The sequence below is a fragment of the Amblyomma maculatum genome, chromosome 8, assembly GCF_055883805.1.
Source record: "Amblyomma maculatum isolate TAMU_Amacu chromosome 8, ASM5588380v1, whole genome shotgun sequence".
In the NCBI taxonomy this organism is placed as follows: Eukaryota; Metazoa; Arthropoda; class Arachnida; order Ixodida; family Ixodidae; genus Amblyomma; species Amblyomma maculatum.
Genome location: NC_139351.1, coordinates 31,763,349 through 31,835,437, shown reverse-complemented (window position 1 = coordinate 31,835,437; position 72,089 = coordinate 31,763,349). Strand labels below are relative to the sequence as shown.

Sequence of the window (72,089 nt, the reverse complement as noted above, 5' to 3'; positions counted from 1 at the left end):
TTAGAGTACAACTTGGTGACAATCACCTCAGTTTTACAGTCATATCAAGGAGCACCGTTAAGGGCATGTCACACGAGAACGACACAACGCCGACACAGATCCGACAACGACACCGATGGTCGGCCAACTCATTGGCCGACGATGTCTGCTGCCGACCGAGCTGTCACACTAAGCCGACAACGACACCAACACGACCGACAACCGGATGTCCTCCCAGCGTGGCACATTTTGAGGCCGCGGACACCAACCAAAACCGTCTGCTGACTGTTCGTGGCCGAGTCACAGCGAGATCGGCTGGCGAAACAAAACATTCTCGAAATGCCAAGCCGACTCTCTACAGCATGTCGACGGCGAACACCTTTCAACACTAATAAATGTAAAAAAAGTATAATTAATCCTAATTCCCGACCTACACGCGAGCGGGAGTCGCCAAATTATGCGGGGCCGCCGAATGCGTGCGGAATGTGGACAACAGCATTTTCCTTTCGGGGCGAGTAAATTCGACGCGCGTAGATTTGCAGCGCACGTCGAAGCCGCAAGCAACCTTTCGGCTGTTCCGAACTGCACAGAAAAGAGCACTATAAACAAAGTAGGTGACAAAGGAATGGCGAAGAAGCGATTATTTTCCTGGAGCCGACGGTTTCCGTCGGCGCAGTGTGACATAGACGCAGACGTCAGGAATGAGACATGAGGTCGACCAAATCGGCGTCGTGTCGTGCTATGTGACAGGCTTTCTAGGCCTAACTTTTGTGGCGCAGGGCTTAGTGAAGTTGGCTATCAAACACGAGGTCGTAAATTCAATCCCGCCCAGCAGGGAGTGTGGAGAGTTGGGCTTGCTGGTTTACGATTATGGTGAAAACAGCGCTAACACAGGACGAAGCAACTGAACAGTGCCTGTGTGGTGCTCTTGCACCGTTCTGTGTTAGCGCTGTTTCCATCGTGATCAGGAGGTAGCGTTTTTTTTCTGCCTTTTTAAATATATATATATATATATATATATATATATATATATATATATATATATATATATATATATATATATAGATATGCTGTCTCTTATTCGTCGTGAAAAGCTTTTATTTTTCAAACACAGCCATTGTGTCCGAGCAACCACAGCCGTGAAATGCTCGTACGTACTCAGTCTCGGCCGATATATCACAACCTGTGCGGCGCTTGTTTTGTTATGGCGAAATTTTTAAAATAAAAAGGAAAAAGAAATGTGCCCTAACTTAACAATTATGAGAATAAATCAAGTAAAATAACTCCGAGTGTAGCTATAAAAGGAGGTTTTAGCACGGGAGAAAAAATAAAAGGAATTGGTATAATGACACGAGCACAGAGTGAAAACGAGATGGCTTAGTCGCTGGAGGCTTCGCACGCTGCCTCGCTGGTGTGACATAAGAGTTGGGCGACAGTTGGCCAACAGCTGTCTTGCGAGCGACGCGGCAACGACACCGAATGTCGGCCGACTGTTTTCGCCGGCCCAGCATGACATAGACGCTGACATCAGGAAGACACGCAGTTGACAAACCAAATCGGCGTCGCGTTGTGCTAGTGCGACAGGTCCTTCACATGTATGGAAAGCAGAATAAAAACTTCTTTTAACGCCGTATAGCAGTCGATACTAATAATGCGCCATAGAAAACGGGCTCAATCTTCAGACGTGGGCGTCTGAAATAACGTTTCGCAGGAGCTGCCAACTGAGGTCTCTTGTTTCATATTGAAAATCGATATCAATAACCAGCCTGCCAGTTCCCTTGCATTCCGCAACGCCACGCAGATATATTATACGGCTTGGTTAAAACAGAACTTTACATTGACACGGTTCAGTCTGTCTTCACTCTGCGCTGATCATGAGCGTGTTCTTCCCCAACGCGAAAACAAACTTGAAATTCGCCGTTGAGGGGGGCCCTGCCCAGTTTGCTGCCGCTTTGTGCACTGTGACGTCTGTGTCCCACGGTGACACCACACTTCACTCCATGAAATCTGGTCGAGGTGCGGGGTCCGCTACCCATGTTCCGAACACCCCCAATCAGCCGAGACTCAAGCCCTCAGTGATCTCCTACCATCGAGATTACACCTACCCATCAGTGTAGCTGACGGCTTCGAGGTCTTGAGCCCAACATCGCGCGTCTGAAATTTTTCCGTACTGTGAGGCCGCCACCATATTCTCCGGAACCACCTTCGGCGACAACACAACCACCCATAGTGATGCAGGTCGATACCACTGCGCTATCCTTCGTATTGCAGCAGCCGCGGGAGATACCCACCTTCCAAGCCTTTCCAGGGGACGACCCGGAAGACTGGCTAGATACATTTGAGCGGGTAGCCCGGTACAATCGCTAGGCCGACGACCAGAAAGTGCAGCATACACTCTTTTTTCACTAGACAGTGCATCTCGCACATGGGTTTGAAATCATGGCAAATATCACAACAGGGAGTTCCTTCAAGGACCACTTCCCGCAATCTCTCACCATCGTTCTCCACAAAGAACGCGCCAAGCTGCTCCCACAGGCAAGAATTCAGCTCACTAACGAGAGCGTTCTCGTTTACTTCGAGGACATGACGAGGCTATCCCTTTGGGCTGATCCAAACATGTTCGGAGAGAAAAAACTTCGCTATCTCATGAGGGGAATTAAGCAACCGATCTTCGTTGGCTTAGTGCGACCTCTTCCCAAGACCATCGCGGAATTTGTGTCTGATTCAACTACCATTGTGAACGCGCTAGAGATTAGATCCAAGCACTACGAGCGGCCGTCCGTTCCCGAGACCATGCGGGCCGTCGTACGCGAGGACCTGCAAAAAATATTTTTGATGGCTGCACCACCCCAAGTATCTTGCCTTCCGCAGATGGTTCGGGAACTCTTCAACCAGGCACTCACTCCACCCCAGCCACTCCCCAAAACACCACCACAGGCCATGACCTACGCCGCAGTAGCTCGTTGTGCCTGTCCACCTCCTATTGAGCACCAAGAAGCCTTTCACACATTTCGTCCAGAACCTCCCGCTTGACCTCCTCAGGTGCGTCCACGCAAAAGCGACGTCTGGGGCACTCGCGATCATCTCCCGCTGTGCTGCTACTGTGGCGAGGCTAGTCACCTTTACCGCAGTTGCTATTACCGACGAATGGGTCTGTCGGGATTTAGTGCCTACGCGCGAAAACCATAGCATGGTAAACGGCCCCCTGCCATTGACGCACACTTGGCTGAAACATCCGGAATGTCCTATGACCATTCCCGGTCGCTTTCACCGCGCCGTTACTCCTCTCGCAGACACGTCCAAATGTCGGCCTGACGTGGCCCCGCTCCCCTAGCCACCACCAGGAAAACTAGAAACGGCAACCTTTGGGGGGAAGATTGATCGATAAACTTTATTGGAGAAAATTGGGGTTAGGGGTAGTGGGTTAAGCAAGAGCGGTAGTCGGCATTTCTCTGTCCAGGAGTCCGTTGGCCTCGGCAGCGGCTCTAGCCCGCTGCACCACCATGACCTGATGCTGTGCGTCCGAGTCGGCTAGTAGGTCCTCCCGCTGCTCAGCACTAGGGCTATCTATTTTAGGCATTATGGGGCTTGCCCTACATCCCCATGTTGTGTGGTATAGTGTAGCAGTGTCTCCGCACCAGACGCATTCGTGTTTGTGTTGTGGTGGCCATATCGTGTGGTACAGGGCTCTGTTTGGATATGTTTTTGTTGTAGGCGCCTAAGTGTAGTGGCTTGTTCTCTGCTTAGTGTGTCATGTGGAAGTGCGTACTTTCTACGCCTCTCCCTACACGCTCGTATTGTTTCCTCGTATGTTTCTGGCGTTGTCAAAGGCTACACCGATTTCTCCGCCACCCGGCTAGCGATATACTAAATTCTCAACCACTGCAACCATATGGTCACGCCGTTTCACGCCTGCGCGACGCACCCCACCTTGCTCCGCTGCCTCGGAGCTCCAGTTCTCCGACCACACGAAACCAGCTAGTGCCACACAACAGCCTTAATCTGAATTCGCGACGTTCCGGCCACACCACAGCTGTAATCGCAGACCTGAACATTTCAGTAGACGGAACCGACGTTGCAGCCCTCGTGGATACCGGTGCCGATTATTCTCTAATACCGGTCACTCTGGAAAAGGTGACTATATCCTGGACAGGCCCGCAAATTCGTACTGCCGGAGTCCACGCGACCGGTATTTGCACTTCTAGGGTAACAGTGCAAGAAGAAAGGTGCTTAGCAACCTTCGTCGTACTTGCCCAGTGTTCCCGTGACGTCATTCCTGGCATGGATTTGTTAGCAGGAAATGGAGCAATTATCGACCTACACACTAAGCCAGTGACCTTACCGACTAAGATTGCGATACACAGTGCTTCTGAACGACCGACAGCACGGTGTAATCGTTATGTGTGCGCGGTGGTGTTCTCATGAAGAATAACTTTTGCGCCAGCCGAACGCCGAACTTGACTGGTTTACCTATGTGTCTACGTGATAAAATTTTACAAGCTTGCCATGATGAACCAACTTCTGGACATTAGGGGGTCACCTGCACACTTGCAAGGCTCCAGTAAAAGTACTACAGGCTTGGTCCTTAATCGGATGTTTCACACTATGTTAAAAACGTGTCGCAGCTGTCAGCGTCGTAAGGTGCCGCCGACCAAACCCACTGGATTCTTGCAGCCAATAGACCCGCCATCGAGGCCCTTCCAGCATATTGGCATGGGCAGGCTGGGACCATTTCCCCTTTCATACTCCGGTAACCGGTGGGTCATCGTTGCTACTGATTACCTAACAAGATACGCGGAAATCTCCGCTTTACCCAACGGCACTGGCCTAGAGGTTCCAAAGTTTTTCATCCATTGCATTGTCCTGCATCATAGCGCACAGGGGATTCTTATCGCTGACAGAGGTGCCCAATTCACAGCCAAATTTTTGAGGACGTTTTTGATGTACAGTCATACCGAACACAGGAAGACGACATCATACCATCCTCAAACGAACGGCTTGGCCGAACGCTTGAAGAAAACACACGCTGACATGCTCTCAATGTACATCGACGTATCCCTTACGGAAATGCCATATCTGGACTTATAAAAAACATCCAGATCAGGTATATCAGGAATTGGGCAGATATGGTATATTAGGACATATCTAGGCCAGATAAGGCATATCTGCCCAATTCCTGATTTCGAGTACCAGATAAGGCATATCTGGTCGTATATGCCTGATCTGCCCAATTCCTGATTTAGAGTACCAGATAAGGCATATCTGGTTGTATATGCCTTATCTACCCAATTCCTGATTTAAAGATCTAGCCCGCATGGCAGGTAGGTTTTCAACTATAGATCTATATATCTGCATATCAATAACATTTTATTACAACACACACAAAACAATTTCAGTATTCCAGCTAAATGCACGCTCAATCAAGTTTGCCAAGGGAAACCTGAATTTCCCCTTTTATTTCAAACCTTACAGGAAAATAGCTTTGAATTATAACAGGTTTTCTTTTTTCCCTGCCTATATGGAATCACTCAAAGACGGTCCTGAATTACGTGTGTATACCGAGGGTCAAAGACATGCTCATCCGTTCGTAAATATTGAGATTCTACTCATTTACGCGAGATACTATAACAAACTAATGAGATATCTGAACAGAATAATGTCTACATGAGAAGCTAAAGTGAAATACATTAACCTATTAAATTAGATATTACATTTTTATTCTACTCTTTTACACACAGAGCTTTAACCAGTAAATGCTTTTAGTTTGAGCTGGTTTACTTGCGAAGCTAAATAAATAAACGGCTATTAATCGAACTAGACTATTGAAATGGAATTTAAAGGTTTGTCGACACCCGGAAAAGGTACCGCTAAACCGTAGGGCGATAAAACACACACTGCTGGGACTGCTGATAATACCTAAACCTTAGCAAAGTAAATATAGGCTGTCAGGAAGTACTGGTGTTACCTTGAGCAGAGACTGCAGTGCAAAATGAGCGAACGCGCCTAACTCGTGGTTGCTTTTCAAATTAGGAGAGAAAAAAAGCATGTCCGATGGCATTTGTCATGACAGCGACAGCTCTGCCCCTAAACCAAATCAAGCATGAAACTACTTAGGTAGTGCAAATAATAATAATAATAAACAACGAAGGACCTTATCCACCCACTGAAATTTGTCAAAATTGCTGGAGCGAAAGACAAATTAGCAACGAAATGTACGGAAAAATAGCACATATTGGCAGTTACCATCCAATTTACTGATTGGAAAATAATTTTCCCTCAAAATAATAAAGTGAACAATATCTCGAGGCTGTCAAGTGCTAGTTCCCGACAAGAACTCTCACTCTCACGGTTTTGGTGATCGGGCGTGAAGATGAGGCGGCACGATGAGGGTGCTATCCGACGCAATGATGAAGATTTGGCAGGGCCACCCAGGGCAGAATCCCCGAAAAGCTCAATCGACCATCAGGTTCGCTGCCAAGGCTGGATAGGCAGCTTCCACCCGCAGTGGGACACAGTAATTTCCTCTGTGCCGACGGTAAGACTGAAGCTCTTGTAGGTTTGCTGTCGCATTTTTGTTACATGCACACAGCTAATAGCGTACGGGCGCTGGCACACACACAACACACCAGCATACACAACATGCAGCACGCCCGCCAGCCGCACCGAACTCCGATGTCTGCCACCGAAAAGGAACGATATACCAAGTGCTTAGCGCAAAGGGGGAGGGGAAAGAAGCAAGCACACACAAAACGGAGAGCTCGCGGCCTACGCGGCATAGAGCGTGGCAGCGAGGAGGAGAGATGAAATGCGAGCCAGCGACGCAGGGGCCGCAGCTGTCTGAGAGGGAAGAGGGGAACGCGGGAGAGGAGTCACTGTCTAGCCATTGCGGCCCTCGACGAAGCAACTGCCAGCTGTCTCTGAGTGTGAGTCACCGTCTGACAGCGCGGAGGGGGCCGTATACTGAACTGCCATCATTTTCTTGATATTTTGAATAATTTGTGTTCTTATTTTGCTGTAACTTGCTTATGTGTTTCAACCATACTACTGTTCAAATTTGTTTTAATACTGATTGCTGTTCTTTTCCTTTTTTTTCTTTCTTTTATTGTACCCCACTCCCGTCTGTAATGCCCTCGGGCCCTGAGGGTACTGAAATAAATAAATCGCTCAACTTAACCGACCATGCTTTTGTGCACCGGACTGCGGCCGCATTTTAAATGAAAATGCGAGTTAGTAGGCGGAAAGAGGAGCATGTAGCTATAACCCAGCGCCCTCCTTGATTAAGGAATACATGGTGTAATAATTATAGTGCAGCGAAATCTGCAGAATATTTGAAATATTAGGAGTCGTACCTATTTTCTAAATTGGATACAATTAACACTAAGCGTGCCGACCATGCTGTGTAGAAACATTGACGCTCGACCACATGATGCCAATATTGGATATTTGCAGAAGGTAGACGAAGGCCATATATTGCTAATATACAATAACTATGGCGCCTACATAATTAAGGCTCCAATGAGGCTATATAAAGTCCTGTTGATGCCAGGCATATATGGCCCTGGTCTGTCTATATAAGGTCATGACGATGCCATATATGCCCTTTATCAGGCCACATTAGGTCGCGAAGATACCATATATGCCCCTGATCAAGCCATATAAGGTCCCGTTACCCGTCCAGATATGGATTATATGTTGCATGATATGGCCAAATCTGAGCCATATAAGGGCAACATTTCGCACATATATGACCTTATCTGACCCACATAAGGTCTTATTTGCTTCCTTATATATTTGTATCTGGCAGCATATGTTCCATATCTGGAGCAGATATGGGATTTCCGTAAGGGATAGCACAAAACGGGAGATGAAGTGCTACCGTACGTTACTTTCGCATACAATACGGCGGTCCAGGAAACAATGAACATGTCACATTTTTGTCTGGTCCATGGCCTTATGGTGACCACGATGCTTGATGCCATGTTACCGCATCTAGACGACAACCAACAAGCTAATGTTCACACCATTCTGCATTTCGGCGAAGAGGCCCGTCAGCTGGCCCGGCAGCGAATTCAGAACCAGCAACGCTGCGATGCCAAACGATACAACCTCCGACGCAATGATGCTCGATACACAGCTGGAGACCGTGTCTGGGTCTGGTTTCCTATACGTCGACATGGCCTCAGCGAGAAACTCTTCTGTCGAAGCCTTGGCCCGTACAAAGGGATGAGAACAGTTGGAGACCTAGCTTATGAGGTCGTTCCTGATAGATTTAAAAACGTTCCGACGCACCGCGCACCCTGAGGTGGTCCACGTGATCCGCCTGAAACCGTATTATGACCGAAAGTGTTGACTCTTTCGGTGCGCAGAGCAACTGCCCTCCGCGGAATGTTTTTTTTTATCTCCAGCACACACAGCATCGGGACTATGCTTCTTGTACCCGAGGGGGGAGGGGACAATGACACGGTGCACTCTGCCTTCGCTCTGCGCTGATCTCGGCCTTGTGCTTCCTCGAGGCGAAAAGAACCGAAGTTCGATGTTGAGGCAGGAGCTGTCCAGTTTACTGCCGCTCTGGGCACTGTGGCTTCTGTGACTTCCATGTTCCGCGGTGCCTTCTAACCAGACTTCACTCCTTAATAATAGGACTAGGTGTAGCCTACGCAAGCGCGCTGGTTATACCTGGACGCTGTCATTGTTGAACGCTAACTGGACGTAGGGTTGCCTGCCACTTCGTGTGTAAGCAGCTGCCAACCTAAGTCTCTCCTTTCATATCAGAGAGTGATACCCCAGTCAACTAGCCAAGCTCTTGAAGGCGAAGCTTCAGAGTGCCCCATAACGTTTGGCACTGCATAATCCTTTACACCATCTTTTACCGGTATCCTTCATTCCACGGAGACCAAGCAACACAACAGAAAACTGCTATCCTCCCTCCATCGATGCCTACAAATGAACGCCTTCGACTAGGGGTGCGGACTCCCTTTGAAAGCTGGTAGATGAACACCTTATAGGTAACATAGACTTTCATCGATCGAAACAGGTAAAATGCTCCTGCGCCATCTCTGGATAAATCTGTTCGACCAAAGGACAAGAGAACACCTTCCACTACGGTCAATATTCGCTCCGTCCCACCACTTCAACAACATAGACCCGAACACTATCAAGAATTGCGAAAAGCTAGAGCCAGGGCTCTTTGCAAGAACTGTCGTCTTCATACTCCAGCAGTTTATATAGAGGCGGCCGAATGATCTATCCGACCGGCCCTTTAATTAACCTTAGAGACGGATTCAAAAATCTGATTCTCAATGCGTCAATTTCACTTTTGACAGATTCTATAAGACCGAAGAGACAATTGTCCTAGGAATCGCACACTCCTCCGCTATTGTAGTGTTTTATCACAGAACAGCAGTGAGTTATTATGCCAAACTAGCACTTTTCAACCTGACAGAAGAGGCCTGCCTTCATTTCGAAGTGGTAGGGATCGACTTCTTAACTACCTCGACTACAACCCGTTTTAAAGAAATTGCAGTCACATGTACCCCGCAGAGTTTCTCAAAAGCGCCCAGGGTTTATGGCGTAGACATAAAACGATCCCAGTGACTATCTCTTCCTTTTTCATTATAACTTAGTGCGAAAATTCTCCTCACTGCCACATATGTCCTAGCACGAGAGCTGACATTATTCACCTTCAATTGCTTCAGTAAGCCCAAGCAGCCAAGGTAAGAATCACATCAATACAGGAGGATTGGGAGGCTGCTGTGCGCGGCTAGCAGCCGCAGCCAAATCTTCTAACAGTGGACCGGGCCAGGCAGATCACGAAACTACAAACATGCCCAGCCAGCTAGAGCGGTCTGAGATCCCATCGTCGGCCTGCTCCTTTCTAACGAGATACCATTAAAGGCCTATAGTTCAGCGAAAATGCGACGTCAGTAACCCTCAGTGGCGTCGGCACTGTGAAGGAAAAATTAAGAGCATGGCGCAGGCGGCTGTTAGCTGGCAGCCGACATGGCCGAGCCCTGACTGGACGCAGGGTTGATTGGCAACACGTTTGGAAGTAGCTGCCAATTCAGGCCTCTCCTATCATAGGAGTGGGTGAATCCGATTAAGCCTGCCAAGATCATTGCATTCACGTTACGCCTAGTCAACGGAGGCACGTTCATATGACTGGGCCATACCCCGGCTTTATATGTGGGCTGGTACCCTGCGCTATCGTGTCATAGCCTTAAAGACGGAGCTTAAGTGTCCCACATAAATGTTACCCTCTGCTTTGAGTTGACTGCTTTAGAACTAAATAAATCGCGCTTACCTACCGACATAGGGGTGGATATCGAAAGAAAGAACGGCACGGCAAGATGCAAAAGAAGCCGTACATCTCACGCACTGTAAATGTTGGCGTAGGCTGGTTAACATACAGTGATATAAAATTCCAAGCAACTTTCAGGTAAAACAATATGGGGGACACCTAAGCTCTCCATTTAAGAAGTGACTTTTCTGTTGTCGTCTTCATAGTTCTCATACACATATGTGCTCCATGTTTTATTTGTGCATATATTATCTCACGTATCCTGATTAGCATACATTCCTAAGCTAGCACATTATCTAGGTAGGGTCGTAATCGAGATCTCAACGTAATAGCTCGCTTAAGCAATCCGTACCAAAGCGCCTGCCTGGCTTGACTGAGACATCGAAGAGCATCTCTCTTTTCTATGTCTCTCTTGTGCGCCTTTGCCGAAGAATTTGCTATAAATTCTTGTATGCTATTCGAACGTAATAAGCCATCGAGTACAAAAGGCGGCCGAGTCAACAAGGCGCAGAGACTGTCTGTATTCTCCAGTAAAAAAAAAGAAAGATGGTTGCTGTGGAGAAAGATCCTTCCGAAAGGAGAGAGGAGTGAGAAGGGAGATAAAAAAATAGCTTTGGTTTAGCTTGTGGTTAAACCTGCAGTTACGCGAAAGCTATCTGCATGGCTGCGCTTACGTTCGGCTTGAAAGTAGGGACATGGATTGTTCACATTGTAGTTTACTCTATGGTTTCAACATTATTTCTGTCATGGGGGCACTTTTGACCACTAAAGTGCGATGAGGCGAAAGCCTCTATCGCACGGTGATTAGAAGTCCTCCCCTATGGTACGTCTTTCTCTCTGTTTTTACTACTACCTTCGCGGTGACGCGATATTGTAAGCTACTAGCAAATATATAAAGCCCCGCTTTAACCTAGCCGTATGAAGGTGCCTGCGTGGCCTAGGGACAAAGTGAATGCAGGTATATTGGCAGGCTGTTTGTGATATCACCCTCCCATAGGACAAGAGAGGCGCGAGTTGGCAGCTCCTGCCAAACGTATTGTCAGGAATCCCTACGTCCAGTTAGTGCTCGGCCATGTCAGCTGCCAGCTATCGCCTCACAAAACATCTTTCTCCGCTCCTCGGACAAGCACGAACAGGCATGCCAAAATGGCGAGACTGTGGCCAGTGTAGCTCTCGCTACAAAAGTGAAGTTCTAAACCACGGCGAACCCTTGTGCACTGACTGTTTGAATAAAATATTCCTCCTCCTCCTCCTCTTTCACTATGCCCGCTTCAATTTCTCCACCTTTAAATTTTTTCAGCGACCATATCCCAATTTACTGATCATTTTCGACCATGCCACATCTCCCCTAGCGAACGTATGCAGCGCATTGATTGGACAGTTTTTAAAGCATGAATGGAGGATTTCTTAACTAAAGTATTCTCCACAGGTTTTGAAGAAAAAATTAAGGAAGGCATGGAAAGCGCAATTTGTTCATTTAACCCAGTTGCAAACTGAACCGATTTCGTCATCGAGTTACAAAGACAGCGATTACTTAGGTTGAGAGCACAGCGTAGATACAGACGCACAAAGTCGCACCTAGACATCAGAGACACAGAAGATTCATCTCAGAATTCAAGCCCTGCAGACACAATGCTAACAGTCTTCTAGTGGAAAACTAGAACCGCGCAAGCCATTTTAACGTGTTTAGAGTGTCATTCTTTGCCTTCGCACGTCCCGTCAACACCGTCTTCAGTCAAATCTCGCGCTCTGCCAAAGACGCAGTGAGATAGAAGTAGCCGACAATTCCAGTGCCAGAATAACAATCGCGTAGAATCTATTCTCAACACTGCATTTATGCGACGTTCCACCTTCGTGGGATTCACTGATGGATCTTCCCTTCTGCATGGAGGAACTTGATGCTGCGCTGGCATGTTGTCGAAAGTCATCATCGCCAGGGCCCGATGGTGGAACATACTCCGCAGTCTCTAACCTTGGCCAGGAGGCTCGATGATATCTTTTGAATAATTGCAATAAGTCAAGGTGTGATGGCACAGATCCTAAAGAATGGAAGACCAGTCGTCTGGTTGCCCTTCTTAAACCGGGAAAATCGCCATTCGACCTTGCGTCATATCATCCTATTGCACTGACCAGCTGCGTCGGCAAAGCCACGGAAAGAATGTTACTAACACGCGTCGAATGATACCTGGAGTGATACCAACTTTATTCAGATTTTATGCCCGGGTTTCGCAGTGGCCGCTCCCCTGTCGATAATGTGACTGACCTCGTAATGTCTGCGCAGCACGAAAAGTCTTTGAACAGACAGTAGCATTTTTTGGACATCAAGGGCGCTCCTGACAACGCAATCAGGCTGTTTTGGACGCCCTGGTATCTGCTGAGATCGGAACCCGCATGTTCAGCTGGATACGCAGCTACCTGTCGGAGAGGACTTTTTACGTCCAGACTAAAGGCCTCTACATCGAAGTTCTCTACATCGAAAGTCTCTACATCGAATTTCTTGCGGAGTTCCACAGGGTGCAGCGCTGAGCTCAACTCACTTTAACCTTACTCCCTTCAACCTCGTAGATTACCACAATTTGCACAAATATTCGTCTACGCAATGCTATATGTATTTCGTCATAGAGTGTGACCTCGCACCCAAGTTCACGCGAGGCTGAAAAAGGCTTCAGCAATATTGACGTCATACCTTCGTCTGCAAGGCCTAGATATTTCGACCGAGAAGTGCTTCCTTGTGGTATTCGCGCGTAAAACAGTCACGTTACCCCATATGCTTCGATAGCAAATCTGTTCAGCACAGGAGAAGCCACCAATTTCTTGGAGTTGTCATTCATACAAATGTTTGGTGGAGTCCTCATATCTCAAACAGATGAGAAGTAAACTTGCAGCGATTGTCCAAATTCTCTCATTCCTCGTGGGAAAGTCCTTGGGCACACCAGTACACTCGATGCTCCAACTGTGCCGGTCACTGTTTCTGGGTTACATGCGATATAGCTTCCCCAATTTAATAACATTAGAAAAACGAACCTCGGGGCCCTTCAATGTCGGCAATCTCAGGCTGTTCTTATATTCCTTGGACTCCCTAAATGTGCCTCAACAGCAGCGACGGTTCTTGTCACTCGGGATCCTCCTGTTACATCACATATTGCTTTTGAGCCAACGAGAACGCATATTGGGCACCTAACAAGGGTCCAATAAAACGGAATGTTGAGCTAGTTTGTTTTTTTAGTCGATATTTATTGCCTCAGGGCATCAGTAGGTTATGAGATGAAGGATGAATAAATGATTAAATGAATGGAAAAAGGTTGGCTGATTTTATGAAGTCCAGAAGTGAGCGATGATGAGGTCCCTGCGTCCAAGTGACGTATGAGGCAGGATTGGTTGCTGAAAGGCCAGCTATGCTCAGGTGCCGGATTCGTGTTGGCTTGAGTGCTGGGCAGTCCCACAGCAAGTGGTGGATGTCGGCCTCGACATCTTCGTTGTTACAGATCGGGCATCCTGGGCGAGGATATAAGTGTTGGAAGTATGACCACGTCCTAGTTACAGCTGGTGTAAGGGCAACACCGACCCGGATCCTCCTGAGCGCAACCTCCTCTGCACGTACGCGTGAGACCGCGGGGAAGGGATAACGCACACGGAGGGATAAGTGCACGTGTGCGGCGCCGGAGGTGCTCCTTTCTTGACAAAAGGAGGGTAGCGTCGTCGACTTCGAGAAGCCGTGGTATTTATGCGTCTTGGTTCACGAGGCGGGTTGCAAATCAGCTTGACTTTGAGAAGGCAGCAGATCCCGTGTGGCCCACTGAATGCGTATTGATTGTGGGATGCGCGCCAATGTTGAGCTAGTTGGTACATGTTTAAGCGATGAAAGCGCGGAGACGAAGGACAAGGAAGAAGACAACACCTGCGCTGACTATCAACTGCAGTTTATCAGAAAGAAACACGCAAAGTATACTCTTTTCACAACCAAGAGCGCTGGTGCAACTCCAACCGCCAAACAGATAACTCTGTCTTTTGAATCAATATATAATAATTCACAGTCATAAACAGATACAGAAGGGGTGCTTACACACGAGACATGAGATTTATGAATATGAAACGCTTCACTGATTTCTCTTGTTAGTTTATCTTTGTGTTAGTACAGAATTTTGGTTTCACTAAAAAGGGGAACACATTACTTTTCAGAACAATTCAGTTGGTTGTTAAGCGGACAGTTTCTGTAATGCAGAGGAAGATTTGAGGATGGAGCGCCCTTCAATGAAGTGTTGTGGTCACGTAAGCGGGTATTTAGGCACCTTCCCGTTTGACCCTTCCCGCGTGTGAAAGGCACTTCATACCCAACTCCCTCTGCGCAACAGGCAAACCTCAAGTCATGCTTTATCTGGCACCCTGTTTTACTTTTTCTTCGTTTCTTTTCGTTTCTTTTCACACAAAGATAAACTAATAAGAGAAATCAGTGAAGCGTTTTATACTCATAAAAATCATTACTCATGAATAAACACCCCTTAAGTATCTGCTCATGACTGTGAATTAATATATCATGATTAAAAAAACTGAGTTATCTGTTTGGCGGTTGGAGTTGCACTGCGCTCCTGGTTGCGAAAAGATTATATTTTGCGTGTTTCTTTTTAATAAACTGCAGTTGATGGTCAGGGCAGGTGTTGTCTTCTTCCTTGTCCTTCATCTCCGCGCTGTTATTCCTTCAACAAGGGTCCGTAGTCATTATCTGTCAAACCTTCCGGTAATTAGGCCGCGCATTGCATTCGCCATTGTTTCACCTATATTCCTTCGCAGTTCAGCCCTGTTGTAACACCATGCTCTCCCATATGGTGTCTACACGAGCAAGGATACAAATTTATACTCCTTGAATTACGAAAAAAGAATGTCATCGCCTGCTCGCTAACAATTGACACTGGATTACCTGCACTTCAAACATCAAAATCGCATACACGTCTACTCAGATGGCTATGTCAATTTAACTAGTTCCATGAAATTTGTGGTAATACCGGCCACGCCAATCCTGATAAAGGTTAGAACGTTATATCTGACTTCTAGAGCTGGCGCTGAACTAGCTGGCCTACGCGCGGCAGTTGAATTCATTTGCAAAGAACATCCACATTAATGGACAAATAGTAAGTAGGAGTCCAAAGTCGGACTCCTTCCACACTACTAATGAATCATGGGTAGAGAAAGTTCCGGAATTGGCGATATAAATGAACAGGTCCATCCGCACAAAGGTTTTTGATTGGAAGTTATTAAAGGAACATTAAATAAATACACCCAAATATGCTATCAAAATCTAATAAATGGCATTTCGTGACATTGTTGCCGCATATCCGGCAGCAAAAAATTGAATTACTGCCAAGATATTGTGATAAGAAGTCGAGGTTTTTTTTTATTCCCGCCGGTCGAATTCAAACTCTTTTCTCCTACTACGTAATAGGATAGAATGAAGCACACTATGGCGCCAGAGGAGACTCCGTGATTGCTGTCTTGCGGAGAGCGGAATTGAGGAAGCTGAGCCGGTGCGGCCCGCGGCGTCGACCGGTTAGCATCCCTCAGGGGCCAACTTGTCAACAGCGTACTCGCAATGACGGCCTCAGCCGAAATAAATAAAACGATGAAGAGAGTAATTTACCGAGCGATGGGCCCATAAAGGAAGAAAAAAAACATAGAGCGCTTGTAATGCACAATACTTCACATGTTTCTCAAGCTTTTGCGCTCCTTCTTGCACTGTATATAAACAAACCGAGCCCTCGGTCATCGCAACGCTTCCTGACACGTTTACATACAAATACGATTTAGTTACCAGCAAAATAGTGTCCTCGCTGCTGCGCTTCTCACTTTTAAAGCTTCGTCGCACTTTTTTCCTTGAAAGTTGTGTGCTACAGCTCCGTATTCAGCGAAAATTACGTCCACGGTAACAGAGCATGACCGAAGAGTCGGCGCTCCTAAATTTGCCTGCGCTGTAAAATTCCACATGTTAAAATGACTCCAGTGCACAATATAGTGCGCATAGTCATCCAGAACATTAGTTGTAAGTCGTGAGAGCAGGCAGCATGCTACGATGGTCAAGAAGTTGTAATTTTTATACCGCAGCAATGATCTGTACACCTCGAAACATGAAGTTTCATTATAAATGCTGCCGTGACAGATAATGCAGAAATATTTCCCAGTTGCCTATTTCTCGGCTTGGCCGAGTGGTTAGCGCGGATCGTTATGGAGCAAGCAGTAGTGCGTTCGAAATCCCGCTGGTGGTGTCGCTTTTTTTTCTACAAATTGAGTTCTAGCTTTTTTTAATGTATTTGTGGTGCTTCATTATTTTTTAGTTTTTACTTTTTATCCGAGGCCCTTTTTTTCGCCGGGTGACCAGTGCAATAGGCAAGTATGCAGTAGGGGAACAATGACATTTGGAATAAGATCGACCCTCTCCTTGGTATGAGCGGCAACTATGCCCCTTTTGTTTACGATGACTGCAAATAGCACGTTCAAGCTCTTGTTGCCACAGTACGTGGTTCACATGTGTGTTGATTTAGCGAACAATTGAATGATAATGCGTTTTTCCTTCGGCACTTGGCATATGTATGCTTTTCGTGGCGTACGTAGTTGCAGTCGAGCGGTCAGGTCGCAGTCGAAGCGGCAACGGCGGCGATATGTTGGCGCAGAAGTGTGAACGAAGGAGCGTGTCGGCGGAAGCGAATTTCGCTCGCTCGCACCTCCGAATGCTCAAATGTGAACGAGCCAGGTGCATCTGCTGCTCCGAGCTCGTCTTTCAGGCGCCGCAGGTCCAAAAGGAAGCTATCCGAGCACGCACGAAGTGCCTGAGCAGAAACATAACCAAAACTGAAGTGGGCGCCTGTGGCGCCTCCAAATATATTTTTGTATTTGCCTTGCAGCGCTTATGTTGGCTTTTCGCCGTCGTTTACATATGATAAAATCAAGGTATCACATTGGAGACAAAATTTACTACTGCATTCAAACGGGCAACGTAATTCGCATTTGTCAGCCTCCGGGATCCCTAGCGCGTCACGTGATTTCTAGTTTCGCGTCTCGGCCGTTTAGGCTGTGGCGGCAATACCTGTATTTCTGTTCTTCCTCTTTGCTACCTTATAAAAGCTCTGTTTTCAATAAGAGTGGACTTTTTGTAATCAGAAATTGGCATACTATCAATGCAAGCCCACTTCATTTTTCCCTATCCTGTAAATGAAAGGGGGGGGGGGATGCTACTCAGCGACCCACAGACGAAGAAGCGGGCCAGGGGAGACCCCACGCATCTCTCCTGGGACGTAGCGGAAGGGATAGGTTGTAGGGAAAGGGGAAGTAGGAATAAGGATAGGGTTGTGGGAATTTGGAGGGGAATGTGGGCAGCGTTGGATTTTGACTGACTGACAGTTTGAGTCGAGCTCCCTTCCGGGCCTCAGTAAAGGGTGAGTACTCGCTCTTAGCCGAATGTGCGGCCCTCGGCCCCAAGATCATTCCACCACCACAAGACGTTTGCCGGGTCTCCGGCGTCTGAGACAAGTTCCCCTAATGAAGCCGCTTTTGAGGTTCCCCGTCCCCGAAACCCGGTCCCCCCCCCCCCCCCCCCCCCCCCCCCCCCCAACACTACTTGAGGTACTAGAGAGGTAGATTTCGCTTAGCGTTCATCCCTACTTCAAGGTACTCGGCAAGTGGCCAGATTTTCGTCTCTGACGCACACTGATGAATACTCTTCCTCGGCGACAGTGTTCTCCCATTCTGAAGCAGCCCTTAAAGGTCTGAAAGCGGCACTACGCCGGTGGTCACATGAACAGAGATCCGCCAGGTGTACCACGACGAAATATTGAAAGGTGACAATATTATTTCTCAGTCGCTTTCAAGACACTGTGGCATCAATGAAAATCACCAGGTTGACGAGGTTGCCCGTTCTGCCTGCAGCGACGTCGTTCCAATGAAAATTTCCATATCGAGGGTTGACGCAGGATGTAAGCATGAGCGCTTCACTCTTTGGTCCTGGTGATCACAGTTTCAGCGTGAAAAACGGGGGAGTTTTGCAACCGCTGCCTCAGGGAACTGAATCCTGAACTACGCCTCCGCCTTCCCTATAAGATAGCGCGTCGACAAGCAACGTTTCTGTGTCATTTATGGCTCGATATTGCGTTCGCCAACAAGTGCGCTTTTACGATTGGAATGACCGACAGGCTTGCATGTGAAAATTGTGGCTATGATGAGACAATGGAACATCTCCTATGTGAATGTTCTACATTTGTGAGTGAAATGCATGAGCTGCGTTGTGCGCTGAACCGCCTCGATCCTCACCCTTTGACGCGGATAAAATCCTTGGTCCGTGGCCATGGAAGTCGGCTGCCTTCAAGGCATAGAGGACAATGTTTAGTTAGTCCCTTTTCTCTTCCCCTCTTTAATCCCCTTATCCGTTTCCCCCAGTGTAGGGTACTCAATCGCGGAGCTTTCTAGTTAACATCGCCGCCTTTCCTCCTCATCCTTATTTTTCACTTTTTACCTCATCCTGCCACGGCACTGTCGAGCTGTTCCCCACGCAGTGAGAATGCATGCTTCTTGCCGCTAATGGCACACTGGCAACCTAAGGGTTCTTCTCATTAGCAATGTCGCTGTGAAAAAAAGTTGCTGCGGAATGTTAAACAGGTTTACAGAGAAGCAAACAATGTTGGTGCTAATGACTCCGACACTTACTCCGGGGAATCTGAGATGCCACATGGAATGAAAGAGGGACTTACGGAAGCATCGAAAAGGTGCAACAATCAATCAACTGCAGGACTATTGACAGACGTTGCACGCTCTGCACTGGATTTCAGCAACCGGTCTGATTTTCTAAGAACCGGAGTACTACCTCAAGCGTGCCTTTGAATAAAAGAACAGCAGAACTATATGCAAATGAGAATGCTAGATTCAAAGAGAATTATAAATATTACAAACATTAGGCGCACACTCACCTCAACGTGTTACTTTTGCAAACACTAAAAGTCGTAGAGAAAGCCTTAGGATCGGTTAAAATGAAAGGGCCCCCAAAAACGGTGCTCGAGAATAGACTATATATGTACGCCAGTAACTAGACCAACAACAGTGGAATTTAAGCGTTTATTGTCCTTTTGCTTTCAGGAAGATCCAGCTGTAAAGAAACCCTTTGATGCTGTTCAAAGCCATCTCACGTATATTCGAGGGAGAGGAGGAATAAACTTATATTTTCCAACAGAAAGGCACTAATCGGCTCTAGGCCTGATGAGTGTTCAGAATGGAGCTCCGCCTGTGAATGGAGCTCCACCTGAGAATTGTGATTTGGTGGCCGTCTGTGTTTCTTACGGCGACAGCAGAATAAAGGCACTCTGTTTTTTTCTTAAAACTACTTTTTATGAGGAAAACCATCATGAGCACAGGCCCGACGCATCGCATCGCTGTGGAAATGAGTTTAATGGTCAAGGCCGTGGCCTTTTGAATGTAAGAGAACACTCCTCATCCTGTCAGCGTGAGGGCAGCTGAATAAACTTCATACCATTTGTCTTCTTAGGGCGCAAAAGTGCATAGGATGTCGGCGCGAAAGCATATTCACGCTTGGAATATGTACTCTGCTTGTATCCTGGACCTGCCGAAATTTAGCGTTAGAGTTGAGTGAACCATACGTATGGTGTTGGTGAGTACTGCGTGCCTTGTGAGCGCAGGAAGTGTTTAGCAGATGATGGACGGAAATGAGTCAATACAGTGGGAATGCGGTTCTTGTGGAAACAAGCTGAGCAAAGACCTTCGACTTCCTATACCGAACCCTGATAACCAGTCCGCTACAACATATAAGCAACAGGCTAGAACTAAAACGCGTGCAGCGTTTAACTTCACAAACCTGAATATCTACTCCCTTTTGCATTGTATATTGACTTTCGCCGAGTGTATATACTTTGATCTGCTCGCTAAAACACATATAAATACATCAGATAGTTTGAGCCTCGCTTTCGCCATTACCCTAGTCCTTTGTTTTTTCAGTTAGTGTAAATGAGGAAGGCTACCAAGTATAGCAACAGCCAAGTTCCTCTATACAGGACAAAAAACAGAAAATGTAGCAATACGATTTACCAAGAGCTGGAGAAATCGACCCCGGAGCGGTTGAAAATGGCTACCCATTCACGTCGATCAGGTGAGCCCTGCCGCCCGGTGACGATATTAATCGACCTGTTTTTACGCCTTGGCCCAGGTCTACGAACGGGTGGCACACAAAAGAACAGGGGGAGAGGGGAGGAATAGGAGCAGTCAGTAGCGCTGAGCCGGTCGAAGGTGAAGTTTCCCGCCCAAGAGCTTTGTCCAGGCGGGGTTAAAAGGTCGTTGCTTAAATGCTTCATTTTCCTCGTACCCTACTGCACTCTGCTTCTCTGCGATGGTCGGCAGTGCGCCTTTAAGACAAGCTCACCGTAGCCGGAATGATTACTAGTGTATTTTTTTTTTGTTATCAGGAAGCTCTAAAATCACGATTGCGGTGTTTTAGTCAGCAACGCCTAGATTGTGGTTTCCGCTTATGGTGGCTGTTATATGAGAGTCTTCTCGGTGGTGATCCAGTCAGCATCTTTGTCAGTTTTGCATGCCTCAACTAAAAGCCCTCATTTTATGTCCTGGCCTACTATAGCGGTAATTAGGATGCACAAGAAATTTGTTTGCGTCATTTAGGAGCCAATTAGTGATGTGATCCAACGGCTCTAGCCTACCTCCGCCGTAGAATGGACAGCTTAGGGAAAGGGGAAAGAGGCGGGGTATGGCGGGTGGTGATGTTGCTAGCACTGAGGGTGTTGATGTATATTTTTAATCTCATAACCATAAGAAAGCTTTGTCAGAAGCATTGAGTGCATCGTCCATCGAGAGGAGAGGTTATACAACATGAACTGGTGGGCGAGTTGGTCTGACATAATATCTAGTGAAGAAGCGCAACGGCACAAGCCAAGGGAAGAAGGAACAAACACCGCGCTGAACTGATAACAAGTGTTATTCCGGGTGCCATCAAGGAGAACTGAACAAGAGTAAAGGGGTACCCCCTTTATTCTTTGATGCCGCAGTTCTCAGGTCGAGCCAGTGCTTCGACAAGCAGACTTGTCTTCGTCTGGGCAAAGCGATCAACACTGGCAGGGGTTTAAATACGCTTTTGGTTCCGAAGAAGAAAAGCGGGGGAGGGGAAAGTGGGTGAGACGAAAGCAGGTGAAGGGTGTGGAAGGGAGGATGGGTGAGAAGAAAGTAGGTCCATGAAGTGAAAAAAGAAGTTTTTTCAGTATGTATTTCTCAGCCCAACAAATAACAGCTTCAATGAATGTGAACTTCACCAAGATATAACTGAACTCGCAAGAAGAATGCGTATTAGGGTATTTTCGTTGAAAATCCAAATAATGTACCGGAAGCCTGTAACCTACTCATAGCCCCCCCACATGGTTTCCTGATGCAGAGTGCAGCTCTGAACTGTACCTATATATTAAATCCGTCTCAAAAGAAATTTTTGAAGAAACAGAGCTAGCTCGAAAGCCCAGAAACCTCTTTATAACTGAAAGTGCAACTCTTGACAACCTAGCTTCTAGAACTGACTCAGTTATCAAGCCTGCAGACAAAGGTGGTAGCATAGTGATTCTCCCAATTGAAAATTACAAAAAAGAGGCATATAATCAGCTTAACAACTCTTGCCGCTATGAAAAGTTAAATACCGATCCGACAGAATAGTTCAGTGAAGTCATCCTGAACAAAATAGGGTATCTATTCGCCAGAGAATAAATTACCGATATTGACTATAAATTTATTAAGCCGTCAAACAAACAAGCAGGTCGATTTTATCTACTGCCCAAGATCCACAAGGTTTCCGCAGAAGCATTGTTTGCCACAGACATACCAGGAAGGCCAATTGTTTCCAACATTATTACGCACACAGAGAACCTCTCGATATTCCCAAATAACCCCCTAGCAGACGTCCCGACCCAGCTTCCCTTGTTTATGCAGGACACACCTCATTCTCTTAAGCGTATTTTAATACCACCAATACTGCAGATGATTGTATACTTGTCACATTTGACGTCGCGGCACTCTACATCAATATGCCTATCGATGAAGGTATCTGCGCCCTCTCTAAAGTATTAATCAACAACCGCCATCCGCATGCCTCTGATGTTTATCTCTTGCTCCTTAAACTAGTCCTAACTTCATTTTATTTCGAGTTCGATTCATCCTATTATTTGCAGATATATGAAACCAGCATGGGTACTCCATTCGCGCCGGCTTACGCGAATATATTCATGGGAGTTCTAGAATCCAATATACTAAATTCATTTCAGGAAAAGCCAAATAATTACCTCCGCTATATTACACGATATTTTCATCATATGGCAGCATGGATCAGATCACTCCATTCGTTCGTGTCACATCTTAATAATCATCACGCTATCATTACATTCACTTGTCAGTCGTCGCAATTAAAAGTAGACTTTCTCGACGTCACGGTGCCACTGGAAAATGGAAAACTTCAACCTTCCTTGTACTGAAATCCAACGGATAAGCAACAATACCTAGATTTTTACTAGTCATCATTTGAGACATTGTAAGCAAGGAATATTTGTAGGACAGGCAACATGGCTTAGAAGAATATGTAGCGATGATATTGACTACCTAAACGAATTACATTCATTGAAAGCAACACTAATCCAGTGAAACTATCCAGGTAACTTCCTTAATATGGCGCTCAAAAAAGCAAGCACTTTAAACCGCAATGATGTGCTCACAAAAAAAGTCCAAAAGCCAGCACTGAACGCCAGCCTTCTTTTGTAACTAAATACTCCAATGCCCTTCAAAACATAAACAATATTTTGCGGAAATACCATTCCGTGCTAACGTTTAATGAACGCCTGAAGAAAATACTTCCGCAGGCACCAAGGGTAACATACAAACGTAACGCAAACCTCAGAGATATTCTAGTACATTCTAAACTCGACAACAAGCATCTAACGCAACTACACCCTTGCTCTCGACTTAGATATAAGACGTATGGTCATATACAAAAAGACACCATGGTTAAATGTAAAGCAAGCGATTTCACTTTTCACACAAAATCACATCTTCAAACGTTGTCTACCTATAGAATGCTCCTTCTGTCATAAACAGTACATCGGAGAGACAGGGTAACCAATGAGCATAAGGCTTCGTGGACATCGGGCCGACACAGGCAAAAACCTCCCGAAAGCAGTTTCCCAGCACTTCAATCAGAACGTTCAATGAAATTAAATTATATATTCTTCAGCCAGGCTTTAAATCTGCAAGGGACAAAAATATAGACAGGCATATCTAATTCATAAATTTAGAACATTGGAACCAGCAGGAATAAATATCTCTAAAGGAACATTCGAATACCTTAAGTATATTCCATATGCATCATAACTATTAGGGAAAACAATCCTATATAGCGTTAATTGTACAGTTTATTCCCAACACATGTACACTCTATTCCCCTCCGCAACAGCATAAGCTGCGCATGTTTCTCGGAACACATTTTCTCCTTATCCCTTGTTACTTGACTTTATCCTCTCTCTCCCCCCCCCCCCTCACCTCTGCAGAAAGTTTTAAGAATTGTCCCCTTAGATATATTCCTTATCATGGCCCCTTTGCAAAGCCTGCCCTTTGTAATGAGCATCTGCACCAAACCTGCTTAAGTGGTGACTAATCATCTACGCGGTTTTGTAGTTTTTCCGGGAACTGCCGCTTTTACTTTTTTTACAGGCCACAGGATCCCTGGTTTCGGGCTGAGAAATACATACTGAAAAAACTTTTTTTCACTTTATGACCTACTTTCTTCTCACCCATTCTCCCCTCCACACTCCTTCACCTACTTTCTTCTCACCCACGTTTTCCTCCCCAGCTTTTCTTCTTCGGAAGCAAAAGTGCATTTAAACCCCTGCCAGTGATGATCGCTTTTTCCAGATGAAGAAAAGTCCACTCGTCGAAACGTTGGCTCAACATGAGAACTGAGAATCTTCCTCTCGTACTACCTGGTCCGGATGCTATCAGCATATATATGCTTTAGCACCTTAGAAAAAACAAAAGAAACAGAGAGAAGTTTAAAGTTTCAAACCCTGTCACTATTCGCATCCAACTGTACCCCTTTTACATAGATTATATGATATCAGATAGTTGTGCTCTTTCAAAATATGGCTACGGAAGGGGTGCTGATACAATTCACACCCAGCTTTACGATTTCAGATGCTTCGATAATCTCTCGTGTAAGTTTATCCTTGTGTTTGGTAACTACTTGGCTGTTTTTGAATACTGGAAATCATGAGCCATCATGACAGTGAATACTTATATGGCGGGCCGCGTTCTTAACGTTGTTTCCATGCTCCCTAAGTCTTTCATTTATACAATGGCAAGGAACAGGAGAAGCACTGATTTGTCCGACACACACACACACACACACACACACACACACACACACACACACACACACACACACACACACACACACACACACACACACACACACACACACACACACACACACACACACACACACACACACACACACACACACACACACACACACACACACACACACACACACACACACACACACACACACACACACACACACACACACACACACACACACACACACACACACACACACACACACACACACACACGCACGCACACACACACGCACGCACGCACACACACACACACACACACACACACACACACATACACACACACATACACGCGCACATAAAAAATGTCCAAATAAAAATGCAAGCTAAATCTAGTCCGAGGAGGCCCCTCAGTGTTCAAGATGTTTTCAAGTTATACTGTTCCACGGTAACGGGTGATCACCCCAGTGCACGGTGGCCACACGACAGTACTCAAAATCCATCTTTACACTCACACAAGCGAGCTAAGTTGATGAGCAGGCAGCGCGTTTGGTTGTTACCTGGTCGAAGTTGTGCGGGTTGAGCTTGAAGACATTTGGCTGGACGCTGACCCCCATGTCCACAATTTACAATTCAGTCATCGTGAACACCATGTCCGGCTCTGATTTTTGGCCTTGTCCCCATCTTCCTTTTTACACTTGTCGCTTGACGAGGGTTCCTCACCCTCAGTCTCAACCTTCATAGACTGATCTCTCCTGTCACCTTTGCCGCTGCTGCCCTCCGCAGCCTTAGTCTCCCTCTTGGTTTCCTTGTCGACTCCTTTCGATTTCCTGGGCTCTTGTAGTTCAGGCGCAATCTTAGTCTTCTTTGCGTTGAGAGGTGGTTCTGTCTGTCCGGCGCTTCAATCGAGTGCCTGGTCTCTGTCGCCGCATGAAACCTCCCCTGCAACCACGAGGACGAAAGCCTAAAGCGCTATCCCGGTCTTCAGCTGGAGCACCTCGATATTTTGAACAGTTAACTCTGCAAACACCGCCTTGTCCAGTCGAGTATTTATCTCATATAGCAGCTATAGGCACTTCACGTCCGCAGAGGAGGAACCATCCTCCTGTGCGAGGTGGTCGCCCATGCCAAACTGCAGGTGTTGCTTTTTGAGCCATTCCAACAGCTTCCTCTCAAACCACACCAGAAACTCCAAATGGGCCAGACCACCATCCACCTTGACTGCAGGTAGCAAACACTCCAGCAGCTCCCCCTCCTTTCGCTCACTCTCGGTCAACAACCTCTTTTCCAAGCTCTGAATTTCCTCGAATGCCTGCCTTAGAGTATCTCTAGCTCCGTACTCAGCGCCTTGGCTCGGGCTTCGGCTTTGTATTCGTATGCGCACATGACATCTTCCCCCTCCATGGTCTTGGCGCGCAATTCGTCATTCTGGGCCCGTTGGTCGTATAACTCGCGCGACGTAGCTGCTCGGCAGCTGTCTCATATACCTCGGTAAGCCGCTGCTCGACCTCCTCAGCCTCAGCCTTCTTTCATAATAGCTCGCTCACCTCACGGTAGTTGGTCTCGACAGCCTCTGCCAGCCGGGCACGCAACTCCTCGGTCAGGCGGGCCTCCGCTCCGCAGCGCTGCTCCAGAGCGTCCAGACGACGCCAGTTCTCAACTCGCTCCGCCTCCAGCTCAATATGTTGTACCTTGCTCAGGTCTTTGACATTGTCCTCGAAGGCATTGCAATGGGCAACCAGTTTCTGGGCCTCATGGTCCAGCCACTGCCGCAGTTTCGCACACACAGCCTCCAGGGTTTCGACCTGCCCTTGGGCCTGAGCCAGACGAACTCCGCCTCCTGCCGTTCGCGCTTCAGTTCCTCTCGATGGGACTGCTGCAGCTCCTCCTCTCGCGAATGCAATCATACACCGCGTCCCATGCTCGTTGTAGCTGCACTTCCAGCTGGTGCACCCCGGCGCTGCAGCTGTGCCGACCGCTGCTCCAGAAGTCTCTTCTGGGCTTTGAAGCTCTCCTCCTGTTGCTGCACCTTGCTCACCTGCTCATCCATCTCCGGCTTCAACTCCTTCACTTTAGCGGTGTGCGATAGGGTGCGCTGGCGCGATCGAGCTTCCGCTCGGCCAGTTGCCGATGTAGATGGGCCTCTTTGTCGGGGCCCCGCTTGCGCCACATGCCAGCCGTCTCTACAGCGAAGTTCAAAGCAGTGGGGATCGAATCAGGGCACCCGAGATGGATCTGGCGCTGGCCCTCGAGATCCAGGATTGCGTCCACAAAGGCTTCAGTGTCGACCAGGGCCACGCCGGTTTATTTATTTACAGACATACTGCGAACCGTGGTTAGGTCCAAGCAGGTAGGGCACTATACAGAACAAAGAAACAAGCAGATAAATTATACAAAACAAAGCAATATACAGCATAAACGCACTTAGTTTGCAATGTAATAAAACCAAGACACTTATAGAACTTTGAGGTGTAAGGCAAAAATAAAAAAAGAGAATAAAAAATAAAAAATATTGTCGCGTAAACGGCGACCTTTACAGTTGCGTCCGAGGTCCAAAGCGTGGCAAAGGTTCTACGAACAGCGTCAGAGTTCAGGCTCGAGGTTAGCACACTTCTTCCTCTCACACTTCTGCGCTTCTTTGTCGTCAACGCATGCTACATTAGCCCCCCCGTGCGAAAAGCATCGTCCCGATGCTATATTGCAAGAGGGACAGAGTAAAAGGGGCCGCTATCTGGCATGAAAAGGCTTCAAGCGGCCCACGTGGACCACTTCAGAACGCTTGGGACGCCGGGGCTCTGGTTCCTCGTGCGGAACGACTTCATAGTCCAGTTCACTGACGCGTCGAAGAACGCGGTAGGGGCCGAAATAACGGCGCAAGAGTTTTTCGCTGAGTCCGCGTCGTCGAATGGGGTACCAAACCCAGACAAGGTCACCTGGCAGATAGTCTGCAGTCCGCCGCCGCAGGTTGTAGCGTTGTGCATCTCGGCCTTGCTGCTGCTGTATTCGCACCCGTGCAAGTTGACGGGCCTCTTCGGCACGCTGTAGAAAAGAGGCGACATCATCATTTGGACCTTCGTCTATGTGGGGCAGCATGGCGTCGAGCGTGGTCGTCACTTGTCGGCCGTAAACTAGGCTGAATGGAGTCATGTTGGTAGTTTCCTGAACGGCGGTATTGTATGCAAATGTTACATACGGCAATACTTCGTCCCATGTCTTGTGATGGACGTCCACATACATTGACAACATATCGGCAATGGTCTTGTTCAAACGTTCTGTCAGTCCGTTTGTTTGCGGGTGGTATGCAGTCGTGCGACGATGATTGGTGCAACTAAGAACAAGGATATGCTGGATGAGCTCTGCAGAAAATGCAGCTCCTCTGTCAGTAATGAGTACTTCTGGTGCGCCATGTCTCAGGACAATTTGAAGAACGAAAAATTTCGCAATTTCAAAAGCGGTAGCACAAGGAAGAGCAGCGGTTTCTGCGTAGCGAGTCAGGTAGTCAGTAGCTACTATAATACACCTGTTCCCACAGGTGGAAGTAGGGAACGGTCCGAGCAAGTCCATCCCTATTAGCTGGAATGGTCTGGACGGTGGCGTAATGGGCTTTAAAAGACCGGCTGGCCTCAGAGGCGGAACCTTTCGACGTTGGCAGTCACGGCAAGTTCGAACATAATGCGTTACATCGCTTGGCAAACGAGGCCAGTAATACCGTTCTTTAATTCTGGATATCGTCCGAGTGACTCCCAGGTGGCCGGATGTGGGTTCGTCGTGGCAGGCTTGAAAAATCTCATCCCTTAAGCTTGCTGGTACAACGAGGAGGTATTGGCGACTGTTGGCTGTAAAATTCTTCTTGACGAGAACGCCATCACGGAGACACAGAGAAGACAAAGTACGACGGAAAGGGCTAGGGACCATGCTGCCGGCACCTTGAAGAAAGTCGATTACCTGGCGAAGTTCGGGATCATTCCGTTGGGCATCGGCAAAATTGTCTGAGCTAATTGCAGTCAGAAATGCGTCGTCGTCACCTGAGGCGTCCGAAGCTAGTTGTACAGGAGCACGAGACAGGCAGTCAGCGTCTAAATGCTTACGACCTGACTTGTAGGTTACAGTGATGTCGTATTCTTGAAGTTGTAGGCTCCACCTGGCGAGACGTGCAGAAGGATCTTTAAGGCTTGTCAGCCAACAAAGCGCGTGATGGTCGGTCACCACTTTGAAGGGTCTGCCGTACAGGTATGGTCGAAACTTTGAAATAGACCACACGATGGCCAGGCATTCCTTTTCAGTGGCAGAGTAGTTTGTCTCAGCCCTAGACAAAGCCCGACTAGCGTAGGCGATCACACGTTGTTCACTGTTCCGTATCTGTACTAGGACAGCGCCCAAACCGACATTGCTTGCATCCGTGTGGAGTTCGGTGTCTGCGGTTTCATCGAAATGTGCTAGAACTGGAGGTGACTGCAGGCGACGTTGAAGCTCCTGAAATGCGTCCATTTGCTGGTCGCCCCATGTGAACGGCATATCAGCCTTAGTAAGAAGTGTAAGGGGGGCGGCTATTTTAGAAAAGTTTTTCACGAAACGTCGATAATATGCACATAGTCCAAGAAAGCGTCGCACCTCTTTCTGGTCCCGCGGCGTCGGAAAATTGGCGATGGCAACTGTTTTTTCAGGATCCGGCAGAACTCCCGCTTGGTTCACGACATGGCCCAAAAACTTCAGCTCTTCATAAGCAAAATGGCATTTTTCGGCTTTCAGAGTGAGGCCCGACGTTTGGATGGCGTCTAGTACTGCGTCTAGGCGACGGAGGTGCTCCTCGAAATTCGGGGCAAACATGAGCCAATACGATGAACGTCGCCAGAAAAGTTTGCCCTTGTACAATGATCCTCGAGGTGCACACTCCCGTGGGCATAATTAAATGTCCGCCAGCTGTGCGTATTTGCGGGCCACCCCATGATGTTGTGACCTTTCTGAGAGCTTTGGCGAAGTGTGCACTTAGAATTGAATAATCAGCGCCAGTGTCGACTAGCGCAGTGACGTCTACGCCATCAACGGAGATCTGCAGGTCGGCAGTTTGTTGTGTCGGGCGGCGACAGCTTCGTGGGGTTCGGTCTCGACTTCGATGCTCTGAAGGAGCGGTGGGGCGACTGTCGGCGTCGTGGTTACGTTGAGGATCAGCGGAATTTCGTAGCGGCGTCGATTCTGCTGGTGGCCGTATGTAACGAACTGTAGTTTGCAGTGAAGAACTGTCGTGGGTCTGTGGAGGATCTTGAAATTTTCGCACTGTAGCAGCCGCACCTCCAGAGGCTGCTGCATCTAGTTTCCCCTATGGGGACTTTGGAGTTGCTCCTGGCGTCCAGGAGAGCTGTAACGGCGAGGCGACGGCGATCGGAGGCGGCTTGGGCCTGTGTTGGAACGCGAAATGTATTCTGCGATTTCGCGTGGCTGCTGACCAGGCAACGGACGACGGGCATCAAAAGAAAACCCACGGAGGCCGAGTTTCCTGTAGGGGCAGCGGCGACACAGGTGTCCAGCTTCGCCGCAATGGTAGCACAACGGTTGGTGATCGGGCGTTCGCCAGATATCGGTCCTTCGGCGGCGTACTCTCGGCCGTGAAGACACATGGGCGACCGGTGCGCGAGGCTCGTAGGATGCTGTCGAAGGCGGCAGGTAGCGGCTGGTGACCGCGGCGTAGCTCAGGGTCTGGGGCAGCGGTGTAGCTACGACGGGTTCAGGCGCGGCGACGGGTGCGGGCCCGGTGACGGGTGCGTGCACGGTGACGGGTGCGGGAACACCCAGCGCCTGTTGTACTTCCTCACGGATGATATCGGAAACCGTGGCAACCTGTGGCTGTGGAGGAATCCGCAGGTATTTGGCCACCTCTTCCCGGACTATCGCCCGGATCGTATCACGCAGCGATTCTGACGAAAACTGTCCGGCTTCACCTGCACTCGCGGCGTTCATAGACACTGTAGTGCGCTGGTATTGCCGGGCGCGCATGTCAAGTGCCTTCTCGATGGTAGACGCCTCACTTATGAATTCGGCGACAGTTGTTGGTGGACTTCGCACCAGGCCTGCAAATAACTGCTCTTTAACACTTTGCATCAAAAAGCGCACTTTTTTCTCTTCCGACATGGTTGGGTCCGCGCGTCGAAAGAGTCGCTTCATCTCTTCGGCGTAGGCCGTAACAGTTTCATTCGGATGTTGTATACGGCTATTTAAAAGCAATTGCGCTTTTTCCTTGCGAAGCGTGTTGGTAAACATACGCAAGAATTCTGCCTTGAATGTATCCCACGTTCGGAGTCCGGCTTCTTGATTTTCGAACCATGTCCGCGCAGAATCCTCCAGTGCGAAGTAGACATGGCGAAGCTTCGAGTCAGCGTTCCAGGCGTTGAAGGCAGCCACCCGGTCGAACTGCTCCAGCCAGTCTTCAGCATCCTCATGTGGCAGGCCGTGGAAATGTGGTGGATCCCGCTGGTGGTTGAGCAGGACAGGAGTTGTCAATACCGGGGGATTCATCGCGCTGAGAGAAACGCTCCTTGTTGGTCTGTGGTCAGGGAGAGGACCACACTCGGGAGGCAGACCTTGCAGTCGGCGGCTGCTCTGGTGTACTGGGGTCTCCACCTTAGGGGTGCGTCCTGGGCTTGTAGGGGGCGTCCGGCTCATGAAAATCGTACCCCGCACCTCCACCAGATGTCGCGTAAACGGCGACCTTTACAGTTGCGTCCGAGGTCCAAAGCGTGGCAAAGGTTCTACGAACAGCGTCAGAGTTCAGGCTCGAGGTTAGCACACTTCTTCCTCTCACACTTCTGCGCTTCTTTGTCGTCAACGCATGCTACAATATATGTATATATACATACATACATACATACATACATACATACATACATACATACATACATACATACATACATACATACATACATACATACATACATACATACATACATACATACATACATACATACATACATACATACATACATACATACATACATACATACATACATACATACATACATACATACATACATACATACATACATACATACATACATACATACATACATACATACATACATACATACATACATACATTACACATTATATACATGTACACATACGCATACCAACATTATATATATTTTAAAACAGGTATTGGGCTCTGATATCCTCAGCGCTTATTGCTGAAGAGAACGACGACAAGCATGTTCAACACGCGTGACGGGCGGGAAAGAAAACGACAACGAAGCTCGCTTCGACGCTCGTACGTGTGCTGACATGTCTCACGACTGATCGCAGAAAATTCTATTGACTGTTGACGACATATCGCCCAGGTCAAGGTCTTCTGCAACAAGTGGTGGAGGTGCCAGCAATCCGCTCAACCTGGAGCTTCGTGCTGAGCGACGCTTGCGAAGTCGGGCACAACAAACTGGCGAAAACTTCACCAGTTTCATAGAAAATGTCATAGACCTCTGCAAGCGCGTAAACCCTACCATGAGCGACGCCGAGAAGATCAGACACATTATGGAAGGCATTGACGATGACGCCTTCCAGATGCTCGTCGCCAAAACCCCCCAAACTCTGTCCGACGTTATGAACTTCTGCCAAAGCTTCGATGAGCTGCGCAAAAAGCGGCTTTCCACACGACGTGCTGGCCTTCAGCAGGCCACTCTTTCCAGCTTGGCTCTCTCCGGGGACGGTGCCCAGGACCAGCAGTCGCTAATTCAGCACATTCAACAATTTGTTCGTGAGGAAGTCGCACGCCAGCTTTCCTTGTCCACCTTCACTTGGCCGCCAGCACCTGCGGCTGCGCCGCCGCTCACTCCCACTCTTCAGCCTGTCATACAAGAGCAGGTCGCTGAGGTTCTGCCTTCACCTCCTCAGCAGCCGTTGGTGGCGGCTCCTCTCACGTACGCTGACGTTTTGGTGCGGCCACCACCCCCTGCCGCCCCTGTGTACAGCCGGCCTCCCCTCCTATACGAGCCTCAGGGACGCCAGCAAAATGAGCAACCTACAATCCCCCCTTATCGTCCGGTTCTCCGCCGTAGACCACAGCCACGCCCTTCCAACCCCTGGTGTACACAAGAACCCCGACCTATCTGCTACGCCTGTGGAGTCGCCGGCCATGTGGCTCGTTTGTGCCGCAATCGTGGCCCTCGTCCCTACGACTATACACGTGAGCCAATGTACAATCTTCCTCCGTCTCCCTCGCCTGTGTTCCCTGAGCCTCCTCCGCAGTCCTCTTCAAGTTACGATCACCGCTCCCACCGCTCGCCTTCTCCTGGCCGTCGTTCCCGTTCTCCGATGCTCCGCCACCAATCAGCCGTTAACACGGAAAACTAACGGCCGCAGTTCCGGAGGCAAGAACTGCGCCATCAGGGACCAAATGAAGACCTGTTCACGTACCAGCCAACATTATTACCATATTCATCGAGGGAGTTCCTGTCGAAGCACTTGTAGACACTGGCGCAGCCGTTTCTGTTCTTAATTACGCCCTCTGTCGCAAACTCAAAAAGGTGATGACGCCGCTTCCTGCAATTTCTCTTCGCACAGCCAGCGCTCCGGACATTCGACCATTAGCCGCCTGCACCGCCCGCCTTGTTATCGACGACGTTCAATACACAATAGAATTCCTCGTCCTCGCCCGCTCATCACACGACGTTATCCTTGGTTGGGACTTCCTCTCCAATAATAACGCCATAATAGACTACGCCCGTGCTCAACTTGAGTTATCACCCCTCAGTGACACTTTTTTCCACACACCCGCTGCTGCTGCAGCTACCGTGCACGTCGCAGAGGACACCGACGTTCCGCCTTTCTCCTCAGTGCTTGTGCCTCTTTATTGTGCTGCTCTTTCCGACGCCACTGTTATCTACACACCTTCGTTACGATGCGCTGACCAAAAATCCGTGTTGCTGCCCCATGCTGTGCTGACAATTTTTCGCAACTCAAGTGCTATTTTTGTTTGTAACCCGCGCCCCTGCCCTACCACTTTACTTCGCGGCCAGTCACTGGGTAGTGTTGCTTTGCTCGATTCCACGCCCACCTATCCCTTTGGATAGGTGGGCGTGGTAGGGCCCTATCCCTTTGGATAGGGCCCTACCATCGCCAGCCTTCACATCAAACCGTTACACCTAATCCTGTCGCCACTCCATCATCCCTCGAAGTTTTCCACCGGTCCATCGACGCTGGCCTGACGCCCTTACAACGAGCCCAGCTTGTCGCCATCCTACAACGTTTCACGGCTTCGTTCGACTCCCAGCAACATTCGTTGGGGCGCACAACTACCGTTACTCACCGTATTGATACCGGGACCCATTCCCCTTTGCGCCAGCGTCCGTACCGTGTTTCAACCGCCGAGCGCCGCATTATTGACGAACAGGTGACCGACATGCTCCAGCGCAACGTAATTCAACCGTCGCACAGCCCTTGGGCTTCTCCGGTCGTCCTGGTCAAGAAAAAAGACGGTTCCATCCGATTCTGTATAGATTACCGCCGACTGAACAAGATCACGCGCAAGGACGTTTATCCTCTCCCTCGTATCGACGACGCCCTTGACTGCCTGCAGGGAGCTGAGTTATTTTCTTCAATAGACATGCGTTCCGGCTACTGGCAGGTGCCGATGGCAGAGGCCGATCGCCCAAAAACCGCTTTCGTCACACCTGATGGGCTTTATGAGTTTAATGTCATGCCATTCGGACTGTGCAATGCCCCTGCTCCATTCGAACGCATGATGGACAACCTACTCAGAGGGCTCAAATGGCACACTTGCCTTTGTTACCTTGACGACGTTGTCATCTTTTCCCCAGATTTTCCATCTCACCTCCAGCGCCTTGAGACAGTTCTGCGATACCTGACCGACGCTGGCCTCCAATTAAGTTTAAAAAAGTGCCGTTTCGGACCACGGCAGCTAACCATACTCGGACATGTCGTCTCCAAATGGCGTTCTTCCCGATCCGGCAAAATTACGCGCTGTGGCAGAATTTCCCAAGCCAACTAATGTGAAAGACCTCCGCAGTTTCGTCGGCCTCTGCGCGTACTTCCACCGCTTCGTTCGCAATTTCGCCACAATCACCAACCCTCTCACCAAGCTTCTGTCCAGCCACGATCTTTCAGCCTGGTCTCCGAACTGTGATGATGCCTTCGCGACACTCCGCCACCTTCTGATGACTCCGCTAATCCTGCGTCATTTCGACCCTTCTTCTCCCACGGAAATCCACACTGATGCCAGCGGCGTCGGCCTCGGCGCAGTACTCGCTCAGCGGAAGTCTGGCTTTGATGAGTACGTTTTCGCTTACGCAAGTCGGACTCTAACAAAAGCTGAAGCAAACTATTCCGTCACCGAGAAAGAGTGTCTCGCTATTCTTTGGGCAATAGCAAAATTTCGCCCCTACTTGTATGGGCGTTCTTTTGATGTCGTCACCGATCATAACTCCCTCTGCTGGCTGTCTACTTTGAAAGATCCTTCTGGTCGACTGGCTCGTTGGGCTCTGAGGCTCCAAGAATACGACATTAACGTCATCTATCGCTCTGGCCGTAAACATGCTGATCCTGATGCTCTCTCAAGTTCTCACTTGCCATCTGAAGCCACTCCTGCTATATCCGTTCTACATCCCACCGATATGCCCACTGATATGACTTCCGAGCAACGCAAAGACGCATGGATCGCCTCACTCCTTGATTTTTTATCTGGCCGCGCTTCACGACCTCCTTGCCGCACTCTCCGTCACCAGTCTCACCATTTCGCCATCAGAGACGAGCTCCTCTACCGTAGGAATTACCTTCCAGGTGGAAGAAAGTGGCTGCTTGTAATTCCGACCCATCTACTCTCCGTGATTAGCTCCCATTACCACGACGATCCCCACTGTGCCCACGCCGGCTTATTGAAAACCTTCACTCGCCTGCGACAGCGGTGCTACTGGCGTGGGATGTACCGTTATGTTCGTCGGTTCGTCCAGTCCTGCCAAGAATGTCAGCGCCGAAAACACCCACCTCGCCAACCCGCTGCTCCTCTGCAGCCGCTGACCTGCCCAGCTCAGCCTTTTGAGCGTGTTGGAAGACCTATACGGCCCGCTTCCTAGCACATCAACAGGCAATCGCTGGATCATCGTTGCACTCGATCATCTCACACGCTACGCCGAAACGGCGCCTAACATCTGCTACAGCCCACGACATTGCCTCCTTCATCCTCCATCACATAATTCTTCGCCACGGGGCTCCCAAAGAATTGCTGAATGACAGAGGTCCCGCTTTCCTTTCTGAAGTTGTCGAAGCTGTTCTTAGAGAATGCAAAATCGTTCACCGCGCCACCTCCGCGTACCATCCGCAAACAAATGGAATGGTTGAGCGTTTTAACCGCACCATGGGCGACATGCTAGCAATGTATGTCGCTTCCGACCACTCTAACTGGGACCGCGTTCTTCCATTCGCCACATTCGCTTATAGCTCTGCCACACAAGCAACCACCGGTTTCTAACCATACTTCCTCGTGTACGGTCGTGAGCCCTCTTGTACCATGGACACCATTCTCCCTTACCAACCGGATTCTTCCGAATTCACGACTGTTTCACAAGCTGCAACTTATGCCGAAGAATGCCGCTAGCTTGGCCGGTCCTTCACTTCTCACGCGCAGCAATAGCAGAAAACCACCCGAGATCAATCTGCACTTCTTCCTACTTACCATACAGACTGTTTGGTCTGCCTATGGGTGAATTCCTCCAGTCCCGGCCTTTCATCCAAACTTCTCAGCAAGTATCAGGGCCTCTACCCCCGCAAATATCCCCCGTCAAATACCTCATCGAACCCCTTACGCCATCCTCTGACTACCGTCGCCGAAATCATGAAATAGTACACAGTAACCGCCTGAAACCTTACTACGATCCGGCCATCGTCACATCGCCATGAGCAGCCAGGATGGCGTCTTTTCGCCCGGGGGAAGTTGTAAAACAGGTATTGGGCTCTGATATGTTCAGCGCTTATTGCTGAAGAGAACGACGACAAGCATGTTCAACGCGCGTGACGGGCAGGAAAGAAAACGACAACGAAGCTCGCTTCGACGCTCGTACGTGTGCTGACACGTCTCACGACTGATCGCAGAACGTTCTATTGACTGTTGACGACGTATCGCCCAGGTCAAGGTCTTCTACAACAATATGTATTGAAATGGGTTTTACTGAGGGTTCAACGGAATATAGTTCTTTGTAAGCTGCACGGCTAACAGCACAGGAACACAGTCCGTCTAGGCACAAACCAGCGAGCTCGAGCAGCGCAGCGGCACTTCGTTGTTCTCTTCCTCGTGTTTCGTGACATCCGCTCTTCGTTCACTACAATTTCCCCGGGAGCGAAGAGGAGCCATCCTGGGGACCTATGGCGAGGGCAAGACGAGCAGGTCGTAGTATGTTTTCAGGCGGCTCACTTGCACAGTTTCGTGGCCGCGATGACGCATGTCCGAAGAGGGAGTGAGTGGCTTCACGATATAATTTACAGGGGAGGTTTGGTGAACGATGCGGTAGGGGCCGCGGTATTCAGTTCGAAATTTCGATGACAATCCTGGTGGGGTGCCAGGAACCCAGAGCCAAACGAGGGACCCTGTAGGGAAAACATGTGTCGTCTGATCTTTGTCGTGACCTACCAAGATACTTTGTTGGGCGAGTTGGTACTTATTCATTATTAATATAAACAGCGCGAACACGAAAACAAGGGACAAGAAACAAGAAAGCCACAGTACATGCGCTGACTCACAACTAAGCCTAAGCCGTTTACTCCAAGGCCCAGAGTAAGTGTGTCAGCAAGACGTCTCTGGCTCTTTCAAGCAAAGAGCTGTCTTTTTTAAGTGATTTTTTAGAGTAATTTTTATGCAGCAGGTGAACCCAGGGGTTTTTTCACGTGACTGTTTCGTTTTCTTTGTTTGTTTTTCTGGGCCTTGGAGTAAACGGCTTAGGCTTAGTTGTGAGTCAGCGCATGTACTGTGGCTTTCTTGTTTCTTGTCCCTTGTTTTCGTGTTCGCGCTGTTTATATTAATAATGAACATTGTCGTGACGATGCTTTTGGCGGCCTTGAGATTCCGATGTTAAACTGCGGGCCAGCTGGCGATATTCCTCCGCATGCTTTGCAGCGTCAGAAAGTGGAGTCCACTCGAAGGAGTCGGGACGATATGGTAATATAGTGTCCAACGTGGACAAAGCCTCACGCCCATAAAGGAGGAAGAAAGGGCTAATTCTTGTGGTTGACTGCGTGGCGGTGTTGTAAGCGCACGTCACGAAAGGAAGAGCAGCGTCCCAGGCAGTCTGATCGGCGGCAACGTACATCGTGAGCCTATTCCCGAGAGTACGATTGAAGCGCTCAGTCAGCCCGTTAGTTTGGGGGTGATAGGCTGTGGTGGTCCGATGTATGATGCGACATTCGGCTAGTAGAGCTTCAACGACATTGTAAAGTAAGACTCGGCCTCTGTCACTGAGCAGCTCGCGCGGCGCGCCGTGGCGAGGAACAAAATGATGTAGCAAGAACAGGGCAACTTCACGGGCAGTAGCGGCAGGTAGGGCAGTGGTCTCCGCATATTGGGTGACGTGGTCGATGCCGACGATAATCCAGCGGTTCCCAGAGACCGTGCAGGGAAGTGGCCCGTAAAGATCAACGCCAATGCGATCAAAAGGACGGGCCGGGCATGGAAGGGGTTGTAAGGGGCCAGAAGCACGAGGTGTGGATGGCTTGCGGCGCTGACAGGCGATGCAGGAGCGGACGTATATGCGAATATAACCGTACATGCCGCGCCAATAGTGGCGTTGAGAAATTCTTTGAAACGTCTTGACTACACCAGGATGGGCACACTGAGGGTCGGCATGGAAAGAGGCGCAAATGTCATGTCGTAAATGGCGGGGAATGACAAGAAGCCACCGTCGACCATCAGTCATATATCATATAATTGCCGCGGTAGAGAAGACCGTCTCGTGGGGCAAAGTGTGGTGCTTGACGGCGTAAAGTCCGAGAAGGCGCAGCGTTGGGAGAAGTGGACACGATGTCGATAAGAGATGCGAGCCACGGATCTTTGCGCTGCTCCGCAGGCATATTAGCGATGGTTAGAGATGAGAGGACGGGATCAGCCGCCGTGGGGCAAGCAGGTTCGCTGGATAGGGGAGAACGAGACAGAGCGTCGGCGTCCATGTGTTTACGGCCTGAACGATATATAACGCGAATGTCAAATTCCTGAAGGCTGAGGGCCCATCGTGCGAGGCGGCCGGACGGGTCTTTAAGAGAGGACAGCCAACATAACGCGTGGTGGTCCGTGACGATGTCAAACTGGCGACCGTACAGGTAGGGTCTGAATTTCGTTAGTGCCCACACAATTGCCAAACACTCCTTTTCTGTAACTGAGTAGTTGCATTCAGCTTTAGAGAGAACACGACTCGCGTAGGCGACGACGTATTCGTGAAAGCCGTTTTTCCGTTGAACCAAGACAGCTCCGAGGTCAACGCCACTCGCATCAGTACGGACCTCGGTGGGTGCTGTCGGGTCGTAGTGGCGAAGGATTGGTGGTGATGCCAAACGATGGTGCAATGCGGTGAACGCTTCGTCGCACTCGGCCGACCAGTCACTTAACTCGCTGTTTCCCCCGAGTAGCTTCGTCAGGGGTGCAATAATAGAAGAAAAGTTCCGTACGAAGCGCCGAAAATACGAGCACAGACCTATGAAGCTTCGAAGTTGCTTGAGTGAGACCGATTTAGGAAACTCTGCGACTGCGCGCAGCTTGGCCGGATCAGGACGAACACCTTCCTTAGAGACGATGTGACCCAAAATTGTCAACTGCCGGGCACCGAAGTGACACTTCTTGAGATTCAGTTGTAGGCCAGCGTCAGTAAGACAAACCAAAATTTGCCGCAAGCGCTCTAGGTGCGTAGCGAAGTCAGTGGATAGACAACAATGTCATCCAAGTAGCCGAGGCAGATGTGCCACTTGAACTTCCACAAGATGCTATCCCTCATTCTCTCGAATGTGGCGGGCGCATTGCACAGACCGAAGGGCATCACATTAAATTCATAAAGGCTATCTGGCGTCACAAATGCGGTCTTCTCTCTGTCACAGGCGGCAATTGGTACTTGCCAGTAACCGGAACGTAAATCAAGGGACGAAAAGTACTCGGCACCTTGGAGGCAATCAAGAGCATCGTCTATACGCGGAAGGGGGTAATTGTCCTTGTGGGTAATTTTGTTGAGGTGTCGGTAATCGATACAAAAGCGAAACGAACCATCTTTCTTCTTTACTAGCACCACTGGTGAAGACCAGGGGCTTTGAGATGGACGGATCACACCACGTTGTAGCATGTCCTCAACCTGCTCATTGATCACGCGACGCTCTGCCGCTGACACACGATAGGGGCGCTGTCGAAAAGGCGTGTTAGAGCCGGTCTGAATGTGATGCGCGACTGTGGAAGTGCGGCCGAGAGGTGTGTGGGCGGCGTCGAACGCGGAGCGAAACGTCTGTAAAAGGGCCACAAGCTGCGTCCGGTAGGTGGAAGGAAGGGCGTCATCGATGGCGTTTCGGAAGAAGCCCTCTGGCAAGGAATCAGGCGTCGGATCGGACTGCAGAGCATCGATGTATTTACCACGGTTGGTCTCGGAGGCATCCAGGTCAGAGAGAAGGTGGGCTGGTTAAATAGAACCGGGAGATTCCCCACGTAGCAGAGTAATCGGGCACGGAGACGGATTGTAGATGAGCAGCTTCGTGAAGTCACCGTGAACATCGAGAACAGCAGACGGCAGCGGCAGGTGCTTGCAGTGGATGAAGGATGCAGACGGCGCAAATAGAACGCTAACGGCTGACACGGCAGGACACGAAAGAGGCACAAGGGCACAAGCCTCTGGAGCTACGTCGACATCTTCAGCGATGGTGAGCTTTTGAGGACACACTGAACGGTTGTCGTCGTGCAGTACGTCGCACAGTGCAGAAAATTCCACTTCAGCTCGGGCGCAATCGATCACGGCGCTATTTTTAGACAAGAGGTCCCATCCAAGGATCACATCGTGAGAACAAGACGACAAAACTACGAACTCGACACTGTATAAAAGACCTTCAATGACGACACGCGCTTTACATGCTGCTAAAGGTGCAATCCTCTCTTCGCTGGCAGTGCGGAGCAACAAACTGTTAAATGGCGTTTAACTTTTCGTAATCGTCGGCAAAGTCGCTCATGAATCACAGACACTGCAGCACCTGTATCGACCAGCGCATGTACAGACAGACCATCGATAGAGATTACTATAACGTTCGGTGGCAAAATATGAGGCCTTGAGCTTTTCGCAGAGCACGCAGTTCTCGCCTCATGAACCGCAGAACTTAGTTTCCCTCATCAGCAGGGGGTGGTCGCCGGCGCATTGGTGTCAGTGACCTGCGACGTGGAGAAGGAGAACGATGTGTTGTATACGAACGCTGTTCGGCGGCGTATGCAGGCGAAGACGGAGCAGAACGAAGCAACGGTGGGGAGTACTCCGAAGACGCAGGCTCGGGATGCGCAGCTATGCGGCGACGGCACCGACGGGCCACGTGTCCAGGGCAACCACAGTAGTAACAAATTGGGCGATTGTCCGAAGTACGCAACGGGTTGTAATAGCTCGGAGTCGCAGGATGAATCGGAGCCGTTTAAGGAAGCGGTGCATGGCGTAGGACAGGCTGCATGGGTGGTAACGGCTCAGGCAGAGGCCACGCAGCCACTACCGCGTAGGTCAAAGGGGCTGGGACAGAAGGTTGGCTATATTGTACTGGTGCTCCGACGTATGTCAAGGGAGCGACAGGAGAAGCTTCAGGAAGCGTGGGAAGTGCTTCTGCGACTTGTTCGCGGATGGCTTGCTGCAACTTTGGCACCAAAGGAGAGGAAGCGCCAGGACGATGGGGAACGAGGGACAGTTGACGGACAACTTCTTCTCGAACGAATTGCTTGATTTGTTGCAGCAAGGGGGACTGTTCTGCGTCAGCTGTTAAAGCTGCAATAGGCTCCTGGTGTGAGAGCGAAGAACGAGTGATTTGACGGCGCTTGCGTAATTACTCAAAGTTTTGGCATGCATTGATTACGTCGACCACGGTTGCTGGGTTTCTGGCCAGAAGCATCTGGCACGCGTCATCGTCAATGCCTTGTAAAATATAACCAATCTTGGCATGTTCTGTCATTGAAGCGTCCACGCGCTTGCACAGGTCTACAACATCTTCAATATAACTCGTAAAATGTTCGCCGGGTAGCTGTGCACGGCCGCGCAAGCGTTGCTCAGCGCGCAGCTTGCTTACTGCAGGCCTGCCGGAAGATATCGGAAAAAGTGGTCTTGAAAGCGGGACCCTCCACTGAAGATAGGAGGGTCCCGTTGGCGCAAAGCTCCAGCGCAGACGACGGGGGACGAGGAGGCGGTTGGACTAGGAGTGGTATCATCGGTCATGGCTGTTGTCGGTAGTGTGCGGCTGCGAAGCTCCAGGGCGGATGGAAATCCTCACCTCCACCAAGTGAAATGGGTTTTACTGAGGGTTCAACGGAATATAGTCCTCTGTAAGCTGCATGGCGAACAGCACAGGAACACAGTCCGTCTAGGCACAAACCAGCAAGCTCGAGCAGCGCAGCGGCACTTCGTTGTTCTCTTCCTCGTGTTTCGTGACATCCGCTCTTCGTTCACTACAGTATATATACACATATACACATACATTTATATGCATACACATACACATATACAAAAGCGAGGAGCCTGCAGTCAATAAACCCTGTTTTCCAGAAAGAGCCACGATGCACGCCACAAAATTCAAGAACGCGTGCAGCTAGTTCATGGAGGTGACCTGGGCAAACAGTTCCACTCAGCGATGGTGCGAGGAAAAAAAGAAAACTTATACAAGTTAGTTCGAGCAAAATAAGGAGAAAAATAATCTGTATTGTAGTAGCGAGTGTTTCTGGCTGGTTGAGAAAAGAAATATTGTGACGGGTCAAGTCCTAGTTTATTGGTTAGTAACAAGGAAAGAAATTCTAAACGAAAGTTTTTTCTCCGATCTTCAAGGCGTGGTATATCGTGAATTTGCATTAATTCCGAAGGGGAATCTGTTTTAAAAAAATTAGAGAACACGAATCTCATAGCTTTTCTCTGCAGTTTTTCAAGCTTTTTTATATTTGATGTAGTGTACGGATCCCACACTATGCACGCATATTCAAGCTTAGGCCTGATTAAAGAAAGATAATTTAGGCGTTTTACATCAGATGGGGAATTTTGGAGTTTATGTCTGAGGAAACACAGTTTCCTAAATGCTGCTCTACAAATATTGTCAATATGTGTATTCCAGGATAGGTCACTTTAATTGTCACCCTAGGTATTTCACAGCAGTTACTTCCATCAGCTCAGCAGACCCAAGTTTATAAGTATATTTTATGGGATGCTTTTTACGTGTTATGCGGATAGAAACAGTTTTTTCCCGATTTAGCGCCATGCCCCAACGGTTGCACCAGTTTGCAATATTGCCAAGGGTAGTATTCAGGTCGTTTTGGTGTTGAGTATTACAGATTTCCCGAAATAATATGCAATCATCGGCATACAGCCGGATGTGAACACCAGTGAACACTTCATCTACGATGTCATTAATATATAACAAAAAGAGTAATGGCCCCAGGACGCTTCCCTCGGGCACACCGGATGTGACGGGAAGAGAGTCCGACTGATGCCCGCCAAGAGCAACGTATTGCTGTCGGTTAGTTAGATAGTCACATATCCATAAAATAAAGATCTGTGGGAGACCGATCGATTGTAATTTGGTTATTAGCCTATTATGGGGAACTACATCAAAAGCTTCACTAAAGTCTAAAAATATTGCGTCAATTTGGCCGTTATGGTCCAGGACTGAAGCAAAAGACTGGACAACAGCTACAAGTTGCGTCACAGTAGAATATCCTTTCCGAAAGCAGTGTTGGCAGTTAGTTAGTATAGAATTATGTTCTAAACTGTCATGAATTCGAGTAGCAATAACATGTTCCATAAGTTTGCTGCACGATGAAAGTAATGAAATAGGACGATAGTTTTTTAATATCAGGCGGTTGCCTTGCTTAAAAATGGGTATTACTCGTGCTGTCTTCCAGTAACCCGGTACTTTCCCTGTCAATAGAGACGTGCGAAAAATAATGACGAGAAACTTGGCAAGTGGTTCAGCATATCTTCGAAGGAACATGTTCGGTATATCGTCAGGTCCAGGGGAGGTTTTAGTTTTTAAGTTCAAAAGCATAGAATATACACCGTTATAAGTTATGAAGTCCACCTCAGACGGATGCGCAGAAGCGGGGCTCAGTGTGGGTGGCTCTGAGACAGAAAAAACACTACGGAAATATTTGTTGAAAAAGTGAGGGATAACCCTTTGATCACTGATAATTTTATCATCAACTACTACTTCAGACACGGGTTGTTTTATATCGCTGATGTATCCCCAAAATTTGGTCGGGTCAGTTTTTAAGAAGTTTGGCAGAGTTGTTTTGAAGTAGAAATCTTTAGATCTGTGAACCGCTTTTGCGAGGACATTTTTAAGTTCAAGGATAAAGTTATATTGCAGACGTTTTTTCTTTAGTCGCTTTATTTTTCGTTTTAGATGGATAATCTGTCGATTCATCCAGGGAGGGAATTTATTAGTCCTTTTTCTTTTCGTTGGCACAAATGTGTCCAGATAATAATGACATATTTCTTTAAATTCATTCCAAAGGGCACAGGCATCCTTTCCATCAAAGTGGATAAGAGATGTTTCATCGGCGTGTGTGTAGTCTTTGTATGTCATCAATTGCTACTGTTTTGGCGCGCTGTGTTTATGAATGGGTAGTGAAATACTCACGAGATTGTGATCAGAAAGCCCTTGCTCAACCGATACAATACAATCAGAATATTCGCGAGGTATAAATGCTAAGTCTAAAACGGAACTTGCGGTGCGCGATACGCGGGTAGGCTGGCGAACGATCTGAGCTAAGTCGTGTATGAACATGATATTGTAAACTGCATTCACATGCTTATTGGCCCCTGTGCATTGTTCAAGGCTCTCCCAGTCAACACCTGGAAGATTCAGATCGCCCATCAATAGTATTTTACATTTCTTGTATTTTAACGTATGCGTCTGTAACATATCCAGGTAGTCACTGGTGACATCAGGGGGCCTGTAGAGAGCGTACAGAATAAATCCATGACCCCAGCATGACAGTCTCAAACACAGGCACTCAAGATCAGGAACATCTTCAACTAAGGCGGCTGTTATTTGTTCTTTGACTATGACGGACACGCCACCACCTCTTGAGGGCCTGTCTTTCCTGAACACATTGTAGGAGGGTGGAAAAATCGCATCATTGCTAATATCTTTACTCAGCCATGTCTCAGTTATAATAGATATGTGAGGATCGTATTGAAGCAATAAGATTTCAAGTTTATCGGTTTTATTGACAACACTTCGAGCGTTAAGGTGAATTATTCTCGGCTGTTTTTCTTGCACTAAAGCTGGTTTACTGCCTCGAGTAGACTTATATAGTGAACTTTGACGCTTGCAAGACGGCGCTGATAGGAATCTTGAGATTAAGAGTGACTTGCTTTTGCTTGCGCTTGTTGGTGCGTCCTGGGAAAAGACTGCATTTCCTCGTTTTTTACAAGTGGAACTTTATCGTTCAGGTCATCGTTCCAGATGTACGCTTTGCTGTTAATGTACAACTTACTACCAACCATCGATACTTTGTCACCTTGATCACAGTTTGGTTTCGCACTGTCCCATAGCTTTTTTCTTATAGCTCTGGTTGTTGTGGAGCATCCAGCAGTGGCTGCGACGCCAACCGCTGGAAAAGCTTTCCAGGGGCCTCTGCCGGCGAGCACACAGGCGCTGGTATTGGAATATATATGTATATATATATATATATATATATATATATATATATGAAGGAAAGAAGCCAAGAGTCGGCGAGGCCAAGGAAAGCATTGGGGATTGTGCTTTGTCTTTTTTTTTTTAACTTTTACTTCGATAATCACGCAAATTAGTAATGCAATCTGTTCAAGGAAAAGATGATTATACGCAAAGTAGAAGAAAAAACAACGTGTCGATGGTGGGAACCGAACCCACGACCTCCGAATATATATATATATACCGGGTGTTCCAACTAACTTGAACCAAGGGATACAAAATAATACATTTGAGGTAGGTCAGTGAAACCAATTGCATTGAACTGCCAGCCTCATTGCGCACTACAGGCGATTTTTTGTTTTGCAATTACTTAATTAGCTAATTATGTTAATTTTTCTAATTGATTAAATATCGACTTTAGACCAAACATGTTAATTGGAAACTTGTAGAGCACCTTCAGAAACCCCCAATCCATTAATTGCGATAAAGAAAGTCTCACGTGTATCTTTTTTTCTGGGCTCAAAAGAAAGCCCGCGAAATACAAATAATACCACGTGACTAGTGCATTTGTGCGCCGCGATTGTGGTGCTCTCAGTCGTGGTTTGAGCGAACGAAATTAGCTGCGGCCGTGTCTCCTTTGCCCCGTTAAAGCGGCAGGCCGATATGCCTGCGATGGCTTCTTCGCCCGCGCCTGACAGCCGGCCCACGTGATGGTGCAAGCAGCACCGAGAGCGGCGAGCCGACACCACCGGGATTCTAACAAACTCTCCTTCTCTCCCATCAGCGAACTTTACGGCAGACGGATGAGCGATAAGGTATCAGCCACTGAATCTGCGCATACAGGCTTGGGTAAAGGGGTGAGATGACATCTGATTTGACTAAAATTAGCGCTGCACCTTCATTTGCCGGTTCTTTATCGTCATCCGCCTGTCGTGATGTAGGCTGCTGCGGTGCACAGGCCTGGCCAAGATCGCGGTGACGACGGGCGAGCTCGAGCTCGCTCCAACCATCGCCAACATTTCTGCCTGCCGCTGCAACGGGACCATCGCTTCTGCATTTCTGCGGACCATCACGTCTTCTGCACAGCACCGCATTATTACAGAAGGTACATACTTCTATTGTTAGCCGCCGCCCTTACCGTGTTTCCTTATCAGAACGTAAAGTCACAGAAGATAATGCGAATGATATGCTCCAAAGAGACATTATTCGGCAATCAGCTAGCCCCTGGTCATCTCCGGTCGTTTGGTCAAAAAAAAAAAGATGGGTCCGTGCGTTTTTGCATTAATTACCGCGCACCTAACAAAGTCACTCGCAAAGATGTTTACCCTATGCCACGAATTGACGACTGCCTCGACTGTCTTCAGGGCGCCGAATATTTCTCCACTTTGGATTTGCGTTCCGGTTACTGGCAGATACCGATGCACGAAGCCGACAAAGAAAAAAACGCATTCGCTACTCCCAATGGGCTTTACGAATTCAATGTCATGCCTTTTGGACTTTGTAATGCCCCCGCTACGTTTGAGCGCATGATTGACACTGTTCTTAGAGGCCTTAAGTGGAAAACATGCTTGTGCTACCTCGACGACATAGTTATTTTCTCTGCAACTTTTTCTGATCATTTATGCCGCCTTGATCAAGTATTAACGTGCCTGGCATCCGCCGGTCTCCAGCTGAACACAAAAAAGTGTAATTTCGCCAAGAAAGAAATCAAGATCCTGGGCCACCTCGTCAGCCGCGATGGCATTCGACCCGACCCTGACAAGCTTGCTGCAGTTTTGAACTTTGCACGCCCTCAGCGGACTAAGGAACTACGCAGTTTCCTTGGCCTGTCTTCGTACTTTCGCCGTTTCATTCGCAATTTCGCTATCATTGCTGCACCGCTCCACCGCCTCCTTACCGACCGCACTACTTACAATTGGTCCGAAGAATGCGAAAAAGCTTTCCAAACCCTATAGAATGCCCTCACTTCGGACCCTGTTCTCGCTCACTTCGACGACACTGCTGCCACCATTCTCCACACCGATGCCAGCAGCCTCGGTATCGGCGCCGTACTTCTGCAACGTGATACCGCTTCTCGGGAAAAGGTAATTGCGTTTGCCAGTCGAACTCTAACACCAGCGGAACGCAACTACACCATCACTGAGCAAGAGTGCCTCGCCGTCGTTTGGGCAGTTCAGAAATTCCGCCCCGACCTCTACGGCCGCCATTTCACGATCGTTGCCGATCACCACGCTCTGTGCTGGTTATCAACCCTCAAAAATTTGACTGGACGCCTGGGTCGTTGGATTCTGCGTTTGCAGGAGTACCACTTTGATGTCATATTCAAATCGGGACGCAAACATCGAGATGCCGATGCTCTTTCCCGCTGCCTGCTATCAGAAGCACCACCTAGTGCTTCCTCGAGCCTTCCTGCGTGCACCCAATGTCGTCCAGAGCTCCAAACATCACCTGTGCTACTCCCGCCACTGCTCCAGATCGCTACGCCATTATTTCACACCAGCGAGCAGATCCCTACTGTATTTCCCTAATCAAGCTTCTCATCGGTGCTTCTCACCCTCCTACCGCTAGGATGCGCAGGCAACTCCAAAAGTTCAAACTTGATAACGGCGTGCTCTCCCGTTATATTTATTGCTCTGAAGGCACCCGTTGGGTCCCCGTTATTCCGAGAGCGCTTCGCACCCGTATCCTGGCGGCTTTCCACGATGATGCTACAGCCGGTCACTTAGGCTTCCATAAAGCATACCACCGCGTGAAAACCCGTTTCTTCTGGCCAGGCCTCGCCTTAAGTGTGGCAAAATACGTCGCCTCTTGTCTGCCATGTCAGCGCCGCAAACGGCCCACTTCTCCTCCTGCTGGCCTACTACAGCCGCTACCTTGCCCTGCTACTCCTTTTGCCGTTGTTGGCATAGACTTATACGGGCCACTTCCATTGTCCGCACGAGGTAATCGCTGGATCGTCACCGCCGTCGACCACCTAACACGCTACGCTGAGACCGCTTCCCTGCCTAATGGCTCAGCACATGAGGTCGCGACCTTCTTTTTGGAATCGCTCGTACTGCGCCATGGGGCCCCTCAAGTGCTTCTCAGCGATCGTGGTCGTACATTTCTGTCGAAGATTGTAGCCGAAGTTATTGAGGCCTCAACCACACATCACAAATTGACCTCCAGCTATCACCCACAGACCAATTGGTTGACCGAGCGGTTCCACCGCACGCTTTCTGACATGTTGTCTATGTACGTCGACCAGGACCACCGAAACTGGGACGTAATACTTCCTTTTGTTACGTTCGCCTACAATACGGCTGTACAGCGGACCACAGGTTACACCCCGTTTTTCCTCGTTTACGGCCGTTCTCCCGCTACCTTTCTTGACGCCTCTTTTCTTTCTACACATGCCAGTTCCTCTTCCTCTCTTCCCGACCAGTTCCTTTCCCGAGTGGCCAAATCTCGCCGGCTTGCTCGCGTCAACACGGAAGCTAGCCAGGAAGACCGCAAGTGCCGCTATGATGCAACCCATCGCCAAGTTTCGTTCCGTCCCGGCGACGAGGTGTTACTTTGGACCCCATTACGCACTCCTGGCCTTTGTGACAAGTTACAGCACCGTTACATTGGTCCCTACACAGTTCTTGAAAAAACCTCCCCGGCCAACTATCGCATCTCCCCTGTTGACCCTCCTCCGGACTGTCGTTACCGTGACACTGAAGTTGTCCACGTTTCACGTATGAAACCTTTTATTCGGCGCAATCCTGCGGACTAATTGCGGCCAGGCTGGCCGCTTCAACTGCGCGGGCGAAATAGTGTGAGCACTGTGTGGCGCTTCATCTTCTACACGGCTGAACGTGCTGCTTCATCTTCATCCTGCTCCCTCTTGGAGATACCCATCGTCATCGCGGAGTGTGTTTGGCTTCAGTTTGCGACCAAGGCTTCAGGTCTGCAATAAAGCCTGATTCCCCAAGTCCGACCTTCGCGCTACCTTACAATATATATATATATATATATATATATATATATATATATATATATATATATATATATATATATATATATATATATATATATATATATACATATATATATATATATATAGGTGTTTTAAACCGCGCCCGTTGTCCTATTTGTATTGTGTTTGCGCGGGCAGCGTGAGTGCGCGTGAGCGAGCAGCTAATTTTGGGTGCAGGATGTTAGCGGCTAAAAGACGGTAGATAAGCGCGTCGGAAGCAAGACGCGGGGCGTTTATGCTCCGGCGGGGAGGCCAACGCGGGGCAGCCCGCGAGCGTCATGGGCCAGCGGGGTGTGCATCGATGACGGAAAGACCGGTAACACGAAGATGGAAGAGTGCCTGTAGAAACGGCCTAGGCGTATTCGCGTGAGTCGCTGTCACGCGAAGAGCAATGTTTCTTTTGCCGCCGTTGGCGCTTTGGCCCTGTTGATTGCCCTATTGTTTTGTCTCGCCGCGATAAAGCCCTGACATTCTTCCCGCTTTTCTTTAGTGTGCTATTGTGGCGCGCATGAACAGCATGTTCTCAGCGCAGTAGCTCATGATGTTGTTTCTTTTTATTTATTGCTTTTTTCGTTTATCACGAATAATCCGGTGTTTTTAAGAGACCGGATTTGTCACTTGTCGCGCGAGACCATGGCTCGCGCACCCGTTTTTTGATGGCGAGGCCTTCGTCTGGCGCCCAACGTGATTTTTGCTCGAGCTTTGGTTTGCTCCGCGAGTGTCGCAACTTTAGTGACAACATTCCATGCTTTCGTGTGGAGCTATGACGGATGATCTCAACTTACCTGGCGCAAGCGCCGTGTTACAGCTGAATTTCCGCCTCCCACCCATGCGTGTTCTGTGCATGAGCAATTAGCAGACTGGAAATGCAAATCGTCGGATTTCGATAGCAGAATTATTGGCCGACTGTGCCAGCTACTTGAATCAAAGGCAGAATTCCGAGGAATGGTGGGAAGCGAGCCAGTTTCGTTAGCGTCCACTCTTTTTTGCATCGCGATAACTATCTAAAGTTGAATTTTCCCGTGCCGAGGTTTGAAGAAGACGTCGACAAGAAATCTGTTTGCGATTTTCCTCATGAAATCGATGACTATCAGATGGCAATTCGGGCAGTGCTCTGGTCACGCGTGTGATTCCTGTAGCTTTAGTAGGTTGCGCAGCAACCTGAAGGCGTAGACAGCGGCCGTTCACAACAAAGCAGGATTTTATAGAGCATTTTCGAGAAGAGTTTTTGCCGCTGACTATGGTCATACGCAGTACACATCACGACCGGAAAATCGCCTACCACATCACATGGGGGTGCACGGGCCCCAAACCCGCAGACAAACACACACCATTCGGAGGCGCAGTGGGAGGCCACTCTGCTATGCTCAGGCCTAGCGACCGGGCGCAGTCTGGTAACCGAGGCAAGAGAGGCAGCCCAGGCCATCTTGAAATGAAGAATCCCCCCTTTTTATTCCCAATAAAGTTTTCACTCTCAGCAGATGTCAAAATAAACGCGAGAGCCAACATCCGGACACCGAAACGTGATAATCCGGGCAATGAACGAGGTTTACCGAGATGACTTCACTCTCTCGGGATTCCGCGCTTTCCCCAAGGATGAAGCCATGGTGCAATCTAATTGCCCGTAAAACGCCGGCCTCCACCGGCGGCCGAGGTGGCGGCTACTCGAAACGCCTTCGGACATTTGGAATCAAGTGTGTCACTGAGCTTGGCCGTACGCTCATGGCGTTTCCTAATTTAACAGACGCTCTGGAAGCATACGAAAGCGCTGCGTCTCTGCTCTTGTCATGCCACCATCTTTTTGCAGCCGCGAACACATCTGCACTTTTCATCTATGGTGAACTTGATAAGGGGTCAGAGACTTTTAAGCTGAGCAGTGGAGCCTGATTAAAGAAGGTAGGAAGCATTATGTCGGAAGCGATCGTTTTGCGAAATATACGCCACGGCTGCGCCTCCCAGCAGCGCCATTATTATGCTGCCGTTCACGAAGGTGGCAAGGCTTCCACGGACCGCAACTTCTTACCTAGGGCCGCACATTTGCAGGCGATCGCTTCGACGCGTCAAGGAAAACCTACGAGAGGCGCTGAGCTAGCTGTTCTGTAGAAAGCAGGAAGATGTGGGGTGGGGCGTATACTATGTTTCTATTTCAAGATCGTGCTCAATACCACCTACAACCGATGTGCATTGTTCGTAACCATTTCATGCTTACCTTTACTCTCGATTACGGGAGAAGCAGTAGATTTTGTGTTAGTGTAGTTACACCACGGCCAGTGTTCTTAGAGGCCCCATAAATTTGTCTGAAGGTGATTTATCCTTGATAAATAAATAAACAATTAAATTTCGCATTAGCCGCCAGTGCCTTCGCACACAGGTGCGAATGCACTGGCATTCCAAGCACAGCTTGTCTGTGCGACAGGAACATCTCGCCAGACTATTGCAGGTGTTTCTGAAATCATATTATTAATGCGAAAGAATTACTTTGCTGTGTTCGCAGATTTCTGTCCTCAGAGCGCGTCCGCCCCTATTGCAAAAACCAGTGCCACTGGGTTCCAGCGCCCCAGCGCCATACCTGATTATGGTCCCAGTATGACGCTGGAAACTGGGCGCACTGGGACGCGGCATACTAGCACGCTCCGCACTGGTGGCACTGTTCGCTTAAAAACAAAGGCCTGGGATAAAAATTAAAAGGGATAATGTAATGAAGCAAGTTAGTTACATGAAAAACACCCTGCCAGCATCCCACCCAGTATCAACAAGGTAATCCCAGCGTTTTTCTCCCATCGTACCAGTGCAACCAGTGCCTTCCCGTTACTGTTCCAGTGAATATCGCAGACCTCCAGCGTGCCCAGCAGATCCAGTGCAAAACCAGCGCGAAAATCTTACTGGTTTCGCACTTGAAGATGCTGCAGTTTTTGCAATAAGGGTAGACCGCGTCCACAAAATCGTGTCCGCAGCAGTTATAATTGAGGAGCGGTAGAGGTTAATGAGTAGTTTCAATCGAGAGAGGGTGGCATAATGTGTCCGGAAAAATAATTAGGCCAGTAAGTTATTTAGGTAATTATTTAGAGGCAAAAACTGTAAAGGTAAAGAATAAAATGGCCTCATTAGCCAATGGCTTGGCGCCACATTTGAATGTATGAAATAATAAAGTAGTTAATTAAATCAGTCAATTAAGGTGACGTCAAGAATGTGCCGTCACGCAACGTGAAGTCGAGCCAGAAAGAGAACAGGAAAGAATTGGCGCGCAATTTGAAAGTATCAAAGGCAGTCAATGAGGGTGACGTCAAAGATGTGACGTCACGCAACCGGAAGTAGAGCCAGAAAAGAGCATGTGAAGGGATCGGCGCATAAATTGAAAGTAACGAAGACTCATCATCATCATCAGCCTGACTATACCCACTGCAGGGCGAAGGCCTCTCCAATATTTCTCCACTTAACCCGGTTCAGTGCTAGCTGCATCCAATTGACCCCTGCGAACTTTTTAACCTCATCCGCCCACCTAACTTTCTGCCGCCCCCTGCTACGCTTTCCTTCCCTTGGAATCCAATTTGTCCCCCTAAGCGACCATCGGTTATCCTCTCTTCGTACTACTTCGCACTCTTCGCCCATGCCCATTTCTTCTTCTTAAATTGAAAGTGCCGAAGACTAAAATGGGTAAACAAGATGTGAAATAATGTGACGTCAATGATGTGACGTCACGCAACCGGATGTAGAGCCAAAAAAGGGCATAGGAAGGGATTGGCGCGCAATTTAAAACTACGAAAGACTAAAATGGGTAAACAAGAAGTGAACTAAGCAACTAGAAGCAACCAGGAGCAACCAACAGCAGCATACATGCTTTCGCATTACTCCAATGCAGATTCTGGAGTGCTCTTGATTCCCTTTTCCAGGGCAGACGCAGCGGGCAGGCTTCGCGCACTTGCGCGGGAACACAAACTCTCCTTATGGCATTCTGGCCAGTTTGCGAACTGCCGCCCAAATTCCCTGGACCCTGACCTGAGGCTCCGCCTTCCACCTGGCCTACCCCGACGCGAAGAAACTTTGCTGTGCCGCCTGTCGGTTGGTGTAGCATTCACAAACTCGCATTCTTTTATGATATGCATAGCAAACAGCCCTGCATGTACAAACTGTGGATGCGACGAGTCTATAGGCCACATTCTTTGTGAGTGCCCGATATACAGCGAGGAAAGACAGTGTCTGTGCCGTACGCTGCAGCGTCTAGATGGGCGCCCATTGACTGAAATTAAGATTTTAGGTCCCCGGCCACGGCGATCATCTGCGGTGAAGGCCTCACAGGCACTGCTCCGCTTTATGAAAAACACAGGCCTAATCGAAAGACTATGAGTTTGCTGTTATGTTAAGGGGTATGACTGCGACATGGTGTGATGTGGCATGTCTGTGATGTGACTGTACTAACTTCAAGCATCCCTCTCTCACAACTTTTATATCCACTCACTCCCTTCCCCCAGTGCAGAGTAGCAAATCGGTTGCTTTTACGGGTTAACCTCCCTGCCTTTCCTCCTCATCTCCCTCCTCCTCCTCCTGGAGTGCTCTGTAATTATTTATCGTGGCTCATTTATGTCCACGAAGGCTAAGCAATCCTGTCACTATGAGCGAAAGGTCTGGGATGTGTAATCACAGATTTGCGCAATATCGAAATCTCTGCATAAATCTAAGCTTCTAGCGGTTGAAAATTTCCGTGAGGCTGCTTCACGTCACGAGTACGACCGGCAAATAAGTGGACGCGTTTCCGCTGCTTCCAGGCTTGAACTATTCGACCACTGGTGTTCCTCGCGTGAATCTCTTGCGCCACTAATAATTGAGAAAGAGGGACTGTCGTCATGTATGCGCAAAAATTTGGTTCCGTTTTTTTTTTTGTTGTTGTTGTTGTTGATAAAATCTTACATGCTGAGTCAAATTCGCAGCCATGGAAGCGCCGGATTCAGCCCTTCCCCTGCGTGCCATTGCTGCTCAGAACCGCCTGCGCGAGCGGCGGAAGCTCGAACGGCGGCGAGAAGTGAGGCTATGAAGAGAGATTAATGATCATTGTCTCAGAGCCTGTAGCAAGCCTCCCTGGCGCCGCCCATATGGATACCGGAAGATGGGAGACGAGAATCGCTTCCGGTGGGGCTGTATTACGATAAAACATTTTCCCCATGTTTCGCTAGTTTTGCACCGACTGCAGCGGAAGCTTGTGATGCCACTAATAGAAACGATACCAAAGATACGGGAAATCAAAAGCGAACATTAGTAGAGCCTTTGTCAAAAGCATAGAGCGCAGGGAGTCTGCTTCTAAGTTGTCTAGTGGCGCTAATATAGCACTAGTTGATCATTAGAGAGGATAGGAAAACATTATTCTTACCACCAAGAGATTCGAAACACTGGAAATAAATTACAGGCCGCACGAAATGGCTTAGAAGCAGACCCCCCCCCCCCCCCCCTCCCTTGGGCACTACACTTTAGACAAATACTGCACATCACTGTTTTCTTGCAAAACTATCCGTCCTTATTTTTTAAGCGGGCCAGTATCAAAGGAGGCATGGCCTCCGGACGGGATATTCGGAGTTCGTGGGTTCGACTCCCACCATCGGCGCGTCGTTTTTCCTTCCGCTTTGTATTTGATATTCTTTATCCCGATAATCACCATAAGACTAATTCTTGTCAAATACCAACAACAAAGCATGAAAATGAAAAAACTAAATTTCCAACGTTTGCCTTGGACTTGTAGACTGTGAGCTCCTTTAAACTCTATAATAACGAGCCCCACATTTCCCTTTTAATTGTTTGCATAATAGCTTGCGAGGGTCTCGGTTCTGGCAGTCTGGGGGTCGAAAGGTAGCGTAAGTGGGTTCTCGCACAGCTGCCACCCTGCCTAACGATTACGTGTTACGTGACACTTGAGATATAACAGTATTTGCCACATCCTCCGCTAGGGACGAGGGTGGCACTGGTGAACGCTCACAGGTTTTGGTTAGTCAGCATAAATACCCAAGCAAGCGGAAGGTTGGACAGCCACCGAGCTCAGTTGGAAGAGCACTGGGCGCGATATTCGGACGTCATGGGTTCGACTCCCACCATCGGCGGGTTGTTTTTTTTTCCGCTTTACATTTAATATTCTTTACCCCGATGATCACCGTAAGACTAATTCTTGTCAAATACCAACAACAAAGCATAAAAAAATAGAAAAAATCCCCAACGTTTGCCTTAGACTCGTAGACTGTCAGCTCCTTTAAACTCTTTTATAACGAGCCCCTCATTTCCCTTTCAATGATCTGTATAATATATATATATATATATATATATATATATATATATATATATATATGTACATATATATGTGGAGGAAAGAGCCAACAGTCGGCGAGGCCAAGGAAAGCACTGGGGATTGTACTTTGGCTTGTTTCTTTACTTCGGTAATCACATAAATTAGTAATGTAATCTGCTTAGGGGAAAGATAAATACAAAGTAGAAGGAAAAACAACGTGCCGATGGTGGGGACCGAACCCACGACCTCCGAATATCGCGTCCGGTGCTCTTCCAACTGAGCTACATCGGCCGCTGTCCCCCTGCTACTTTCTTGGTTATTAATGTTGTCTGTGTACGAACCTTGAGAGTGTTCACCAGCACCATATATATATATATATATATATATATATATATATATATATATATATATATATATATATATATATATATATATATATATATATACATCTTAGGAAGAGTTGATGACAACTGAATAATAAATGTAAGATGAATGACCAAGAATTCAAAAGCATAACGGTGGATTTATTTCAACGTTTCGACCGGGGTCCGGTCTTTTTCAAGAATGATTGAAAAAGACCGGACCTCGGTCGAAACGTCGAAATAAATCCGCCGTTATGTTTTTTACCTCTTGGTGATTCATATTTATATATATATATATATATATATATATATATAGAGAGAGAGAGAGAGAGAGATAAAGTTGAGGCAGTGAGTGCGCTATGAACCAGAACTGATGAAGTAGGTTTATGCACGCTTCTGATTTTCTTAACGTTCAGACTGAGGAATAGTCTGCATTAGAAGAGTAGTCCCCATTCTAAACGTTACTAAAGTCAGCCTAGTCGTGTTTTGAATGTTATGCATGTTATAGGTTTGTCCTCTGGCAATGCCACATGGTGCTTTGCTGTGTTTATGGTGCCCACATTTTGGAATGTGTACATTTTGTCCTGTTAGTTTTTCACCTGTTAAAACCCCTACGCATTGCTTAGGCGGCACATTTCTGGTAAAGCCTTCATTTGGCCTTTTGAGTGTATTCTTCAAAAGCGCGACATTGAAATAAAGGGTTGGGTGATTGCCTTATTGATTGCCCCATCGACAGCCGTGCGGCAATTCCAAAAGTCAGGTACCGGAATGTCCATGCGATTGTAGCAGTTAAGGCTGCAACATAGAGAAATATTTCGAAGTGTCTTAAATTGCTCAGGCTGTGTAAATCGTCTTTCCGGGATAGAAAGACGAGCTCAGAATACTTTTAGTGCACCTTTCACCTGCCACGGTGTCTCAGTGGTTAGGGCACTCTACTCTCTAAGAATGAAATTTTCCCTGTTTGCCCATGCTGCATTTCCGTTCTTTCTTCCGAGACTTTCTCAGGTTGCGAACCATTCTGGCCAGGGAAAAGAACCTGCTGTAATAGTTGCCATCTGAGCACTCGTATTTGCACAAGCAACTTGCTCGGTATAAGCGCAACCCTAGAACGGGGATAATGTCGATCACTTGGAGGCATTCAAAGAACGAGCAGTAATTAGGTCGAACGAGAGCGATTAAGCAATAATGATCACTTTTGAATTTTCTTGAATACACTGTTGTATTTTTTGCTGTCAGCAGCTCTTTCTGGATAGTATGTTCTAAAGCAAAAACAAAACGAAAAAAGAGAACTATTTATTGCTGGATGGGCCCCACCGAGAACGATATTCTTCGCTCATGTATCCCGACGACCATGTGAGAGGCGCCAGTGAGGCGCGCCACAGGCTCTGAGACAATGAATGCCGTTATCATTAATCTCCCTCCGCAGCGGCACTCGGCGAATTTCGCGGTTCCGGCGCCCGGGGAGCCGATTGCGAGAAGTAACAGTGCAGAAGACAACGCTCCAATCTGGCGCTTCCACCGCTCTGAATCTGAGGCGTGCTTGTGAAGTGCGACAGGAAGGATAACGAAATAAACACGAAGTGATGTCACAGGGTATGCTTGGAGACAGTTCTTACTTCGCAAAGGGGTGTCTTGCAAGAGATGCAACGAGACACAAGGAAGCGGCGGAGTCGTTCCAGCTTTGAACGAGCGGAAATGGCGTCATTTGTTTCAGAAGTGCAGCCTTAAATGTACAAGCGTGCTCTCAGAATGAATTCTCCCAATAGTGGTTCAGTCACTGGTCGCAAAGCTGCGCACATCTTTGTACATTTCCTGCCATACGGAACGCTTATAAATGCGCAAGTAAGAAACTTCTTTAACACTACGACGAAACGCTTAATGGAGGTACCGAGTAAAAGTTGGTTCTGATTCTAATGGAGAACGTTAGCATTGGAATATATGGCAATCAGAGCCTCTTTTCTGAAACCTTTCAAAAAGACAACCATCCACTCTTTGATTTCGTTGCTTTAGGAGGGGTTCTTATTCGCGCCTTGTTAAGATAATCAGACTTGGCGAGAGTTCGACTGTGATAGCGAGATATAATAAAACACCCAAGAAGACGTGCTACACAAAATGAAACATCCTGCTGTTTTGAACTGCTTTGTTAGGAAGTTTCTGCATTTTAAACGTTCATCTATCACGGTAACAACAGCAGAAGCAGAATCCCTAAATCAAGACGTCATCGCCTCCCATTCGTCAGTGGAAATCCGTCTTCTCCTGCTTTTGTTCCGAAGAAGCACCTCTGCCAATGGGCTCACAATACGTTCAATAACTCTAGCTTTAACCTAGCTGCGCAGTGGCTGTGCCTCTTTTACATTAATAAATAACAGATATTATTGCCTCCAACGTTTTTTTTTTCTTTGACAGTGACCAATCGACATAAAGCATTCTATTAAAAATATAAATACCAAAAGCTTCCAGTAGCGGCGCTACTGCAAGCTTCCTTGGCTTGCAAAGACATAACCTGTGGACATGCACACATTTGTTGAAGATTCGACTTCAAAGATGTCACCGTCCTGTGCCCTTTATACGTCCTCGAGAGGACAAAAATTTTCCCATGTCTTGCAGAGGAAGGCATCATCCAGGATAGCAGCACTTGACTGCATTAGTGAAACGTCTCTTACGTCATGCGCCACAACTCTGGCAGTGAGGATCTTCAGGCACTTCACAACAAAGTTGACATCTTTCCGAACCTGTAAAAAGACACTGAAGAGAGGGTTTCTCTAGATTTCAGTTATTTTCATTACAAGGCTATCTCCGTATACTACTATGCTACACGTCAGTGAACTCTATCCCAAATTGGAATCACGGCCAACGAATATGGAGAGGAAGGAAGAAGCTCTTAGAGGTAATCATGATTACAATTACAGGCGGACATACATCAAAAGATGGGAGTGGCCTTACTGCCCAGAAATTGGCTTTCGGAAAAGAACGCCTGGCTTTTTGGGTTGTAGAATATTACTGCTGATTTCTACATACCATTCATTCAGAACTGAGATCAACACCGCCTCAAAAACTTCCATGCGGTCTAGAAGAATTTTATCATCGGCTTATGTGAACTTTCGTTTCACAAATGATTTGCACTTCCGTTTAGGAAGATACTAACAATGCGGCTTTGTTGAAATAATGAAGCATGTCTTGTGAGAGACCCAAACATAAGCCAGGAATGTAAGCACCATGAAAATGTCACAGTATTACTGAAATAGGTGCCTCTAATACAAAGACTTGTATCCAAACCCTTAGCCTGCAGTATTTTGCCGATACGCACGATGAATATTTTTTGCCTATTTGATGACGTTTGCCTTCTAGAAAAACTGTAATCCATCCACATTGCTCACCATTGCGCACTCTCTGATTTAGTGAACATCGGGAACCCATTGGCAGGACATTGTAATTCACCCTTTTCTTTTTATCGGACCACATTGGTTCCACTCACCTCAAGCTCTATTATCAAACTTGATTATCTACATTCCTATTTTTAAGCCTTACCTATTTTAGTCACCTGCTTTTTTAATCCTCTTTCTCCACACGTTACTTTCCCATGCTGAGTAGAAAGTCAGCGGATCAAATGGCTGTATAATTCCTTTTTTTTAATACAGGAGGCATCTCTCTGTTTGCATTCTGATGTACTTAGTAAACTGTTTATAATGACAATATATGCCCGTGCTTCCTGCGGACACTTGTGTTGCTTTAAACGAACATTCTGACACGGTGCCACATCAGTCGCAAGCACGACAATTTGCGATAAGCGGAGACAAGAGATTGATCAAGGAATGCGATCCAATTTCTCTCCCGTCGACGGCTGGTGAACTATTCGAATACATAATTCAAAATCTCGCACAAAACTTCCCCAAAGCAAATAATTGTTTTACTAAGAACGTGGATTCAGGAGGAGCTTCTCAACTTGCATGGAACTGGTCGAAACTATACATGACTTTGCTTCATCAATTAACAATGTAATCCAGATTGGTACAGTATATTTTGATTTTTCGAAAGCTTTTGACTGGGTCGCTCACAATGTTAATATATAAAGTAGACACAATGTTTCATTACAATTAGAAAAAATGGTTTCCCTACCACTCAAACAGAGAAGAAATCGTTCTTACTATCAAGACCATTATTCGGATCTGCTTTCAGTTCACCCTGGCGTCCCTCAGGGTTTTGTTGTTTATTAATGTATATATTAATGATATGCTCGATAGCATTCCTGTGCAAAATTATGCTAGATAACATGCGAGTACAATTGGACATGCGACCTCGCTCGAAGAAACCCGTAGCACGGGGCAGCAGAAAATTAGGTGGGTGTATGAGGTTAAGAACCTCGCAAGGGTCAAGTCGATACAGCTTGCACATGACCGAGTTAATTGGAGGAATATGGGAGAGGCCTTTACCCTATCATGGCTGCTGATATGATGATTATGATTAAGCTCATGCAGTTTGAGTAAACATTTTGAGTAATACACTCTGTCGAGTGCTTTGGACAGGTCTAGTGTAATGACATCAACATGATTTCTAGAGTTTATGGCTGTAACATAAGGATGAGTGATTTCAGAAACGTGTATTACTGCTGACAAACGGGTACAGAAATCATGCTGCTTAAGAAAAAAAAAAGGCTTAAAAGTGGATCTTGAATTTTGTAGTTAAGAGCTACAAAGGCATAAAGAAAAGTCACAATTGTTTGATATCTTCACATCCATTACTACTTTTGCGCCCTAAAGTCCAATGAAATTTGATCTATTGAATAGTTTTCAAAGTTTTTGAAAGGAGCCAAGAGCCATTGAAAGAAGAGAATGTATAGGGGCCGTTTTCATCAATGTGAAATATCACTTAAATGTGTAGATAATTGATTAGAAAGGAGAAAAAAAATAACCACATGCCACCAGTGGGATTTCAAATCACGATCTCCTAATTTCTGAGAACCAATTATTACTATAGCAGCTTACTGGTATCGCTCAAGAGGAAAGTATACAACAGTTGCATTATACCTGTACTCACCTATGGGGCTGAAACATGGAGGCTAGCGAAGAGGGTTCTACTTAAGTTGAGGACAACTCAGAGAGCTATGGAATGAAAAATGGTAGGGGTAACATTAAGAGATATAAACGTGCAAATAACTCAGGTTACTGACATTCTAGTGTAAATAAAGGAGAAGAAATGGGCATGGACAGGACATGTAGTGCGAAGAGAGGATAATAAATGGTCGCTTAGAGCAACAAACTGGATTCCAAGGGAAGGAAAGCGTAGCAGGAGGCGGCAGAAAGTTAGGTGGCCGGATGAGGTTAAGGTGTTCGCAGGGGTCAAGTGGATGCGGCTAGCACAGGGCCGAGTTAATTTGAGGAATATGGGAGAAGTCTTCGCCTAGAAGTGGGCATATTCAGGCTGATAATGATGATGATGAGTTTTGTTGGCTGTGGATTCTTATACCGGATATGTGAATAGCGTCGAGTTGGTTCACCTAATTGGGTCTTGGCCTAGACGCGCTTCATCGGCAGTTTTTTTCTCCTTATAAAAGGATCTGTACTCATGAATACCGCCACCTCTTTCGCCATGTCGAAACCTGGCAACTGCCCATGCAGCTGCAAACTTGGTATTGTCTTATGGTGTAATGGCTTCACACACCTCAGTGACCAATCAGAGGTGAGCTATGTCACTTTCGAGATGGAATGCCAACTCGGTATGTCTCGGGGCTGACAACCACTGACAATCACATCAACCGATAGTCATCCAAAAGTTGCAGCCACCGGTGCGACTTTTGCGGACGAACAGGATGCTCAACACGCGTTCGAGCACAGTCAACCCCCAGCCTCGCAACCATGCCTCTTGGTGCTGCAGCAGCTCGTACTATGCATCTTCGGCTTTTCACATTTTCTATTCATATCTTGTCGCTCGGCCATAACTTCACGTTCCATAGACTTGCGTGTGACGGTTTATTATTTATATGCTGCCCCCCAGTTTTGCATCTTTAGTTGTTGGTAATTACGTCATTGCGTCATCATTTTGATGCGAAATACGGAAACTTTCCCGCCACAGGGAGGTCCATTCTGATGCCGTACGAGCCAATAGCGCTAAAGCAGCAGCGTGTGTAAGAGTGAGGATGAGGGGATTGCCATTTCGGGGCGAGGGGGGCTGCCATTTAGGTAACTTCTGTGCATGTCGTCGTCCTTCCCGCCGCTTTGGTGGCTTAAGAACGGCTGGCGTCGCTGTTCCTATAGCAACCATAAATGGCATCGCAGAAGAACTTGAGGGAGTATATGACTTCATCGCCGAGCACTCTCTAGTCATCGCGTTGATCCTATATACTGGTCCAGGTAGAAGGTGATCTGGAAGGTGGTAGTTGACAAAGGACATGGGCGAGGGCCATTTTGCAGCCGGGAGTTTTGTCACCATGAGACCACGTGATGCTGCCGTGTTTGCAGGTAAGCTAGTCACCTCTCATTGCCGAACACGGTAGTGGGAAGCTGCATTGACAATAGCCTATAAGAGATCAAAATAAGAAAATAAACATGAAAAAGTCCAGTTCAGTTCAGTTCATTCGTTCAGTGGTGTCCGATTCTTCGTGACCCTATGGACCATATCACGCCACGCTTTCCGGTCTCTCACTATCTTCCTAACATCACATAACTTCAACTGCAGCGCCTCAAGGATGCCATCTAACCATCGCGTTCGCTGCCTACCCCTTCTCCGGTGACCCTCAACCTTTCCCAACATCAAATCTTTCTCCAGCGACTCCTCTCTTCTCATCAGCTGACCAAAGTAGCTGAGCTTTAACTTTAGAATTTGACCCTCCAATGAGCAGTCAGGGTTTATGGTCGACAATATCGACTGAATTGATCTTCTGGCCGTCCGAGGAACTCTCAAGATTCTCCGCCAGCACCACAATTCAAACGCGTCAATTCTTCGGCGGTCAGCTTTCTTAACAGTCCAACTCTAGCATCCATACATCACAACTGGAAATACCATAGCACAAGCTATACGGATGTTGGTTGGCAGACTAATGTCTCTGCTCTTTACTAGGCGGTCAAGGCTAGCCATGGCTCTCTTTCCCAGTAGTAGGCGTCTCCTAATTTCATGGTTGCAGTCTCCTTCCGGGGTTATCTCGGAGCCCAAGAAGAGAAAATAAACATGAAAAAAACTTAATATTAATTCCAATACCAACCGAAAGTGGTGTTGCGCAGGCTATGCTGTTCTACCGCCAAGCTTTGTGTAATTGGCTGAATGTAGTCACAAATTTGTCACCCCGTAAATCTGTTTAATTGGTTGGTTGCGCTACTGCGGCGCCATACTGTGGCACTTGCCCTCGCTTCAGCATTGGGGCTAACATCGGAGGTGGTTTCACTCTGAATTAGTCTACGTGAAAGGCCAAAGATAAAGGCATAATCTAGTCGTGGCTGACCTTATTGTGGACCGCTACCAGGCACAGTGTCATTACTATGGTGGGCTAGCTATTATGGTATCCACTGTTACGTTAACTTAGGTGTACAGTTGCTTCATATTAGCATCCAGATTAATGTTTTAGCTGTTAAGCCGGGATCCAGGCACTGGTAGCGGGCTTTGGTAGTGAGCAGGATCGGAGCGGGGGTGGCCTAGCTTGCAGTCAGCTGGTTCGCAAAATCACTTCCTCTTCCTCTTTCTCGGCGATATGCCCACCTAATCTGAACTTCTTTACATAGCACTGGAATCCAAAACATGACGAACTCGTTGGGGAGGCAGCAAACGTTTTCTAACTAATTTGCATTCTATTTCTAAGGTGGCACACATGTGTCCAGCCTTGTGCTTATAACGTCATGGCATTCTTGATTAAAAAATTGCCCGACAATTATGATACTCAGCATCCAAAATGCGACCTCAGCTCTCTCCGCACTCTATATTTGCAATATGCTGAGGTAGAAAATTTCAGGGACATTTGAAGAGACAGTTTACTTCCCGGCAGGCGCATACAATTGTTCACCATGAAGAATATCAATCCTTCACTGATCTATATCGATAAGAAAAAGAGATTAAAATCGAAATAGAAGGATGCCATTATATACGAAAACAAGCAACGCCACGATCAGCGTTGTCCTCTAATGCCTATTCGGCAGCCACAAATCATGGCAGGCCTTCGCAGAAGAACGTTTGTGTTAAAGAACGTCTGTTGTGAACGTTTGACTTTATTTTCACGTTTCCTCTGGAGGCGTATTGGTACACGCAAAGTTCATTTAATGAAACATACGCTGTCGAGCAAGTCTCAAAGCGCTTTTGCATGTTTGTCATAGCGCAGGCCAATTTTAATGCATAAATGTTGATAGCTTTAAAATTTAGTGCCTAGAAGGAGCTAGTCTCATCGGCCGCCGAGACTTCATTTGCGGCGCGAGGATCCGGCAGTACTCGCCCCACCATTGGCTGACTCGAATCCTTGGAGCTCCCCCTTTACATTTCCCTCGACAATTTCCTGTCGTTTAGACTTGGCTGTGGTGACCATCCTTGAGGTTCGCACACAATCTTGGTTGAGTTAAATTGAAGCAAACCATAGCTGACTATGCTTAGTATTAAGCTTCCACTAAGAAAAATAGATTATCCATATGCGGCCAACCTGTCTTAGCAACGCGGCCAACATAACCAAGCTTAAGAAAGCTTTCGCTTGTATACCCGTGCTTATCCGAACTAGGCCGCAGCAATTTTTTATCCCTGCGAACGAAGTAATTAAGGTTGCCAGAGTTGTCTGAACAATGGACAAATAAATCACAACAATAATGCGATGTTGTAGGATAATTTACCTGTACAGCATAAATTTGGAAATATTGTGCACAGTTATATTTCTGTGCCGCTCCCTGTCTGCATGACCTACATGTTCTACCCCCTTTAGGCTGTTAGCCAGGCCATAAGACAAAATACTGCAGGAGGTGGCTGATACAGAAAACACTTTATAACAAGTCCCTCTTCATCAGCATCATCAGCAGCAGCCTGACTATACCCACTGCAGGGCGAAGGCCTCTCCCATATTTCTTCACTTAACCCGGTTCTGTGCTAGCTGCCTCCACTTGACCCCTCCGAACTTCTTAACCTCATCCGCCCACCTAACTTTCTGCCGCCCCCTGCTACGCTTTCGATCCTTCCCTTGGAATCCAGTTTGTTACCCTAAACGACCATCGGTTATCCTCTCTTCGCCCTACATGTCCTGCCCATGCCCATTTCTTCTTAATTTCCACTAGAATGTCGGTAACTTGAGTTATTTCTCTGACTCACTCTGCACGCTTCCTATCTCTTAATAGAGATAGGAAGCGTGTAGAGTGGGTCAGAGAAATAACTCAAGTTACCGACATTCTAGTGGAAATTAAGAAGAAATGGGCATGGGCAGGACATGTAGGGCGAAGAGAGGATAACCGATGGTCGTTTTCCTATCTCCTATCTCCTTTCCTTCCTGTTGTCTCAACTTAAGTCGAACTCTCTTGGTTAGCCCCCACGTTTCAGCCCCATAGGTCAGTACAGGTAAGATGCAACTGTTATATTCTTTCCTCTTGAGCGATACCGGTAAGCTGCTAGTCATAATCTGCGAGTGCTTGCCAAATGCGCTCCATCCCAATCTTATTATTCTTGTTATTTCCTTTTCATGGTCCGGATCTGCGGTTACTACCTGCCCTAAGTCCCTCTTAAACATGTATTACCTGCTGTCAGGCACTGGCACTGGATGTGTTTCACTGCCTTGAGAGGCTAGACTATTGAATGGTAAAACCGGGAACAAAGATTGAGTGGAATAAGCATGCTGTGTTGTCTTCAGAGGCCTGTAACGGAATGTGCTTCAGGGTGGGGCTATTCGCTTTCGACTGATTATTTAGCCCGAAATTCCATACACGGAAATGCAAGTTGACCTTTGGGATGGTCTAAGAAGGTTCGCAGCGGCCACCCTCTCGTCATTTTGTGCTTTCGCTGCCTCGTTAGGTGATGTAAGTTATTCACAAATCATTTCCCGTACTTATATTATTAAGTGTCTATGTTGATCGTCAGGATTCGCAAGTCTAAGGTAGCACTCAGGCAGGTCTCTTGCTCCGCCCCTCTGGCACTCTCCGACGACGCTCGACCACACTTAGCATTTCCTGATTATTATGAATTTATATACAGATTGCGCGCATTTGGTACGTATCACTCGGAGCGCGCCCTCTCCGCACGACCCATTCCAGTACTGTCTCTCCTGTCGTCCTCTCTCGTCCCTGCGTCCACCGTGGTCCCTCTGACACCTCTCTCCCTTCGAGAGTCCTCGCCAGGTCCACTGCTGGCTTTGCATCCACGGCTGTCTTCGCATAGCCCCAAGCTGCCAACTCCTCGGAGGTTCGCACACTTCCAAGAAGCCGGCGGCCGTCGCAGGCACCCGCTCCCAGCCGCGTGCAGCGGCCAGCTCGGATGACACGGGCAGTGCGCCCTACGGGAGCCCATAAATGCTTTCTCCTTGCCATCTTCTCGGCGCCGGTTCTCCGGTCCCCACCGCCGCTTCGCTGCTCGGGTTTCGGGAATGTGTTTAGTCCGCCAACGCTTCGCGGGACGCACGGCATACGCAAACACTCAAAAGCCGACCGTTTGTTCCCCCAGTGCTTGGGGCAACACACCGCGTGCACGACTGTAACCTTAACGAATATCGGGGCCTCCGAACCCAAATGTCTACCTAGCATTGATTATTGCTTTTTCCAATTGCTTAGTTCAGCTAAATTTTTGTTTTTGTACAAACAGTTTGTTATTTCTCTGAAGCATCTTTTGTTAGGTATACATTCTGGATAATATATTGCGATTCTAACAATATGTATTTGTTTACTGCACCTCAGTACTTGCCTTTTGTCGTTCTTTCTCCTTTTTCTTATATTGTGTACCAGCGCTCCTTACTATGTTATATCCTCGACTCAAAGCCTTGGGGCATTATATTGAATAAGTAAATATGTAAATTTCCTGTCTCCCCTCTTACAGTTTGTCACAAGCTGCCCCACATATAGAGAGGAAGTTACGGGATCTCCCCGCTCCTCCGAACATGTTTCAACATGACTCTCGGGGCAGCTACCGGCCAGCGCGCGTCCTTGGCGATGGGTAGCAGCGCAACCAATCAATAGAATAAAAAGGCAGACCGCAGCACGTCCGAGACAATGCGCTCTAGGGAGATGCAGTCTTTCGAACAACTCTCGCGGCCGTTCGTTCTGAGAAGGCGTTATTCTCTTCCACCGAGCCTGCGATCAACTCATCGTTTCTCCCTCATCTTGTACGGCCGCCGCTAGCGATCAACTCTGCGACTACAAATACGCCTCATCGAACAAGAATGCCGTGAGAATTCCTTTTTGCTACAGACTGTCCATTAATTGAATGTTGGCTTTGCCTTTTATTAAACATTGATCTGGCTTAGCGTTGTACGCTGTGCTTTCTGTGTAACTCTTGCCCCTACTTACTATATCTGGAATACTTGATTTGTTATATTTATAGTCGTCTTTTATCGCAGTGTTTGCTCATTATCGGTTCTCGCTCTTGTCATTTACCGAGTCGTCTTTTATCACTATCCTGTCATGGCGTTTCTTTTTTGTGTTCGATTGCCATGAATTCGTATTATTTGGAATACTATCTATAAATATCTGCATAAATGTAAAAAATAATGACTTTCTTCAACGTTTTCCTCCATCACATACTGACACGTACTTCACAGGTTGACCGGCCTAATATTTACCTGTGTCCTTAAACCTCACAGAGGAACAGTGGGTAACCATAAAGGGAATCGAGCTCCTCTGTTGACCGTAAAGACGGGGGTTTGTGACACTGTTTAACGGCGCCAAGATTGTCTACGCTCCTTCGCTGCCCGTACTGATAGCATTGGTCATAAAAGGTTAAAAGGTTTTCACCATTAGCGCCGCTTCTGCGCTGGGTAATCTCTACCTTTCTCGATTTGTCAGTTCGCGAAAAAAAAGAAAATAAATTAGGAGGTACCTCTTTGGAAAGCTTTTAGCGTCACTCACTGTAAGTGAGACAGTCACTCACTGTAAGGAAAAATGTAATTCGTGCCTTCTCCTGATGGCCCGGCCGAACTCTCTTACCCGCAGTCTTTTCGCACCCTGGTCATCAAATAGATCTAGTGAGAGTGCGCGATTTGTCTTCTATCGCTTGGAGAGAAAGCTAGATAAAGACGAAGGAGGAAAGAATCGGTGTTCGCCAGAAGGCTGTTTTAATGTCTAGGAGAGCATCAATATATGGATCAGTGCCCGTGACTCTTGCGATTTCGGTGGCTTAGCGGGTAGCTTTCCACGTTTCGGAAGGTTGAAACGAGTATCCTGCGAAGCACAAGAAAATAAATAATTTGTTTATTTGATACCTGCAGTGCCTGCAGACATCACCTCGAAGTAATTTTTTTCGCATAAAAAAGGCGGCGTACTGTTCTCTCGCAAGGAGTAATTGGGCTCCGATGTTATTTACATCTGTTCCGCTATGACCACGTCGCGATTTTCTGAGCTTGAGGGAGGCAACTTTACTAGACTTAGTTCTTAGGATAGTATGTATTCTCGATTTAAGCTCATATTTTCTGCGCAACGGCAGAGGCCAAATAAAGAGAAGCGAGAAGAAGAAAGACAAACATAGCGCTGTGTCCGTCCTCTTCTCTTCGCTCTTCCTTTCTCGGCGTTGTGCTCGTCGTCCTGAACCCTCGTAAAGGAATTACACGTTCTAGGCAAGTGAGGTAAGCGGATAACAAGTATAAAATACTTGAATGAAAATGTATCACTTTTGAAAGTGGACTCACTTGCTTCGTTCGTGGTGGCAAAACATTAGAAGGGTGGGGGAAGTGTTTCTGCAGAACTTCGCTGAAATAGTGTAACTGCTGCGTGTTCAAGAGCGAGGAGGGTTTAGGAATGGTAATGAGGATTTACGTGTTGCTTTGGTAGTTTTAAAACGTTTACAGGTTAACAGATCAGGCGTCTTCCACTGGTTGCATTAAACGAGATGATCTGATAGTTAGATTACTTATTTCGATCAGTAGTTCATGTATATAGTCATCTAAAAGGACAGCGTTCAATCCCAATTAAAGGCATCAAACACACGGCGCATGCAATTTATACAGCACTAGCATGATGTGGTTGTAGATTCTTTCTTTGGAACTCTGGCGCAAATATAGAAAGAAAGTGAGAAGAGAAGAGAAAAAACAGGCAGGCTTACCTCGCGATATTCGGTTAGCTACCCAACCTTTCTGGGGACGCGCCAAACGTTATGCAACCAAGACCGCGGCGCGATGAAAAAACGGGAGTCGTAAATTATGACTAAAATTGGCTTGAAATTCGCTGCGCCTTAATTGACTTCATGTCATGGAGGCCGCATTACCAAGCACGTACCGAGGATTTTCAATTACCGGCTCAAAACGCGGCAAGTAAGCAGGTAAGTGCGAAATGCTTGTTCATATTGCCGTAGTATTGCATAGCGGTGGTATTAGTACTGTTGAAAACAGCCTTGTCCAGATCATGTCATGCCACGTCCTACACAGAGTTTTATAATTTCTGTGTGCATTGACTAGACATAGATAAATCTTGAAATATTCCTATGTGCGGGACGTCTGCGTGTGTATAATATACATGGTTTGTTTTTTAAATAGTTGGACTGAGTGACGGCGAAAAAAGGTTGCCAAGCAGCGAGTGTGAAAGCTTGCAGGGCTAAGTCACATTGAAATTTAAGAAACACAGAAACCTATATATGATATGCAAGCGAATGATGGACGCGGAATTTACTGTGCCAGCCTGCCAGTGCTCGTTCATATAGCCTCTTCAGTTCCGTATTTTTCAATTTTCGCGCTGAGATCTGCAATCACGAAAACCAACTAGCCTCATTTCATACGAAGGCTAACTTTAACTCGTGTGGACGATTACAAAAAAAAAAAAAAGCTCTTTCCAGCCGATGTCTGTTCCTGCTGGTTCGGACCACTACCACTGACCTCCTTCAAACTGAAAACGAGTATGAAAACAGTGACAATCACACGCACTGAAGTGAATGACATATTCCTGTAAGCATGCTTGCTTGCTTGCTTGCTTGCTTGCTTGCTTGCTTGCTTGCTTGCTTGCTTGCTTGCTTGCTTGCTTGCTTGACGTAATATGTCTCTACATATTCAGTAAGCTTCTTTCAGTCATATTGAATCTGGTTCTAAGGTCTCGTCTCTGGAAATGAGAAATTTACATTCACGCCAGACTACCTGTTTTCCTCGTTCACCACTGCTTTAGTTTAAACACCTCGTGTTTGTCCATTGCTAGGCTAAACCACGGTTTACACGAAAGGGCATGCTTAATTTTAGAATTCTTTCCACGACGGCGATTGTCCTGGATTCAGAGCTATAATATCAGGGAATAACTAGAATACCTACTTGCTACGCGCGGCCTCCTTCCAACGTAATTTTACCGTCGCTGCACATATTTTCAAGTCTCGCATGAAGAGCTCTCAAACGCGATGCGGTGGTTTACAATGCGTAAAGCCCCTACTATTACAACCAAAATTTCACAGGTACATTTTGGGTTCAAAATTTGTCCCAAGTTTTTGATGTGTTGCAAATGTCACTTGGCTGTTTTTTCTGCCAGTGAAGAAATAGCGACATTATGGGTAAATGCCTTTAAAGACGTACGAAAGCCGCATTATCTCATTGGGGTATGTCGCCAGGGCGCATCCTTCTGTTTTTTCACATGCAGGGCCCCAGAAGATCGGGCGCTCACATAGGCCGCACTCTTCACAGATCGTTGAAGTACCACGAAGGTTTTACTCCATAAGATGGACAGAGCGACGAGTGGTTGGTTGGACAAATGTCAAACCACGTGTAGTATGTCTTAATGTATTTCGCATTGTAGCCAAGATCCAAGCAAAGTCACGTATTTTGTATCATGCGGTCGTGTCCACGTATCCGATTACGTATCCAAAGGTGGACCGAGTGAAGCGCCAGCACATATCTCCTGGTCCGATGCAGTGTTGTAGCACTCGGTAGCTTGTGCTCCGATTGCAGGCTAGCGCTTGTTTTGGCATCGGGTGCGTATACCTATATATACCTCGGTGTCAGATACTAGATTTGTTGCTACAATACTTATTATCAAACGTTAGTTTTGCGAACAGTTGCTTACCTATAACCTTAATCTGCGTTGCCTATATGACCGCCTCAGCCGGCTTAGCTACACGATTCGATGCAAGGAATTTCAGAACCGTGCCGCACGCTCATTGGCATTCCAGCGCGAATAACATCATGTTATCCATACCTGTTCGGTTCTAGACCGCGTCGAATAGTGCTACTTCTTCGCTCCTTTCACAGAATGATATCCAGCCTCCACTAAATTATGTTGCAATGGATCCATGACTTAAACACTCTGCTCTAATTACCACGGTCGCTTTGCGCGTATTTGTGGTTGTACCTATGTGTTTAATACGTGTGCCGTCCGACGCTATAGGTTATAGAATTATCCTTCCTGACGACGCTGAAAGAATCGAATGTTTGCATTGAAAGATACTGTTAAGTGGTGATGACACTGCCATAGGCAAAACAAAAAAGTGGAATCCAAAATAGCAATGAAATAAACTGTTTATTGGGTTGACAGACGAAGCACGAACTATGCAACTTGTGATCTAGATAACAGGACGTGTGTTCGGCGGTATTCAAGTATTGCCAAGTGGAACACCTTACCTTACGAAGTTGTTGATGCGTCATCTGTTGGGCCTTTTGTGATCGCTGTTTAGCTGTAGGCGCCTTTCGGACATTGGATTTTCTTTCTGTGCATTTTGTATGTCAACCATTAATGTTATTTCCCTGCCGTTAAAATGCAACTCTGCATGTTTTCAAGAACACTCCTGCTTTGACGGCCAAGAGCCAGTTAGCAATATTTAATAAATAAATACATAAACAAAGATCGTAAAAGCCTGCGGCGTTAGGCAGCGTCCACTCTAACGCTGGAAAGAGAATAGA

General features: G+C 47.6%; 1 pseudogene; it reads right to left on the bottom strand.

The window, feature by feature from the left end:
* Window positions 1–25,717: 25,717 nt before the first annotated feature.
* On the bottom strand, window positions 25,718–66,702 carry LOC146180853 (uncharacterized; annotated as a pseudogene).
* Between the last annotated feature and the right edge of the window lie 5,387 nt (window positions 66,703–72,089).